This window comes from Pantherophis guttatus, chromosome 9, assembly GCF_059756535.1.
Source record: "Pantherophis guttatus breed Tessera chromosome 9, ASM5975653v1, whole genome shotgun sequence".
NCBI classification, from domain to species: domain Eukaryota; kingdom Metazoa; phylum Chordata; class Lepidosauria; order Squamata; family Colubridae; genus Pantherophis; species Pantherophis guttatus.
The window spans coordinates 5,865,310-5,926,257 of record NC_142071.1 but is presented as its reverse complement, the minus strand read 5'-3'; the positions used below and the strand labels follow the sequence as shown (position 1 = coordinate 5,926,257).

At 45.0% G+C, this 60,948-nt stretch overlaps 1 protein-coding gene across 1 annotated transcript; it reads right to left on the bottom strand.

The window, feature by feature from the left end:
- Positions 1-763: 763 nt before the first annotated feature.
- Positions 764-57,881, bottom strand: PHYHIP (phytanoyl-CoA 2-hydroxylase interacting protein). The gene is made up of 5 exons (XM_034432927.3): positions 57,497-57,881; positions 17,187-17,370; positions 10,554-10,728; positions 7,837-7,954; positions 764-3,894 (listed from the first exon to the last, which is right to left on the bottom strand). Exons 2-5 carry the CDS (start codon positions 17,349-17,351, stop codon positions 3,360-3,362), a joined length of 993 nt encoding a protein of 330 aa, XP_034288818.1. The 5' UTR covers positions 17,352-17,370; positions 57,497-57,881; the 3' UTR covers positions 764-3,359.
- Between the last annotated feature and the right edge of the window lie 3,067 nt (positions 57,882-60,948).

Here is a 60,948-nt window from a genome sequence, read left to right as displayed (position 1 = left end):
AGGAAGGGGGTCAAGCTATTTTCCAAAGCACTCGGAGGCCAATCAAGGAATAATGGATGGAAACTGATCAAGGAGAGATTCAGCCTGGAAATAAGGAGAATTTTTCTGACAGTGAGAACAATCAACCCATGGAACAGAAGTTGCCTTCAGAAGTTGTGGGAGCTTCATCACTGGAGGCTTTCAAGAACAGACTGGACTGCCATTTGTTGGAAATGGTGTAGGGTCTCCTGCTTGGGTGGGGGGTTGGACTGGATGACCTACAAGGTCCCTTCCAACTCTGTTAATCTAATCTACAGTCCTCCTGCTCATCATCTCTGCTCCACAGGAATGCAACCAAGGTTCTCCTGCAGATAGCTGAACTGCAGGGAAATGCGATCATTAATTGCAGGCAAGCTATCGGTGAAAACCTTTCCACCACAATCAACTGGTTTACAGTCAACATTCTCCCAAGCTTACTGAGGGATGCAACAGTCTGGAAACTAACCAGAATTGTGAAGAACACATTGCAGGCAGGTATCTAGGAATGTCGAACTCACAGAGTTGAATGTTCCCCACCAGTCACGTATGTCAGCTCACACGAGGCTTGATAAATCACCCCCCGGCGTGCTGCTTGCTAGACTGCCAAAATCCATTCCAGAATAGGAATGGTTGAGGTGTTGCATTTTTGAAACACTGGTTTGCATGATCTTGGGCTTTATTTGGCTGGATAGATTTGGAGGCTGGCTTTGTTGGAGGCTCCAAAGACCCACAAAAATAATAATAATTTTTTTTTAACTCCTCTGTCTCTTCTTTATTTCTCTTTGGGTTCTCAGTAGATGTCCTTCTCAAGGTAACAAGAGTATCTTACGGAAGTTGGCTCTGTGTGTGTGTTTGTTTGTTTGTTTTTTCCCCTTCAAGTCAACCCTGGAATGGGAAAGGCCTTTTAAATGTGGGGCTGGTTTTCTTCTAGGCCTCGGGCTTCTAACTTGCTGCTACGAAATGAATTCTCTTTAAGATCTCAAGCCCAGCCAGTGAGGAGTAAAGAAGGAAGGCCCAGAATTTCTTGACGTTCAAGTTAGACAGAACTTCTCAAAGTTCCCTGCGGAAAGAAAGGATGCTATCGGCAGCTTTGCTCTGATAAAGGAAACAATTGCTCACACAACCCAAGAAAACCCATAGAAACAAAAAAACTTGTGATGGAGGCCAAGCCTTCAGCATAAAGAGGGTGGCTGGCAGATGTGAGGAGCAGCTGTCAAGAGCAGGTCTAACCTGTCTCAGGAAGCCGGTTCCCGGTGATGGACTAAAGGCATGGGCACGTTGAGACTGCACAGAGATGTGGGGAGTGGCTGCAAATGAATCTTTCTCCTTACAGGCCAAGAGAAGTTCTCACTGTTCATTCTGGAGCAAGGGTCTTCAACCTTGGCAACTTTAAGCCTGGAGGATGTCAACTCCCATAATTCCTGGCTGGAGAATTCTGGAAGTTGAAGTCCTCCAGGCTTAAAGTTGCCAAGGTTGGACACTTCTGTTCTGGACGATGCCCCAACCTGCTTGCCCGGGTTACAAGCTTGAAGCTGTAAGCTCGGCTCACTGAATGGCACATTAGGTCTCTAAACAAGGAGGTGTAAATTGTGCAGCTGTCATTGTCCTTGGGACGCCCAATGTTTACCGCACCTCCTGGCTCCTGAGATCAAAATCTGAAGTTAGTAGCAAAGAGGGGAGAAACTTTCAGTCTGTGGGAAAAAGAACGAAACTGAAGGGAAGGAGACAAGGCTGTGTAAGGCAGAGAGCTAGGTAGTCCTCGATTTATGACTACATGTGAGCCCAGAATTGTGGTCATTAAGTTGTTGATGTTTTTTTAAGCAAGGCACCCATGAAATCCTGGCTCATTGCAGTCATTATGCAGAGCAGGGGTGCCTCAGGGAGCAGGGGTTGCTGAACAGATAGTCGTAAGTCAAGGACCACCTGTATTACGCTTGTGGCTTATTTCAGGTATGATGCTATAAGCCGGTTGTTCTTCCCTAAGCCATTATTTGGGGTGAGTCATTGTTCCTAGGTACATCAACTACGGGTTGCAAACCGCAACAGCTAAATTCACACAACCCACGGAATCACAAATTGCATTCCAGTTTAATGGGAGCTGTGAATTTAAGGTATGAAAGCTGGAACTATCATCTTATGAGTCGTCCTGCATTGTGGGAAAGAAAAACAAATCACAATCAAAGCAGGAGCGGGGTGGAGAAAGCATTCAACCGTGAGTGATTTGTCTTTCCGCCTTACTCTCCTGCCTGCGCCATGGAGGTGGCTCCAGCTTCCCCGTCTTCTGAACCCCCAACCCAGAATGAGACATGGGTATGAGCTTTGCCAGCCCAGATCTGTAACCGGTTATCATGGGAAAACAGGGAAGCCAAGCTGGGTATGTTTGCATAGCAACATCGCCCATCAGCATTCCAGTTTCTAGCACACCTGTTTGAACCTGTTGTTCCTTCTCCCCTTCTTCTTCTTCAGTCAAAATAAATAAAGGACATAAATAATAAGGTGTCACACCCCGTGGAAATGAGCAAAAAAAAGAAAGAAAGAATCTCTAGGTAAGAATCCCTTCTTCGCTTTCCTTCTCTCGCCTACATGCCCATCCCAGCTTTAAGCTTATTTTACCCGCTGCTCGTTTCTTTAAGCTTATTCTACCCACTGTTAGTTGAGGTGGTCTTTGTGCCAGCTGAGCTTTTAACCCAGGAGAAACCTTCCTGAAGGTGGTGGGGAGACGTCTTCTTCCAACCTTCAATGTACTTCTTTAAAAAAAAAAAAAAAGTAAATCATGCTACGGATGAAGAGAACCCATGGGGGGAAAAAAATACTGTACACGGTATGGAGAAATGGGCCAAAAGGAGCAAGTTGCAAGATGGAGTAGCACTTCTAGATAGTATATTTTGCTTAGGAAACTACGTGTTCATCAGACTGGCCGAACTCCCTGCTGTGTGCGCAAAGTGAAATGTCCGTTTGAGTTTGGGTTGGGAAACGGAAGAGAACGGGATGGTTTTCCTGGAGAAGGGACCTCAAAAAATTGAGGGCTGTCCTTAGTCAACCTGGAAATGCAGGTCCTTCAATGCTGACCTGCTTGCATGCTCTCTCTCATTCTCATTCTCTCATCCCAAGTCCAAAATCTTATTTACAACGGCAAGGAAACATGCAAGAAGAGAAGGGCAGGGGGAGAGAAAGGAGGCAAGGACAGCAAAAAGGGGGACTTCTCCAGTATCCCCTTCACCCAAGGTGGACCCCCGTTCTCAGATAGTCTCACACGTACATTGAAGGGCCATGGGGCTCACCAAGACCTCTCATATTGGCGTTCATTCCATCTCCCTCCCTCCCCACCCTTCCCTCTCTCTCTAGCGCCCCACGCTGATGTTACAGGTCTTGCAGCTCGGATCCTTTTTGGCATCGGCCGTCGAGAGGCTCATGAGCTGGTGGCCACTGATCTCCCCCAGAACTCCTAGACTGAGGTCAACTGGCTCCGTATAGATGATCTCCAGGATGACATCCTGGGCATGGCGGTAGACGAGCTCGCCGTCCTCCACGCTGCAGGTCAAGAACTTGTTGCAGGAAATGTCCAACTGGGGCAGTCGCTCCCGACAGAAATTATCTCCAGCAGAACCTTTCGGCGCCAGCACCAGAATGACGTAATGGTAGGCAGTGTACATACAGTAGAGATCCGCGAAGTAGAGGTTGGTGTTGGGACCGAAAAGGCGCTGTGCGGGTACCTGGAAACGATAGCGGCCGTAAGGGGAGTCTTGGGGAGGCTGGCCGTTGTTGAACTCGGTATTACAGCTGAAAAAGATGCCATGGAGCATGCCACTGGTGGGCGAACCATGGCTGCCACTGTTGTCCTTCAGGTACGGCTTCATGACGTCTCCACAATGCATTCTGGCCAGAAGGGGAGACACGGATAGTTAGGAAAGGGATGAGGTTAGGAAGCAGGCCAACCTGACATTTGGGAGGAAACCAGGTAGGCATTATGATACGGTGATAGGCCTTCATAGCTACACGTCCACCGAGACCTTCCATTTTCAGGAAGTGAATACTAGCGACTGTTCATTAAACAGTAGCTAAGAGCAGGTTAGGTGGTTTATGGCCTCAGATAGCCTCCATTTTCCTAGCTCGGGGAGGAGAAATCGGAGTTAGCATGGTAATTAAAGAATTAAGGTTTCAATTTAGAAGACCTACATCTAAATCCTATTTCAGCTGCATAGTTTGCTAAGTGACTCTCAACCAGGCACAATGTCATAGCTTACCTATGCTGCAAGGATAAACAGGAAGCAAAAGCATTTTGAATCTATCTTAAACCCTACTAAAACTCTCCTATCTGGAACCTTTTAACTGGGCAAGCTGGTATACTGTAAGGCAAAACATTTCGAAGCAAGGTACCTCAAAGTGGACCAAATTTCAGAATGCATCCAAAATCCAGGTTCCCATGACTCCTTAGAATTGAGATTCGGCAAAATTTTATAAAACATTTTATGGCGTAAAAGCATAAACATTTTACAACACAATACAAAATGTCATAAATCATTGTCTGTGATCAACTCAGGGGTGAAATCCAGCAGGTTCTAACAGGTTCTGGAGAACCGGTAGCGGAAATTTTGAGTAGTTTGGAGAACCGGCAAATACCACCTCTGGCTGGCCCTGGAGTGGGGTGGGAATGGAGATTTTGCAATATCCTTCCCCCCAGGAGTGGGGAGGGAATGGGGATTTTGCAGTATCCTTCCCCTGGAGTGGGGTGGGAATCAGTGGTGGGTTGCTCCCGGTTCGCACCAGTTCACAAGAACCGGTAGTAAAAATTTGTAGTAGTTCCGAGAACCGGTAATAACATTGGCTGGCCATGCCCCCGAACCGGTCCCCAGTCCGGTCGCTGCTCACTTACCCCGCCTACCTCATCAGAGGCTTTTTTTTTTTTACTTTTAAAAGCATTTTTTCTACAACCGCTTCGGCCAAAAAAATGCTCTTAAAAGTAAAAAAAAAAAAGCCTTTGATGATCCTGCGGCTCAGCTGGGATCGTCAGAGGCTTTTCAAAGCATTTTTTCTACAACTTCTTCAGCCGAAGAGGTGGTAAAAAAAATGCTTTGAAAGGCCTCTGACGATCCCAGCTGAGTTGCCTGATCGGCAGAGGTTTTTCAAAGCATTTTTTTCTGCAACCTCTTAAGGTTGTAGAAAAAATGCTTTAAAAAAAAAAAAATTGGCCACGCCCACCCAGTCACATTAACCCCCACCAAGCCACTCCCACAAAATAAGCCACGTCCACAGACCCGGTAGTAAAAAAAATTTAGAACCCACCCCTGGTGGGAATGGAAATTTTGCAATATCCTTCCCCTGCCACGCCCACCAAGCCACTTCCACAGAACTGGTAGGGAAAAAATTTGGATTTCACCCCTGGATCACCCCTGGATCAACTGCTGATGTTTGACGGTGCTATACAGTTGAACGCGGACTACTTTCAAGGCAGATACGTCTCTGAATATCCCACTGAAATTTTAAGAACTTTTCAAGAAACTCTGCCACTGTTGAAAGCATTGAGGGATTTGGTAAGGCCATATCCCTGAAACGATGACCAAAGGGGGTAAGAATTGTCTAGTCATGACTTCAGTCTTGGAGGAAGGATAAAGTCAGATCAGATTGGGTAGCGATTATGAGAGATCATGTTATGTGCTGGTTCTGAATTTTATGCTAGGAGCAGGAAAGAATTAATACAATCTCTGAACTTCAAAAGAAAACATCTGCAGGAAGTTCTTGTGAAGCAACCGAAGCATGGGTAGGATTTACTTACTTTCCCTAATGATTTGCAAATATGCGTGTGGCACATTTGCTTTGCTGGCACGTGCGTCTTTTACGCATGCCTCAAAAACCTGCCTAAATAGGATGGCATAGAGCTGAGATGGGTGAGCGGTTGGGCAGGCTCACCCGTGATTTCTGCTACCAGTTTGGGCGAACCAGCCTGAACAGAAGAACGGGAAGGGAGAAGATGAAATGAATTATCTCAATTCATTGGAAAGACAGGCTAACATTTAATATCAGTGAGTGAATCAGTATGGGAACAATGAGGAATGTCAGTGTGACTATATATTCATTTCTCAGGGAGAATTTGAAACAAGGTTTAAACTGTAAAAGATAAGATACTCTTAGCACATTTTTTAAAAAGGGGACGATGGATGGATATAAAAATATGGACGCTAGGATTAGCATTTTCTTGATGAGGTTTTCTTCTTCCTGCTCCAAGCCATGACTATCAGGTTAGAAGAGTATCATTTGGGCTGGTGTTCTCAACCTTGGCATCTTTCAGATGTGTGGACTTCAATTCCCAGAGTTCCCCAGTCATTTCCCCATGGCTGAGGAATTCTGGGAGTTGAAGTCCACACATTTGAAAGCTGCCAAACACTAGATTTTGGACTACAGAAATGGCAACTGAAAGCATCTAGGCCCGTGATGGCGAACCTATGGCACATGTTCCACAGGTGGCACGCGGAGCCATGTCGCCTGGCACGCCAGCTTAGCTCCAGGAGTCTCTGGAGGCTGGGGACAGCAAAAAACATCACTTCCTGTCCAACTGGAAGTTGGGAAATGGGCTGTTTCGGGCCTCCGGAGGGCCTCCGAGTGGGTGGGGAAGGCTGTTTTTGCCCTCCCCAGATGCATAGAGAGGATCTGGAGCCCGGTGAGAAAGAAAAACGGGCCATCACGTGCCAAGAACGGGGGGGAGGGGGTGGGGGTTCACGCATGCATGCATGGGGTGAATAGAATTATGGGTGTGGGCACGCATGCGCACGAACCTCCCCTGCCACCCCCTTCTTGGCACGTGATGGCAAAATGGTTAGCCATCACTGATCTAGGCCAAACCCAGCTCTCATAATGAAGTCACTTCTGCTCATCTCCACCTCCAAACCATGTTTTTATCATAACTATCAGGAGCAGAGGTCTCCAATTTTGGCAACTTTAAGGCGTGTGGACTTAAACTCCCAGAGTTCCTCAGCCAGCTTTGCTTCAATTCTGGGAATTGAAGTCCACACGTCTTAAAGTTGCCAAGGTTGGCAACTTTGCTGGCTGAGGAATTCTGGGAGTTGAAGTCCACACGTCTTAAAGTTGCCAAGGTTGGCAACTTTGCTGGCTGAGGAATTCTGGGAGTTGAAGTCCACACGTCTTAAAGTTGCCAAGGTTGGCAACTTTGCTGGCTGAGGAATTCTGGGAGTTGAAGTCCACACGTCTTAAAGTTGCCAAGGTTGGCAACTTTGCTGGCTGAGGAATTCTGGGAGTTGAAGTCCACACGTCTTAAAGTTGCCAAGGTTGGCAACTTTGCTGGCTGAGGAATTCTGGGAATTGAAGTGCACAAGTCTTAAAGTTGCCAAGGTTGGCAACTTTGCTGGCTGAGGAATTCTGGGAATTGAAGTCCACAAGTCTTAAAGTTGCCAAGGTTGGCAACTTTGCTGGCTGAGGAATTCTGGGAGTTGAAGTCCACACGTCTTAAAGTTGCCAAGGTTGGCAACTTTGCTGGCTGAGGAATTCTGGGAGTTGAAGTCCACATGTCTTAAAGTTGTCAAGGTTGGCAACTTTGCTGGCTGAAGAATTCTGGGAGTTGAAGTCCACAAGTCTTAAAGTTGCCAAGGTTGGCAACTTTGCTGGCTGAGGAATTCTGGGAGTTGAAGTCCACATGTCTTAAAGTTGCCAAGGTTGGAGACCCCGATCAGGAGGGAAAGAATTTGGATGAAGAAGACAAGCGATTGCCAAACATGGGGTGGTGGATGTCATCGACGTTGACCCCCCCTCACCCACACCTGGGCTCTCCCATGCCTTCATGGATTCGGGGGCTTTGCGGACACTTACCTGACATACTGGAAATACTCTTTAGTGTGATTCCGATAGAAAACAGTGAACCGCAGCATCCTCCCCGAGATGAGCTCGGCTTTTTCTTGCAACTGGGCCAGATGTTCTTTAGCATAGTCTGCAAGGAACAAACATTCAGAGGTTCAGATATTTTAAAGCAGGTTTTTCATGCGACACCTCTCCGTGGCAAATTGCCCCTTCCACATGTCGCCTTCTCATTGCTTCCTTTTGCCTCGAGCGGGTTTCTCCTGCCTCCCTATCACTTCTCCCTCCCGGGTGGCACACCCTTTCCCTCCTACACAGCCAGGTTTGCTGCATGGCAAAATCTGGATATACCACTTTTCAGCACCCTTCAGCCTGTTCCAATTCCCATCGGCTTGGGCCTTTGTCTCCCAGCCAGCTCAAAGAAGTGGTTTTTCTCTCCTCGACTCTTTGACTTTGAAGACTTCCAAGAGTTGCGTATGTGGCTTGCTTTTGCGTGCAGTAAGTAAGGGCCTTCCAAACTCGATTGCACAAGTCCTTAAAAGGCAGAGCTCCGGTGGGCAGATAAATGGAGAGGAATCGCTCTCTATCCCAGGGAATGAATGAAGAGACTGGGCAACCATTTGTCTACAACGGGGGTCAGCAACCGGTGGCTCTGGAGCCGCATGTGGCTCTTTTATCCCTCTGCTGCGGCTCCCGCTCACTCAAAATATGCGTCGCAACCGCCAATGTGCGACACCCGCCGACATGTGATTTATTGAGCTTTTCAACTCCCCGGTAGGCCAATCATGGATAAATCCAAGAAAAGAAAAGTTTCAGAAAAAAACAAAACGTTTAATTCAACTATATATGCTAGTTTTGTGCCGCTCAAAAAATAGTCAGGCACGGGAAGGGTTTTGTGGCTCCCGGTGTTTTCTTTTCTGTGGGAAATGGGTCCAAATGGCTCTTTGAGTGTTTAAGGTTGCAGACCCCTGATCTAGAACAGGGGTGTCAAACTTGATTTCACTGAGGGCCGCATCAGGGTTGTGTTTGACCTCGGCGGGGTGGGTGTGGCCAGGGTGGGCAGGGCCAGCATGACATCACTTGTGTCAGGGGTGCCTGTGATGGCCCTAGTGCTCTGCCAGCAAAAATGGGCTCCTGGGCTCCGTTTTAAGCCGCGACAGCCTCCTGCAGCCCTCTACCAGTGCAAACGGAGTTTTGTTTTCACTGGCAGAGGGCTGCAGGAGGCCATCGCAGCTGAAAACAAGCTTGGGACGGCCCGAGCTCTGTTTTTGCTGGCAGAGGCACCACCGGCTGGTCCTTCACTGTTTCTAGGGTGGCCCTGTGGGCCAGATCTAAGTATCCGGCCTAGGCGCCTTGAGTTTGAATGTTTTAGGGACTTCTGCTTAAGCAGAAGGTTAGACTAAAAGACCTCCAAGGTCCTTTCCCACTCTGTTATTCTGTATTCTGTAAAACTCTGAGAGAAGAATGACAGGTAGAGGTACTTCCAATTTATGTTGGAAAGGTGCCGTTGGCCAAACAATGTCGACTGGCGGCCCCCAGGGGGAGGGCCTTCTCTGTGGGGGCACCTACGATCTGGAACGAGCTCTCCCCCGGAGATACGGAGGATCCCGGATCTGCGCACCTTCCGCCGCGTGCTTAAGACTTTTTTATTTCATCAAGCTGGCCTGGCCTAAATCTTCTCCCCTTTTTAAATGTAAATTTTAATTTGTTTTTAAATCATGGGGTATTTTAAAGTTGTTCAGCCAAATTATTTAATTCGTTTTTATTCTATTTTAAATTTTTGTATTTATTGTGTTTTATCCTGTGGCTGTTCACCGCCCTGAGTCCTTCGGGAGTAGGGCGGTATAGAAATTTAAATAAATAAATAACATAAAGGGACATTTTATCATTTGGGAGGATGTGTAAGGAAGTTAGAAGAGTCTGGATTCAAATACGCACACCAAATTGGAGGATTTAAAAAAATAAAATAAAATTTTTCTTTGTGGGACTGGGGGGTGGGGTGAGGGAAGTCATGGAACTCTGTTTTTTGTATAAATGCAGCAGGATTATCATATGTCCCAAAGATGGAAAGATTCAGCACTAACTCGAATGGAGGAATAGTTAGTGAAGATGATGGAATTTGCTGGGATGGCTCAATTTTTATTTTTATTTTTTAAATTTGATTTATATGCAGCCCTTCTCCGGAGACTCAAGGCGGCTTACAATGCGCTAAGCAATAGCCTTCATTCTTTTGTATATTTATACAAAGTCAGCTTATTGCCCCCACAAACTGGGTCCTCAATTTACCTACCTTAGAAAGGATGGAAGGCTGAGTCAACCTTGAGCCTTGGCGAGATTCGAACCTGCAGTAATTGCAGGCAGCTGGTCTTAATAACAGGGTGCTTTAGACCACTGTATTACCAAGGCTCTTGACGACTTTGATCAGACAAAAGATAATATCTGACTTTATTGCTAGTTGGGAAAGCTCTTGTGGACATTTTGCACAAAATAGAAAAAAAGAATGAATGGAATGAATGAATGAAAAAAAATGAACGGTTTTGATGATTAGACAGAATAGATTACAGAAAAAGGAGAATCATGTTGTAACCCTAGAGTAAGAGGTAAATGTATGATAGGAGCCCTGGTGGCACAGTGGTTAGAATGCAGTATTGCAGGCAAACTCTACTCACAATGCAGAAAATCTACCAGGTAGGCATGGAAATCTCTATTGGTCCTTTCTCTTGCCCACTCACCTCCTGTGCAGAATTCGACAGTCTCACTCCATCCAGAGACGAGGTACTCTCCATCACTTTGCTTCACTGCAGTCTGCACTGCCACACTGTACTCTGTCCGGGGACTCAGAAACCAGTGGCCCCTCACCGTCATTGGCAGGGCCACTGCCTTAGCTACCAGCTTGGTAGGGACATCCTGCAGAAAGAAAAGAGGCAAGCTGTGTCAGGAAGAAAACTATATTTGGGCCATGGACTTTGCTGGGCCAAGACCAGGGGTGAAATGTTCCCGGTTCAGATTGGATCGCCTGATCCGGTAGCGATGGTAGTGGGTGGATCGGAGAACCAGTAGCAAACATCCCTGTGCATGAGTGCAAATCAACATCTGAATTACTGCAGATCATGGCTTCAAAGAGTCTAGTTTAGAAAGAATCTAATTAGGAACTCTTGGTTACTACTAAACAAAAATTCCTACCAAAATAGATCCAGTGAGTTGCTGCAAACTGTCCAAACATATTTTATACCATAGAATTTGAGTTCCTGATGTATAAAGGGAAAGGTTCCCCTTGCACATATGTGCTAGTCATTCCCGACTCTAGGGGGCGGTGCTCATCTCCGTTTCAAAGCCGAAGAGCCAGCGCTGTCCGAAGACGTCTCCGTGGTCATGTGGCCGGCATGACTCAATGCCAAAGGCGCACGGAACGCTGTTCCCTTCCCACCAAAGGTGGTCCCTATTTTTCTACTTGCATTTTTTACCTGCTTTTGAACTGCTAGGTTGGCAGAAGCTGGGACAAGTAACGGGACTTCACCCCATTATGGGAGCTCCTGATGTATACGCAGTGCATAAATATAGTTTTAAGGACCCAACCAGATTTCCTATCTTATTTTTCCCATTTTTACATTTCAATGAAATGTCCTCTCCTCCCCAAAAGAAAAATAACTTCCAGATACTGGAGAAAGTAATTTCTCCCACTCTGTTTTGTGACTAACACCTATATTATGTATGCCTTTGTAAATATTTAAGCAGCTTTTACCAATATGCCCTACCTTTCCATTACTTTTCTGCTCCCAGACAAATTGTTCCATCAACAAAACAAAAAACACAACAACACTCTTCCATTTGAAGTACCCATCAGTCGGGGGTGTTGCAAAAGATTAGTCATTTGAAGGATAACTAAAAATTAGTTGGTTGAAAGTATATTCCATTTAGGAGGAAGCTGACTCATAAGCCAAGTTCTATTACCTTTAGTTCAATCTAAGCATCTCTTAAATTTCTCTAAAAGCAAAGTTTGCTTTTAAGGTTAGACGGACGTGGGACTTCACAAACATTGTCCTGACATCTTTCTCTTTTTGGATGACACAGAAAAAAACAACATCCTGTTTAGATCGGTCCTTCTGAAAACACTGTATTAGTATTGCATCCTTTTATCCCCCAGAAATTCGTAAAATCTCTGATCTCCGTGTATCAATATAAAGATTTTAATTGGTTTTAAATGGGATTTTAAATTCGGGGTTTTATAAATTGGGCCTATTATTTAATAATCTTAATTATTTTTAAATTTTGTCTGTTTTTGTGTTTTTAATTAGGCTGTACACTGCCCTGAGTCCTTCGGGAGAAGGGCGGTATAGAAATAAAATTAATAAATAAAATAAATAAATAAATAGTAGATGATTTTGACTGGTTAAGTGTCTTCACTCATCTACTCTAATCTGGCATCAACTGCTACTACAATTCTCAGTAAGATACACATCTAAGGGAACCAGATAAATTAGATATTGCTGTCCTACATTAACAAAAATATTTGGGGGTGCAAATATTTACCATATTTTTCGGAGTATAAGACGCACCATTTTCCCCCAAAAAAGAGGGTGAAAATCTGGGTGCGTTTTATACTCTGAATGTTGCCCCACCCAGATTCTCAAACTGAGGTTTCAGAGGCTGAAAAAAGCATCAGAAACAAAGCTTCAGAAAAGAAGCCTCCAAACAGAGCTTCAGATAAAAAGCCTCCAAACAGAACATCAGAAAAAAAGCCCCCAAACAAAGCTTCAGAGGCTTTTTTTCTGAAGCTGTTTCGGAGGCTTTCAGAGGCAGAAAAAAAAGTTTTTTCTGAAACAGAGTTTAAAAAGTTTTAGAGGCAGAAAAAAAGCAAAAAAAAAAAAAAAAAGCAAGGCACAGAGCTCAGAACCAAGGAACCTGTTGCTAAAATTCACCTCTGGGAACAGCTGATTGGGGGTATTCTGGGAGGCTGATTTACCTGCCAATCAGCTTTTTTCTTATTTTCCTCCCCAAAAACTAAGGTGCGTTTTATACTCTGAAAAATACGGTAACTTAAAAAATAGTTTTCAAAATTTTTTTGGAGCTGCTGCTTGATCCTCTGCACAGGTCCCTTCTTCACTGGAACCGATGAAACTGCCTCTCCCACATGATGTAAATACAGGTAAGTCCTCCACTTACGACCACAACTGAGCCCAAAATTTATGTTGCTAAGTGAGACATTTGTTAAGTGAGTCTTGCCCCATTTTACGACTTTTCTTGCCACATTCATTAAGTGAATCGCTGCAAGTTGTTAAATAAGTAACACGGTTGTTAAGTGCCTTTGCTCCTCTTTTAAGCCTTATGGGAGGAGCCAATCATCTCCAGGCCTTACTCCTGAGTTGTCCCTTATGTTTTAACTGTTTGTGCCTTCTGGCAGCTCTGCGCATGCGCGCATCTTCTAGCTTTACTCCCAAGTTGTCATTTTTTCTTCAGCTGCTCTTGCCTTCTGGCAGCTCTTTGCATGCGTGCACTAGGAACAGGCTCCTCCTTTTCCTCTGCCTCTCAGCTGTCCGACTCTGGAGGCTCCGGAGTCCGTGCATCACTCCCAGGTGGCCCTGGCCCTATCTCTACCTCATCCGGGCCTTCCCCAGACTCTAGGACTGGCCCATGTTCCTTCCCAGCCTCCTCACTGTCCGATTCCACTGCCAGCTCTGCAGGCTGCTGGCAGACCACAACACTCTACTACAGGGGTGTCAAACTGGATTTCTTCGAGGGCCAGATCAGCATTGTAGTTCTCCTCCACGGGTCGGCCGGAGGAGAGGAAACGGGACGGGGCAGACACCTCCTGCAGCACCCTACTGGCAAAATGGAGCAGGTGGGCCATGAGGCGCCCTGGTTTGGCAAGCAAAGTGCTGCAAGAGCTCGTCCAGGCCTAAAACGGGGCACAGGGGAAGGCCTCACACAGCCACACGGTGCCCCGGGTTGGCTGCCAGAGGCACCGCAGGCCGGCCCTTTGCTATTTCCAGGCCGACACCGCGGACCAGATTTAAGCACCGGATTTGGCCCGCGAGCCTTGAGTTTGGCACCCGTGCTCTACTATGATTTGTTTTTTTAAAAAAACGAACTTTTCTCAAGTGTGTGGGCTGATCAAACACGAGAAGGAACACTTGAGGGAACACTGCTTTTAAGAGCGAACAAGGCCTCCCCAACGGGTTTTAATATTCCTCTGCAGCGTTGTTTCCGTGGCAACAGCATACACACAGAAGGAGCCCAGGAAAAAAAAAAAAGCAGAGGAAACCATCTAATCGCAGGAAGGGGGGAAAAAAATAGTTAAATGTGAAACAGAATTTCCATAGCAACTAACCCCGCTAAGGAGCATCACAATTTGTGACTCCATTTCGAAGGGAGCAACGTGACTTTTCTACAATGGTTCAGAATGGGGCTATTTGACGGATCCTTGGGCTACGTTTTGAAATTGCTTTCACAGGACGTCCTCGACTTTAACCACCATTATTGGGATGAGAATTTCTGTTATTAAACAAGGTGGCGGTAAAGCAATCGAAGTTATGACTGCAGAAATTGCTGCAGTTGTTAAGTGAAACACGGAGTCGTTAAGCAAAGCTGGCTTCCCCCCCCCCACTTGACTTTGCTCAAGTCGCAAATGGTTATCCCATGATCCCAGAATGTTTCAACTATCATCAATACATCCCAGTTGCCAATTGCCCAAATTCTGATCACTTTTTTGAGTATCTTTATAAGTTCAAAAGGGACGCGGTGGCTCAGTGGCTAAAACGCTGAGCTTGTCGATCGAAAGGTCGGCAGTTCAGTGGTTCGAATCCCTAGTGCCGCGTAACGGGGTGAGCTCCCGTGACTTGTCCCAGCTTCTGCCAACCTAGAAGTTCAAAAGCACGTCAAAAATGCAAGTAGAAAAATAGGGACCACCTTTGGTGGGAAGGTCACAGCGTTCCGTGCGCCTTTGGCATTGAGTCATGCCGGCCACATTGCCACAGAGACGTTTTTGGACAGCGCTGGCTCTTTGGCTTTGAAACGGAGATGAGCATCGCCCCCTAGAGTCGGGAATGTCTAGCACATATGTGCGAGGGGAACCTTTAAGTTCGAAGAGTTACTAAATGAATGGGGTTAAGTCAAGGACTACCTGTATTATTCTACATCCTTAATTCAGGATCGGAGAAAGTTGAGATTTCCTTTTCCAGCAGGTACTGTTGTAATCAAAGTTAGCCTCCCGGATCAGTCAACTTCAGTCGGGGAAAGGAATTTTATTTTCTTTTATGCATGAGACCAATCGGGTTAAGAGATCTAAGAATTCCTAAACGATGTACAACTGTAATTCCTAACACCCTACACCAGGGGTGGGTTCTATTTACTACCAGTTCGCAGTGGGGCCACGCTTGCACAGGAGCAACCCACCACTGCCCTACACTCTGGAAAATGTAGTGTAGGAAGTTAGCACCCACCCTTCTCCTAGGAAAATGAGATATTTTAGGAAATATTAATTTCCATTAAAAACCATCTTTTGAAAGAGCCACCATGTTTCCAGTGTCTTTCTCCCCAGAAGGACATTTCTTCCAACAGTAGTTCAGGCTAAGGATTGGATCTTATCATTCGTGAACTGAATGAACCGTTCTGAATGAACCAGTTTGCTGGGCCTGGTGGCTCAGCAGACTGATAGCATTGTGATTAACACCAGCTGTCTGCAATTACTGTAAGTTCGAATCTCGCCAAGGCTCAAGGTTGACTCAGCCTTCCATCCTTTCTCAGGTAGGTAAATTGAGGACCCAGTTTGTGGGGGCAATAAGCTGACTTTGTATAAATATATACAAAAGGATGAAGGCTATTGCTTAATGCATTGTAAGCCGCCTTGAGTCCCCGGAGAAGGGCGGTATATAAATCAAATTAAAAAAAAAAATCAGATACAGCCTTGACCACGAGAAGCAGATTTCAGGCACAAGTTTCCAGTAAGTCAAAGTTTAACAGATCTTGTTTTCTCTCTCCCCCTCTATTTTAAGAGTTGCTGGTAAATTTCCAGACAACATTATGAACTATAAATGATTTTTTTTTTTTTACCAGATTTGTTTTCAAGCAACCTGCGCAATACAAATGTGGCATTCCAATTGCCATCAGCCCTAAATGATGAGAGAATTCCATCTCACAAAACTCTAGTTTGGTTTAGAAACTACAATTCCCATTGTTGCCTGGGCTGGAAGAATTGCTAATTAATCACCTTAAGGACATAGTATAGACATGCTCATGGGGGCTTCCAAAGAGGAATTAGGTCAGTGGTGAAATCCAAATTTTTTTACTACCGGTTCAGTGGGCATGGTGTGGCTTGGTGGGCATGGCAGGGGAAGGACACTGCAATATCCTTCCCCCATTCCCTCCCCACTCCTGGGGGAAGGATATTGCCAAATCTCCATTCCCACCCCACTCTAAGGCCAGCCAGAGGTGGTATTTGCCAGTTCTCTGAACTGCTCAAAATTTCCGCTACCGGTTCTCTGAACTGCTCAAAATTTCCACTACTGGTTCTCTGAACTACTCAAAATTTCTGCTACTGGTTCTCCAAAGTGCTCAAAATTTCCGCTACCGGTTCTCTGAACTACTCAAAATTTCCGCTACCGGTTCTCTGAACTACTCAAAATTTCCGCTACCGGTTCTCTGAACTATTCAAAATTTCCACTACCGGTTCTCTGAACTGCTCAAAATTTCCGCTACTGGTTTTCTGAACTGCTCAAAATTTCCGCTACTGGTTCTCTGAACTGCTCAAAATTTCTGCTACCGGTTCTTTGAACTACTCAAAATTTTCACTACCGGTTCTCCGAACTGCTCAAAATTTCCGCTGCCGGTTCTCCAGAACCTGTCAGAATCTGCTGGATTTCGCCCCTGAATTAGGTTATATTGTTTACTCTTCATCCAAATATTATTCAGATGTTTAAATTAAAATTTAAACATTTAAATTTGAAAGCCTTTGAAAATTTAAATTTAAAGCCTTCTCAGAACAGTAAGCACCTAAATCACAATAATAAATCAATTCTTAGCATCCGCAGAGTGGCCATGTTGGTTAGATATGAAGGCAGCTATCATTTGTATGGGGCTGTGGAGGAGAAGGTTGCATGTATGTGGGGCTGAAAACGCAACAATGGCAATTTTAGGAAAATGAAGACAGCTTTGTCCACCAGAGTTTGCAGTCCAACATAGACCAAGTTGGAAGGCTCCTAACTGGAGAGTACTGCTTCTAAGAAGGACTTCCACCAACATGATCCAACAGGAGTAAAAAAAACAAAAAAAAATTATGAAGCAAAGGAATGATCAAGGAGAGACAAGATGCCGTAACGATTTCTGCCCTACTCCGCACACCAACATTTTACACTGCTCTAGTGGCTCACCCGGTGTTTGAACTTGTTGGAGCTTTTATTTTCCTTCTTGTTCAAATCGATGAAGTAGTGGGTAACCCTATCCAGGTCTCCAACGTCCATGGACCAAGAAATTCGGAAGGAGTCACAGGTGATATTGTTGATCTCGATGCTGTGCGGGGTGGACAACAGCTCCATGATCCGACCGATTTGGCTCCTACAATTGAGACAGTGGAGAGAGGGTTAGCCAGATGGTTAGGTTTGCAGCAACCTCTCAGGTCTAGCCCCAAGAATGACCTAAACAATTCAGCCAAAATTCAGTTCTTTCTTTGCTCACACCATATAGACAGAATCTTGCCAGATTAAACCTATACTTCTGTATCCCTAATGGATATACCTTGGGAGATTTTAGGGACTGACTAACTGAACAGATATAGTGGTGAAGATGCTGACCTAGAAACCAGGAGATTGTATTTAACAGTTTAACAGAGTCGGAAGGGACCTTGGAGGTCATCTAGTCCAACCCCACCCTGGCCCAAGCAGGAGACCCTACACCATTTCTGACAGATGGCAGTCCAGTCTCTTCTTGAAAGCTCCCAGAGATGAAGCTCCCACAACTTCCATCGGTTGATTGCTCTCACTGTCAGAAAATTCCTCCTTATTTCTAGGTTGAATCTCTCCTGGATCAGTTTCCATCCATTATTCCTTGTCTGGCCTTCGGGTGCTTTGGAAAATAGCTTGACCCCTTCCTCCTCTCTGTGGCAGGCCCTCAAATATTGGAAGACTGCTATCCTGTCTCCCCTGGTCCTTCTCTTCACTAGACTAGCCATGCCCAGCTCCTGCAACCGTTCATCGTATGTTTTAGCTTCCAGTCCTCTAATCGTCTTGGTTGCACTTCCTCTGTCTCTCATCCAGCTCTGGGCTGTGCTACCTCTTGTCTCATCCCACTCCGTGCAATAGGAAACAGTCACTTCACTGTAGTCCATCACACTACCTCCCTTTTCATTGGCATAATCCATCACATCCTCTCTGGGATGTCTACCCCCCTTCCTAGAAAAATGCCCGCCTCAATGTAGTGCATCCTATCACCTCTCCTTCGTAGGCGCAGTCTATCACACAACCAGGACTTAAGGCAGGGAAGGGATCAGAAAAACTACCAATGCTGGATCAAGTGGCTTCTGAAGGATTAATACATGCAATGCCTAAACCATCCGGTCAGCGGTACGAGTAATGCATCCAAAGAAATCAGAACTCCAAGGCAGGAACGTTCCTCAAAGAACATATTTTATTGGATGCATCGTATCAGCACAGCTAGTGAAAACCAACTCTAATATTTTCCTGCGGTTACCGTGTAATTAAAACGGCAAAAATTTCCCTCCCCAGGTGTCACAGATCACATTGTCCAATCAAAGCTGGTGGGGGGCTCCCTCGATCACTTCTGCTCCAACTATCACCTTTTGGGATGACCTTGGTTCCCAAGGGAGAGCTCATTTTGCCTACATGACATTCTAGCTATTTCCCCCTCATCCTCTCCCCGTAGTGCGTGGCAACTGTGAAGTTGGCTCCAGCCAGGTTCGATTCAGAGTTGACACATCCTTTTTTGACAAGTGGATGCTGAAGGTTCACACATATTTTTGTGTGAAGAAAACAGTATTCCTGGCACCAATGATTTTTTTTTTCTCTTTCTCATTCTTGGGGAGACTCTGAAATCGAAAGGATGGGGAGGGGGAAGTCTGCATGCGGTGGTCTTGACTCATAAAGAAAGCAACTTCCTTCTCACACTTCTCTCCTTCCTCCTTCCCAATCTGTTTTTTTTTTTCCTTTTGGGATTACATGTTTTCCGTTGGAAGTTATTGCACAGAAGAGTTAACGGCTAGAGAAAAACGACAAACTTTTTAAAAAAATTCCCAATGCATATTTGCATTGCAGCTTGGGAATTGTGCACAGGTGAATCATCATATAGGGCACCCTTTCTCCGACGTGAGTGTTTTTCCTCACTGGAAAATTCATAGGGGCTGGTGAATCTGGAGAGTTTCTTTGATAGAATTTGAAAGATAATTCTAATTCAGTTAAGAAGTTAAATTCGAAAAGACAGCAACTCAGCGCATTAAGTTCTTGTAGGCTGGAGTGATGGGGAGGCAGGAGAGGTACGAAAACAGAACTGCCTGTAATTCTGCATCCCTGGAGTTCAACCACTGCTTCTGTCTGGTTTGGTTCTGCAACCCAACAAGACAGACACCGACTTCAGAGGATAATTAGAACTGCAGAAAAAACAATTACTAACAACCTGCCTTCCACTGAGGACCTGTATACCCCACGAGTCAAAAAGAGGGCTGTGAAAATATCTACAGACCCCTCGCATCCTGGACATAAACTGTTTCAACTCCTACCCTCAAAACGACGCTATAGAGCACTGCACACCAGAACAACTAGACACAAGAACAGTTTTTTCCAAAACGCCATCACTCGGCTAAAGAAATAATTCCCTCAACACCGTCAAACTATTCACTAAGTCTGCATTACTATTGCTATTAGTCTTCTCATCGTTCCTATCACCCATCTCCTCCCACTTACGGACTGTATGTCTAACTTGTTGCTGAAGCCTTACGATTTATATTGATTGTTTCCTAGTATGATTTGATTGCTTATTTGTACCCTATGACTATCATTAAGTGTGGTACCTTATGATTCTTGATGAATGTATCTTGTCTTTTTATGTACACGTGAGAGCATACACCAAAGACAAATTCCTTGTGTGTCCAATCACACTTGGCCAATAAAATTCTATTCTATTCTATTCTATTCTATTCTATTCTATTCTATTCTATTCTATTCTATTCTATTCTATTCCTATTCCTATTCCTATTCCTATTCCTATTCTACATTACCTTCACCCCTCCCCTCCCCTCTTCTCCTCCCCTCTTTCCTCTTCTCTCGTTCTCCTCTCCTCTCTTCCCCTTCTCTCGTTCTCTTCTCTTCTTTTCTCTCCTCTCCTCTCCTCCCCTCCCCTCTCCTCCCCTCATCTCTCCTCTCCTATTCTATACCATTCCATTCCATTCTAATTTCATTATTCTATTCTGTTCTATTCCTGATTCTATTCTATTCTATTCTTTTGTTATGGTATGGTATGGTATGGTATGGTATGGTATGGTATGGTATGGTATGGCATGGCATGGCATGGCATGGCATGGCATGGCATGGCATGGCATGGCATGGCATTGTTTCAGATTTAATCCACCAAGCCAGCTTTGCAATGATACCGGTCCATAGCTGCTATCTGTTGGTTCCTGGGCTGAATCAATGCATTTTGAGACTCAGTCACCTAAAAAACAGGTGCTACCACCACCCCCATACCATGACAGAGCAGGTGTTTTGAGAACAACTGACAGCGAACAGAGGCTTGACAGAAGGAGGAATATTTTCAGTTTGAAGCCTAGGCAGAATAATCAAGAGATGGTTTGCAGCGAAGGATGTAAAACAGGTGAACTAAGAATCCTACAGAATCCTATCTAGTTTTCTGTGAAGGCTGAATTAACCAGTTCTTATAACATTCTTAGGAAAGCAAAATGGGAACTCTGTTTCTATCACGTAGATAGCAACTGGATGGCTATCACTGTGGAAAAACACCAACAATAATATCATTTTGCCAGATGCCACAGCTGTGGTTAAAAATATTTTTATACGGGTATATTGCACATACGAAAGCTGCAGTCGGCAATGCAGATAACATTTATCCAGAACCTGTCAGAACCTGCTGGATTTCACCCCTGTGGGGAAGGGAAATGTTTCTAGATCCAACACAGATACAAGGGTACTTTGGAGTCAAGAACGGTTTTCAACTTTGTCTAGAAAACTGCTCTAGCTGAGGTTGGACAGGGATCACTTGACGCTCTTGTGAATACCAGAAACATTCAAGCCAACATGGAAGTTGCCATCAGAGCAAAATGTATTCATTTCGTTAGTAATGATTTAGTCATATGATTAAATATGCCTGCCAAGAACATATTATAAGACCCACATAAGCTGCCAGAATGCCATGCCTACATCAATATGTTTGTCTTGATATTTGAAGCCCAATAGGGCTTGAGGGTCAAATATCTAAGTTTGTGTTGACTTAGACCAGTGTTTCTCAACCTTGGTAGCTTGAAGATGGGTGGACTTCAACTCCAAGAATCCCCCAGCCAGCAGCGCTGGCTGGGGGATTCTAGGAGTTGAAGTCCACCCATCTTCAAGCTTCCAAGGTTGAGAAACACTGACTTAGGCAGTGTTTTCAGTCAAAAACCAAAACAAATCCAAAAAAGGATTATCCGAACGATTATTTCATGCATAGAAGTCTTTTTTTTGTTGCCGTTGTTCGTTCTGCTCTTCACCTCGTCGCACGCTTGGTTATTGCAATGATTTATACTTGTTACTCAGATTAAATATTTAGTAACAATTAGTGCAAGACAAGCTATTATATGTTAATCCTCCTGAATTGTTTTTGGCAAGAACTTGGTTAAGAAGGTCTTTTGGGCAAGAATGGGTTTGAGAAAGCAGCAATTTAAAGGAGGGTATTCTTCATAGAGAGGCGCGTATGGCTGAGCAGTTAAAGTCACAAACCTGATCAGTTGGAGAGCTGACGTCCCCTGTTTGAGTCCCGAGCTCCGGGCAACAGGGTGAGCTCCTGTTACTTGCCCCAGCTCCTGCCCACCTTGGAGTTTGAAAGCATGCAAACGCAAGTAGGTAAATAGGTACCACTTTGGTGGGAAGGTAATAGCGTTCCGTGTGCTTCGGCATATAGTCATGTTAGCCACATGATCACAGAAATATCTTTGGACAATGCTGGCACCCTTGGCTAAGAAACGGAGAAGTGCCCGGTGTCCTAGAGTCAGAGACAACTGGACAGTGGAAATCTTTAACTTTTATTCTTCATAAGGTACAGGTAAAGGTTCCCCTCGCACATATGTGCTAGTCGTTCCTGACTCTAGGGGATGGTGCTCATCTCCGTTTCAAAGCCGAAGAGCCAGTGCTGTCCAAAGATGTCTCCGTGGTCATGTGGCCGGCATGACTAAACCAGGGGTGGGTTCTACTTACCTTTACTACTGGTTTGCATCGTACTCTCGCACACGCTCTTCTGCACATACGCAGAAGCTTCTGTGCATGCGCAGATTGTCAGCACTCCAAACTGCATTCACTCCAGTGCTGACATAAGAAGGAGAAGGTGGGGGCATCTGGCAAGAGGACGCTTGACTTTTCACCTACTTATTTTCCCTGGAGATACTATCCCCTAGGAGATGGGCTGGGAGGGGGGAAATTCTTTTGAGCTGAAGTAGTAGATAACAGCAGAGTGACTTGGAAGATGGCCAATAAGAACCAGAGCAGTGGGAAAAGGAAAGGGTGGGTTTGGACCAGGAAGTCAGTGTTGGCTACAACTGAGTCGGAGTTTCGATTGCCTCCCACCGGTTTTCCTACCGGTTCTATAAAACCAGTCCGAACCGGGGGAAACCCACCACTGGACTAAACGCCAAAGGCACACGGAACGCTGTTACCTTCCCACCAAAGGTAGTCCCTATTTTTCTACTTGCCTTTTTTACCTGCTTTTGAACTGCTAGGTTGACAGAAGCTGGGACAAGTCATGGGAGCTCACCCCGTTACGTGGCACTAGGGGTTCGAACCGCTGAACTGTCGAACTTTCGACTGACAAGCTCAGCGTCTTAGCCACTGAGCCACCACATCCCTTATTCTTATTCTTCATATTTCAATTCTGGAATTATTTCCCCCCAAACTACTTTGACCTCTAATTTTTTGTTCTCAGGATGAAGTCTATTTCCAGGTCTTTGGTAGAATCTGTGTTTTTGCGTAGTGTCTCAAGTTTTGTTGTTACCTTGCTTTTTCTACACAAGTCTTAGGCTTCTAAACACCTGTAATTCCCCATAGCCTTATTGCTTATATTCTATTTTTAATCTCTGCCTTTTGATGATTTTATAACAAAAAGAGAGAGGCAACTCCTGCAGTTTAATTACCAACCAAACCAGCTGCCTTCTCAAAGAAGGAAATCGAGTCCAGCGTGATTTGCCTGAAGTAATCTCTGTTGGCTGCTTGTAATTATCCAATTGTCTTCTATGTGCTTACAAATGGATTGCTTTATGATTTATTTTAATAACTTGCCAAGGGTGGAACTTGATTAGCAACATGTATGGATGTAGCTGTGTGTGCATGTCCACCCACATTCGTAGCCTTGCCAAATGAAATGGAGTCTTAGTAAGGCTGTTTTCGGGGTGGGGAAAGGAGCAGAAAAGGGTTAGGTTTTAACCTTGGAGAATGGATGCTGTCACATTGACAGCTAGAGCTGCCAAGCAAGCAGGAAAATGCAGACAGCATTGCTTCTTAATACTGCCATCTGCAACTCTTTTCCACAGACATACAGCAGTGGCCAAAATGGTGGAAACCTTTTGGGGAAAGTGTATTTTTCTAAAACTAGCTCATAACACCACTTGTTTTTTTTTTTTTTTTGAGTAGTCCCATAAAATTATATATCAATGGAAAGATAATTTAATCAAGAATGTAATGCAATAACTTTTTATGAAGTTATTTGCTATTAGAAGAGCAGTTACAGTATAAAGAAGAAAAGTGAAACACGTAGAAAAAAGGAGGTATACAAAAAATATCCCCATGTCAGTTAATACTTAGTTGGGTAACCTTTAGCATGAATGACGGCCTTACAACGTCTTCCCATGGAGTGAACCTAGTTTTTTTAGTTCTGCAGCTGTTCTAATGTGAAACCAAGATTGAATGATGGCTTCTATTAACTGGGTTTTATTGCTGAGTCACTCTTGACTAACAAGTTTCTGTAGTTGGCTCCAGGGGTGAAATCCAGCAGGTTCTGACAGGTTCTGAAGAACCGGCAGTGGAAATCTTGAGCGGAGAACCGGCAAATACCACCTCTGGCTGGCCCCAGAGTGGGGTGGGAATGGGGATTTGGCAATATCCTTCCCCCAGGAGTGGGGAGGGAATGGGGATTTGGCAGTATCTTCTCCTGGAGTGGGGTGGGAATGGATATTTTGCAGTATCCTTCCCCTGCCATGCCCACCAAGCCACACCATGCCCACCAAGCCACGCTCACAGAACCGGTAGTAAAAAAAAATATGTTCTAGCAAAGGGACGTGGTGGCTCAGCGGCTAAGACACAGAGCTTATCAATCGAAAGGTCGGCAGTTCAGCAGTTCGAATCCCTAGAGCCGCATAATGGGGTGAGCTCCCGTGACTTGTCCCAGCTTCTGCCAACCTAGCAGTTCGAAAGCACATAAAAAAATGCAAGTAGAAAAATAGGGACCCCCTTTGGTGGGAAGGGAACAGCGTTCCGTGCGCCTTTGGCATTGAGTCATGCCGGCCACATGACCACGGAGACATCTTTGGACAGCGCTGGCTCTTCGGCTTTGAAACAAGAGATAAGCACTGCCCCCTAGAGTCGGGAACGACTAGCACATATGTGCGAGGGGAACCTTTACCTTTATGTTCTAGCAGACTTAGGAGTTTGGAACCTAACAGTCCCTTAACGGACATAAAGCAATAAAGTGGCAGCATTTCCTCACCCACTGAATTTTCATGGCAGGATTAGCTGGCTTCACTAGTCTAATTTCTGCCTGTCGCAGTGCTGCTAATGGCCCAGGAATCCCGTTGGGCTTGCTAGGCACCCATCGTGCCAACAGCTGTTAATCCTCCTCGCAGAATACTCTATAGATGATAAACGAAGTAATCTCATTAGTCCGGAGGCAAGGCTTAAAAGGTGAAAAGCTACCAAAGAGAAGTAAACAACAGAAGCCTCCTATGTTTGCTCTCTAGAAATGAGAGCTCAGGAGCCTGAAGGCAATGAGGCTCTTTCCCCTTATGAAGTAGAATGAAGCAGTGTTTTAAAGCAGGGGTCTCCAAACTAGGCAACGTTAAACCTGGCGGACTTCAACTCCCAGAATTCCCCAGCCAGTTTTGCTCGTTTTTCGCCTTCCCCGAGCCTCTGCGGGCGCCCTGCACTTTCCTGCATTTAAAACAGGCCGCGTGGGGACTCCTGGGAGGGGCGGCACGGGCGGGGCCAGCCAGGAGTGGGATTTGGGGGGTTCTCCGAACTGCACAGAATCTTAGCTGGAGGTTCTCCTGAATCCCTGTGAATCCTCAGCAGTCCACCCTTGGTGGTGACGCTTCGAGGGCTGTATACAGCGAAATTTCATTGCATATTCCTTGTGTGTCCAATCACACTTGGCCAATAAAGAATTCTATTCTATTCTATTCTATTCTATTCTATTCTATTCTATTCTATTCTATTCTATTCTATTCTATTCTATTCTACTCTACTCTACTCTACTCTACTCTACTCTACTCCACTCCACTCCACTCCACTCCACTCCACTCCACTCCACTCCACTCCACTCCATTCCATTCCATTCCATTTGATTTTATTCCATTCCATTCCAGTCCGAGTCCGAGTCCGAGTCCGAGTCCGAGTCCAAGTCCAAGTCCATTCCTTTCCATTCCTTTCCATTCCATTCCATTCCTTTCCATTCCTTTCCTTTCCTTTCCTTTCCATTCAATTTTATTCCAGTCCAGTCCAGTCCAGTCCAGTCCAGTCCAGTCCAGTCCTAGTCCTAGTCCTAGTCCTAGTCCTAGTCCTAGTCCTAGTCCTAGTCCTAGTCCTAGTCCTAGTCCTAGTCCTAGTCCTAGTCCTAGTCTTAGTCCGAGTCCATTCCTTTCCATTCCATTCCTTTCCTTTCCTTTCCTTTCCTTTCCTTTCCTTTCCTTTCCTTTCCATTCCAGTCCAGTCCAGTCCAGTCCAGTCCAGTCCTAGTCCTAGTCCTAGTCCTAGTCTTAGTCCTAGTCCTAGTCCTAGTCCTAGTCTTAGTCCGAGTCCATTCCTTTCCTTTCCTTTCCTTTCCATTCAATTTTATTCCAGTCCAGTCCAGTCCAGTCCAGTCCAGTCCAGTCCAGTCCTAGTCCTAGTCCTAGTCCTAGTCCTAGTCCTAGTCCTAGTCCTAGTCCTAGTCCTAGTCCTAGTCTTAGTCCGAGTCCATTCCTTTCCATTCCATTCCTTTCCTTTCCTTTCCTTTCCTTTCCTTTCCTTTCCTTTCCATTCCAGTCCAGTCCAGTCCAGTCCAGTCCAGTCCTAGTCCTAGTCCTAGTCCTAGTCCTAGTCCTAGTCCTAGTCCTAGTCCTAGTCCTAGTCCTAGTCCTAGTCCTAGTCCTAGTCCTAGTCCTAGTCTTAGTCCGAGTCCATTCCTTTCCTTTCCTTTCCATTCCATTCCATTCCTATTCCTATTCCTATTCCTATTCCTTTCCATTCCATTCCGTTCTATTGTATGCCGATTAGCATACATTCAAAGTGACAATAAAGTTATTCTAAATCTAAGTCAGTGAAGATCCAGAACATAGAACATAGAATCATGGGGCTGGAAGGGACTCTGAGGTCTTCTAGTCCAAACTCTGCTCAAGGCAGGAAATCTGTGCTCGAGGACTACCTGTATTAATTTTTTGAACATCCTCTTCAACTCGCAGCCCTGCTTGTGTTGTTTTGACAGGACTGTGTCATGGGGTGGGGAATGTAATAAAGGCGAGTAGAGAGAGCCTGGAAGCTGAAGAAACTGAATAATAGTTGAAGAAGGCAAGATCTGACCTGATCTCTACCACGAATGTGCTCTGAGAAAGGACAGTGCACAGGTAGTTGCCGACTTACAATAGTTATAACCATTCAAAGTTATGACGGCACAGAAAAAAGTGATTTAGGATCGTTTTCACAGATACGACCTATCAGGCATCCCCATGGTCCCGTGATCAAGATTCAGACACCTGGCAACTGACTCATATTTATGACCGTTGCTGTGTCCTAAAGTCATGTAATCCTCTTTTGCAAACTTCTGGCCAACAAAGTCAATGGCAGATTCACTTACAACCAGGTTACTCACTTATCAACTGCAGTGATTCACTTAACGAGGAATGTGGGAAGGAATGTCGTAAAAATGGGGCAAAACTCACTTAACAACCATCTCGCTTAACAGCAGAAATGTTGGGCTCAATTGTGGTCATAAGTCAAGGCTCTAGAGCTTCTGTGGTCTCTTGCTTCCCCAGCTGGATTCTCCACTACAACACTCAACACCTGATAGCCAAGTTTAGCAACCTGTTCCACAAAAAACCAAAAAATGAAGCCGCGTCTCTTGTGAAGATGGCATTCGGCGCACCGATGAAGGGCTCTTTCACGAAGCACCTTAAACATGCCAGTCGGTCTCCTGTGTTGAAATTGACTGGAAGGAAACGGTCTTAAGAAATCCCTGTCTGGATTTCAACCCATTCTTCAGCGTTGGCAACGATGTCGGTCAGGTGTTTGTTCCAGACTGTGATCACCAGAAGTGGGCTTCGCATACTGTAGCTACCGGTTCGCCCAGCACTGGAAATGTGAGTGCACATACATGCACGCTCATGCGCCATCCGTGCATGCGTGCGGCATCACCAAACACAGCAATTCGCTCGTGCGCACCATCCGCACATGTGTGACGTCAAACAACACAGCAATTCGCTCGCGCATGCCATCCGTGCATGTGTGTGGCGTCAAAAACACAGCAATTCACTCGCGCACGCCGTCTGTGCATGTGTGTGGCGTCAAAAACACAGCGATATAGGACGGGATTGTGCCCGGGTGGCACTACCGGTTCGCCTGAACTTGCTGAATCCCACCTCTAGTGACCTGGTAAATGCCTTGCTTTCTTATCCCCTCCCATGAGCCTTTCACGCTCTTTTTGGTGGGAGGGTCTTCGTACGAGCACCCTCCGTTGACCCCGTTTGACACCTTGTGTGTTCTTGTCTGCCGCATCTTGCCAATGAACCAATGGGATGGGTAGAAACCACCGTTTTCTTACTCTTCCTCTTCGTGCTATAATTATATGTGGGAAAGACTTTGGGAGATGGGGTGAAGAGATGCTCCCTAGGGAACTGTCAGATAAGAGACAGCATAGCCTGCAGCAGGATAGTGGGTGGGGCAAGAACTCAGAAAGGACCCTCCCTAGTTCCTTGGGTTGTATAGGAGAGAGATGGCGGGAAAAATGTAGTAGTTTCAGACTTGCAAGACTGATTTCAGCCTTCAGGGGAGACCAGACAGGAAACATAACCAGATACGCTAATTATATTTATTGTAAAGTTACATGAACAGACTCTGGCAAGCCTAAGAGTACAATTCTGATCTGCTATAATAATTAGAATCTTTACATTCATGCATAGTTTACCCCAACTACAATCCCTGCTAACGAAGCTGTTCCACTGGTTAATTGTCCTCATTGTTAGGAAGTTTCTCCTTAATTCCAGGTTGCTTATCTCTTTGGTTAGTTTCAAAGGTTATTATTCAAAGAGAGAAGCAACCTGGAATTAAGGAGAAACTTCCTAACAGTGAGGACAATTAACCAGTGGGACAGCTTGCCTCCAGAAATAGTGGGCGCTCCATCACGGGATGTTTTTAAGAAGAGTCTAAACTCGTGATGGCGAACCTATGGCACATGTGCCACCTGGGGCACGCGTAGCCATATCAGTGGGCATGCCAGCTCAGCTCCATGATTTTCGGGCCTTCTGGGCCCACCAGGAGTAGAGAAACAGTCTGTTTCCTGCTTCCGGAGAGCCTGGGAGGGTGGGGAAGGCCTGTTTTTCTTTCTCACTTGGCTCTAGATCCTCTCTATGCATCTGGGGAGGGTGAAAACAGCCTTCCCCACCCCCTCGGAGGCCCTCCGGAGGCCCAAAACGGCCCGTTTCCCAACTTCCGGTTGGACAGGAAGTGACTTTTTTGCTGCCCCCAGCCTCTGCATGTCAGGAGCGGGGGGAAGGAGGTCACACACGCATGCACAGGGCGGGGCGCATAGAATTATGGGTGTGGGAACGCACGCGCCCGAACCTCCCCCTCCCCCTCCTGGCACGCGATGGCAAAAAGTTTAGCCATCACCGATCTAGACAGTCACTTATCTGAAATGGTTCTCCTGCTTGAGCAAGGGGCTGGACTAGAAGACCTCCAAGGTCCCTTCCAGCTCATTCTAGTCTATTCTAAGAAGACCTCTTATCCTGGATGGACTTCCTTAAACCATCTAGTTGCCCAATGTATGACGCTGGAACCTGATCAGTCAATCAAAGATCAGTCTGATCTTGTAGGACAGTGATGGCTAACCTTTTTGCCATCGCGTGCCAGGAAAGGGGGGGCGGGGGAGGTTCGCGTGCATGTGTGCCCACACCCATAATTCTATGCACCTCACCCCGCACATACGACCCCCGCTTCCCCCTGCTCCTAGCACACGATGGCCCGGTAGGCCCATTTTTCTTTCTCACCTGGCTCCAGATCCTCTCTATGCATCTGGGGAGGGCGAAAACAGCCTTCCCCATCCCCTCATCCCGTTTCCCAACTTCTGGTTGGACAGGAAGTGACTTTTTCACTGTCCCCAGCCTCCAGAGACTCCGACGCATGCACACTGGAGCTGAGCTGGCGTGCCAGGCGACATGGTTTCAAGTGCCGCCTGCGGCACACGTGCCATAGATTCGCCATCAAAGTTGTAGGACACTCATTTGAAGTTCAAGTGTTGGGACAAATATTGCATAATAAGGAAAACCCTGATAGATCAGGTCAATGAGCCTGGCTTCCATGGCTGTCCAAGAACCTGGAGAACTCCTGCTGGTCAGAACTGACAATGCTGGAATAGATAATGGTCTTATTGGACCCAGAGCATCTTCTTGTGTTGATCAGAGACCTTAAGGAAATGGAAAGTTTAACTCAATATTGTGCCCCTGTTTCTGAAAACGACAATGAAGGCAGAAGCAGGCCCTTTCCATGCCAGCTGAATGTGACTAAAGCCATGGATAGCTGGATATCCAGGAGCCTGGATAGCTCAGCAGACTAATGCATTGTAATTTAACTCCAACTGTCTGCAATTAGTAAGTTCGAATCTCGCCAAGGCTCAAGGTTGACTCAGCCTTCCATCCTTTCTAAGGTAGGTAAATTGAGGACCCAGTTTGTGGGGGGCAATAAGCTGACTTTGTAAAAATATACAAAAAGTATGAAGGCTATTGCTTAATGCATTGTAAGCCGCCCTGAGTCTCCGGAGAAGGGCGACATATAAAACAAATTTTTTAAAAAAACTGCAATGATTCTCTTAACAGCTGTTGCAAGAAAAGTCGTAAAACGGAGCCAAACTCACTTAACAAATGCTTCACTTAGCAACATAAAATATACAAAAAGTATGAAGGCTATTGCTTAACGCATTGTAAGCCGCCCTGAGTCTCCGGAGAAGAGCGGCATATAAATCAAAATCAAATAAATAAAAATAAAAATAAATAAATAAATAAATAAAATGCGCCCAGGGTGTGGGTTGGAGGAAAGGAAGAGACACATCGAGTTCAGGGAAGAGCCTTGGTAGTACAGGGGTTTAAGGCACCCTGTTATTAAGCTGGTTATTAAGACCAGCTGCCTGCAATTACTGCAGGGTTCGAATCTCGCCAAGGCTCAAGGTTGACTCAGCCTTCCATCCTTTCTAAGGTAGGTAAATTGAGGACCCAGTTTGTGGGGGCAATAAGCTGACTTTGTATAAATATACAAAAGGATGAAGGCTATTGCTGAGCACATTGTAAGCTGCCCTGAGTCTTCGGAGAAGGGCGGCATATAAATCAAATTTAAAAAAAAAAAAAAAAAAGGGAAGTGACTTCAAAATTAAAATCACAGCAATGAAGGGAGCATTCAGGCACCGTCCATCCCAACAGGAAGATGGCTGTTTGATTACTCTGGCTTTAAAGACAACATTATTTCAAGCAGAGGGACCGATCTGATGGGGTGAGGCTCCTATTTGAAGAAGTCAATCCTGTCTACCCCTTGCCTTTAAGGGGAGAGGCTTTCGGTGAGTAATTTCCCAGGGCGAAGTTCGTAGTCCTTTTCTTTGCTTTTCTGGCTTAGCTGTGTGGTTGTAGATGCGGTGCAGCTTGGACCACATTCCTGGCATCCAGTCCCAAATAATTTACTTGATGAGAGCAGGAAAAGAAAATTGCAATGAGAACATCCGGAAGCCCGATAACTGGATTGTCTTTTCCCTATTCCCACGAAGATTGCAGGGAGGTAATCGGTCTGTTTATCACTAAAGGAATCCTGGAAATTATAATTGGATTATGATCAGAAGGTGGGTTTCAGCAGGTTCTGACCAGTTCTGGAGAACCGGTAGTGGAAATTTTGAGTAGTTCGGAGAACCGGTAGTGGAAATTTTGAGTAGTTCGGAGAACCGGTAGTAAAAATTCTGACTGGCCCCGCTCCAGGGGTGAAATGCTCCCGGTTCGGACCGGATCGCCCGATCCGGTAGCAATGGCGGTGGGTGATTCGGAGAACCAGTAGCAAAAATCCCTGAGCCCCCTCCCCACATGCCCAGCTGAGCCGCATGATCATCAGAGGTTTTTTGTTTTTTTTTTACTTTTAAAAGCATTTTTTCTACAACCGCTTCCGACGAAAAAATGCTTTTAAAAGTAAAAAAAAAAAGGCCTCTGATGATCGCACGGCTCAGCTGGGATCGTCAGAGGCTTTTCAAAGCATTTTTTTTCTGCAACCTCTTGGCCGAAGAGATGGTAAAAAAAAAATGCTTTGAAAAGTCTCTGACGATCCCAGCTGAGTTGCCTGATGGGCAGAGGCTTTTCAAAGCGTTAGAAAAAATGCTTTGAAAAGTTTTTTTTTTAAAAAAAAAGTTGGGCACGCCCACCCCAGTCACATTACCCCCCCACACACACCAAGCCACGCCCACAGAACCGGTAGTAACAAATTTTACATTTCACCCCTGCCCCGCCCCCATCTATTCTCTGCCTCCCAAGTCCCAGCTGATCGGGAGGAAATGGGGATTTTGCAGTAACCTTCCCCTGCCACGCCCACCAAGCCACACCCACAGAACCGGTAGTAAAAAAATTTGAAACCCACACTGATTATGATGTTGGTTATTATTGCTGAAACAGCCATAGCCTGCTCGCTCAATTACAGGTAGTCCTGGACTTACAACAGTCCGTTTAGTGACCGTTCAAAGTTACGATGTCATTGGAAAAAGTACTTGTGACCATTTTTCACACTTACGACCACTGCAGCATTCCCCAAGCATCTGAAATTCAGATGCGTGGCAACTGACTCATATTTATGACGGTTGCAATGTCCTGGAGTCATGTGATCACTTTTTGTAACCTTCTGACAACCGAAGCCAACAGGGAAGCCAGATTCACTTCACACCTGGAGTGATTCACTTAACAACTCTGGCAAGAAAGGTTGTAAAATAGGGCAAAACTCATTTAAGTCTCCCTTAAGATCATAAGTCACTTTTTTCAGTGCTGTTATAGCTTCGAACGGTCGCTAAACGAATGTACTGGCTTGGTTCACACAATGTCGTTCGCTCAAGTATGAAATAGAAATAGAATAACAGAGTTGGAAGGGACCTTGGAGGTCTTCTAGTCCAACCCCCTGCCCAGGCAGGAAACTCTACACCACTTCAGACAAATGGTTATCCAACATCTTCTTAAAAATTTCCAGTGTTGGAGCATTCGCAACTTCTGGAGGCCAGTTGTTCCACTTATTAATTGTTCTCACTGTCAGGAAATTTCTCCTTAGTTCTAAGTTGCTTCTCTCCTTGATTAGTTTCCACCCATTGCTTCTTGTCCTGCCCTCAGGTGCTTTGAAGAATAGTTTGACTCCCTCTTCTTTGTGGCAGCCCCTGAGATATTGGAACACTAAAAAATGATTTTTCAATTAATTGAGTTACCTGGATTTGTGCAAAACACTGAGCCATAAAATAATCACATGAGCCAAGCTTCTACAATATGATAGAAGAACTTTGGCTAATTTGTGATCCAGTGCTTTGTGAGAACACAGCTATTCTGAAATTCTGAAACCAATAGACAACAAATTTATTCTATTCCCCACACTGAACTCTCACAAGGAATTTAGGATGGCCTCCTGCAGTCATTGGCACCGCCAACACCATTACTTCTGTTCCTGGAAAATACTTTGAAATAACCCAAGTCAGTAAAAAGACTCCACAAGAACTACTGGAATTCTTCTTTATTCATGCATGGTCTACTCTCCACCTTTTATAGCAAAGAGAATCAAAGTAGGGCAGTCTTGAGTTTCTTTCTAACTCTCCCTTTCAGGGCCAAGTTGGTTTTTGTAAAGGTAAAGGTTCCCCTCGCACATATGTGCTAGTCGTTCCCGACTCTAGGGGGCGGTGCTCATCTCCATTTCAAAGCCGAAGAGCCAGCGCTGTCCGAAGACGTCTCCGTGGTCATGTGGCCGGCATGACTCAATGCCAAAGGTGCATGGAACGCTGTGACCTTTCCACCAAAGGTGGTCCCTATTTTTCTACTTGCATTTTTCGAACTGCTAGGTTGGCAGAAGCGGGGACAAAGAACGGGAGCTCACACCGTTACGCGGCACTAGGGATTCGAACCGCTGAACTGCCGACCTTTCGATCGACAAGTTCAGCGTTTTAGCCACTGAGCCACTGCATTCCTCTAGTTGGTATTCACCTAAGGGTAAAGTTGGTATATACCTAAGGGCTATCAGAGTCCTCTTTCCAGACCATCTCCACATTCCTCTAGAGCTCCTGACCGTTATCACCCAAGTCCACCAAAGAACCTCCACCAATCCAGAGTACATCTTGCTTGAACCCTAAATCTCACCCCATCACACCTTAATGAAAACAATCATTGAAAAGACTGATCCAAAAAACTGATGTGGCCCACCATCACCCCAGCTATTGTTCCACTGCTATCTTGGCTCTAGTGGCATCCATGATTCTGTAACTTCATTGTGTTCGCCTCCCATATTCCTCAGTCAAAACATCCCTCATTGTTTCCTGAAGGATTCCACTTTCCTCTTTCAACTTTCTCCCTCTTTTCCTCTCCTTTCTTCTCCTCTCATGAATAGTGGCTTCTGCAGGAGGATTACAGCTCTTTCCTGTCAAATGCCTTCTCCTTTTGAGGGCTCCTTTTGTATTTAATAGTTATCTTGCTGGCAACTCCATGCTTATTTTTTTCTGAGAGAATTCAGCTGATTGGAAGGTAACCCTCCGCTGGCCTAATAAATCCATCAGAGGATGTGTCCCTTTGTAATAGCAGCTAAGCTGCAAAGAGGAAAACCGCCAGCCTTGAGCAAGAGAGCTAAACAAAGTCTTATCTGGGCTCTTCCAGGCCCATCTTTAAACAAAACCATTCCAGAGCTCCCTGTGTCTAATGAAAAGGATGGAACGACTGGATGGATCAGATAATCAGCCAGAAACGGATTGCTTGAGGAGCAAAAGAGCAATAATAATTTGTCAGCAACTTTCCATAATCACAGCCTTCCAGCTGTTGAAACACGGAGAGGTTAAAAATCCATATAATCAAAAACGAGGGGTATAAAAGGAAATGGAAAGCGGCTATTGTTTATCTGAAAATACAGTTGTTTTAGGACCTTGCTGAAGCCAAGCAATTCTGGATTGGAAGACTTACCCACGACCATCCTCTAGAAGAGAGGTCTCCAACTTTGGCAATTTTACGACTTGTAGACTTCAACTCCCAGAATTCCTCAGCCAGCTTCGCTAACCCTAACTATTTAGGACAGGGGTCTCCAGCCTTGGCAACTTTAAGACTTGTGGCTGAGGAATTCTGGGAGTTGAAGTCCACAAGTCGTAAAGTTGCCAAGGTTGAAGACCCCTGCTCTAGAATGGGAGTATCCAATCTTGGCAACTTTATGACTTGTGGACTTCAACTCCCAGAATTCCCGGAGAATTCTGGGAATCTTAAAGTTGCCTCTAGCTAAGATTCTGTGCAGTTCGGAGAACTCCCAAATCCCACTCCTGGCTGGCCCTGCCTATCCCACCCCACCCTTCCCAGGAGTCCCCCTGCAGCCCGTTTTGGACGCAGGTAAGTGCAGGGTGCATGTGGAGGCTCCGGGAGGGTGAAAAACAGGCCTAGCAGAAGTTCGGGAAGGCTGAAAACAGGTGTGTTTCCGGCCTCCAGAGGGCCTCTGGTGCCTGGGGAGGCCGTTTTCGTCCTCCCAGAGTCTCGAGGAAAGCCTCCAGAGCCTGGGGAGGGCAAAAATGTCCCCCCTGCCATGGTGCAGGCGGCTGACTAGGACACACCCACCCAGCACCGGGCAGATAACTCCTTGCTAACATTTTTGAAGGATTATATAGCAACCTCTGGGAAGGATTATATAGCAACATCTCCTCGTGGGCTTCTTCATCAATGGGCATTTTGAACCCTACATTCATCCAGTTCATATCCAGTCCACGCTAATTCCCTGCTTCGGTCTCAAAGGAAGCAGAAGTGAAACCCAACGATCAAATAAACCTCTAGAAGAAGCCCGCATAATTCACAACCTACAGAAAACTCAGCAGGACCACTCGTGTTTGTGAACTGCTCTCTTCACCGCATACATTTTGCTTACTGATGATGTTGGAAAGCTAGATATATTTGGCCCGGTTGACACCTACTCAAGTTAAGTATGGCCTCACGTAACCACTGGCTGCTATTTCTTTCGGTTACAGTTCATGCTGGTATTTGTAGTGGTGGCCTTTTACAAATAAACTGCTCTCACATCTGGCCACAACTTGGCAGAATCGGAAACAAACATTTCTTGCTCGCTTTTTCATTCCTCGTTTCCTTGAATTGTAAAGAAAGATTTTATATCAATCTGTAGCAAACATACAGAATAACAGAGTTGGAAAAGGACTTTGTAGGTCATGTACTCCAACCCCCCACCCAAGCAGGAGACCCTACACCATTTCTGACAGATGGCAGTCCAATCTCTTCTTGAAAGCCTCCAGTGATGAAGCTCCCACAACTTTTGAAGGCAACTTCTGTTCCATGGATTGATTACTCTCATTGTCAGAAAATTTCTCCTTATTTCTAGGTTGAATCTCTCCTTGATCAGTTTCCATCCATTATTCCTTGTCCAACCTTTGGGTACTTTGGAAAATACCTTGAACCCCTCAAATACCACTTCTGGCTGGCCCTGCCTACCCCTTCCCTCCCAGGAGTCCCCATGTGGCCCGAACAATCCTCTTTGGTGAACAACTTCAAAATCCGTGTTATTTCTATATGCAGGAAAGCAACAATATCTTAGCCAGTTGTGGCAGAACCGAGCCAAAATTGGCTGATTTCAAAAAAATCTGAATCAAGTCCGCTTAGTATTTCAGTGGGAGACCGTAACAAAAAAAACCAGGCTGTAGACTAGAACTGGGAAATTGAGAACATATCCTGGACGAAAGAAAATGGCAATTTGTATCCCTACAGTACCACAACTCCTACCCTCAAAACGATGCTATAGAGCACTGCACACCAGAACAACTAGACACAAGAACAGTTTTTTCCCGAGCATCATCACTCTGCTAAACAAATAATTCCCTCAACACTGTCAAACTATTCACTAAGTCTGCATTACTATTAATATTAGTCTTCTCATCGTTCCTATCACCCATCTCCTCCCACTTATGACTGCATGACTGTAACTTTGTTGCTTGTATCCTTACGATTTATATTGATATTGATTGTTTCCTAGTATGATTTGATTGCTTAATTGTACCCTATGACTATCGTTAAGTGTTGTACCTTATGATTCTTGATGAATGCATCTTGTCATTTTATGCACACTGAGAGCATATGCACCAAAGACAAATTCCTTGTGTGTCCAATCACACTTGGCCAATAAAAAATTCTATTCTATTCTATTCTATTCTAGTCTATTCTAGTCTATTCTAGTCTATTCTAGTCTATTCCCTTTCTTATTCTAGTCTATTCTCTTTCTTATTCTATTCTAGTCTAGTCTATTCCCTTTCTTATTCTATTCTCTTTCTTATTCTATTCTATTCTAGTCTATTCCCTTTCTCATTCTATTCTATTCTATTCTATTCTATTCTATTCTATTCTATTCTATTCTATTCTATTCTATTCCCTTTCTTATTCTATTCTATTCTATTCTATTCTATTCTATTCCCTTTCTCATTCTATTCTATTCTAGTCTATTTCCTATTTTATTCCCTTTCTTATTCTATTCTATTCTATTCTCTTTCCTATTCTATTCTTTCCTATTCTATTCTATTCTATTCTATTCTATTCTATTCTATTCCCTTTCTCATTCTATTCTATTCTAGTCTATTTCCTATTTTATTCCCTTTCTTATTCTATTCTATTCTATTCTCTTTCCTATTCTATTCTTTCCTATTCTATTCTCTTTCCTATTCTATTCTCTTCCCTATTCTATTCTATTCTATTCTATTCTATTCTAAATCATTGGAAAGATTTTTTTTAAAAAAGTAAGAATAAGCTTGCATTCCCTAAGCTTTGTTCAGTACATGCTTCAGTGCCCAGCTATCCATTTTTCACTGAAAACGCGTTATGTAATGTTTGTTGACAAGTTGTCCAAGGCAATAGCCTAAGAAAGCAGGTTCAGCAAAAGCTTAGAGCCGGCGTCTCTTGTGTCTTAGCTGGCTGATAGCGCGGTATGAAGAGGGCGGCTTAGCCGCAGAATCTCCTCCCATTTCACCGTTTGAGCCAAATAGAAGGAGAGAAGGAAATAGCAGCCGGAGAAACCAAACGTCCATGCAGGTAGCCTTCGACTTACGATCACAAGTGGGCTAGGATTTCAGTTGCTAAGCAACGGGGTTGTTAAATGAGTTGCACCCAATTTTACGACCTTTTTTTTTTGGCCACGGTTGTTTATTTTTATTTTATTTTATTTTATTTTATTTTGAATTTGTATACCGCCCTTCTCCCTGAGGACTCAGGGCGGTGAACAGCCAAGTAAAAACATCAAGTACAAATATTAAAATACAGTTAAATATATATATATATATAAATGTTGGTTGTTAAACAAAGCACTGCAGATGTTAAGTGATTCACACCGGCTTCATTCAGCTGGCTTCCCCCGTTGATATACTAGTCAGAAACCAACTGGGAATGTCGCAAATGGCAATCGTGTAATCCTACGATGCTCCAACCTGTTGCAAATACAGACCGGTTCCATTAAAAGAGATAATCTGTAGCTCAGGGTTGAAAACGAAGGGTCCTTGGTGTTCCCTGAGCTTGGTTCTTTTCTTGCAGATGTTTCACTGCCCAAACTAGGGAGCATCATCCTCGCTACTAACACTGATGATGTCACCTAATTTGAGTCATGAAACATCTGGAAGAAAAGAACCAAACTCAGGGAGCACCAAGGGCCCCCACAGTCCTCCTCCTCCTCCTCCTCCTCCTCCATAAACCCCACTGCTTTTAGCACTGATGTTCAGTGGTGGGATTCATCCGGTTCAGACCAGTTCGGGCGAACTGGTAGTAGCGACCTGCCTGTGGAACTGCCCCCACCTCCCGCCCCAGCACTAAACCTTCCTATTTAGCTACGTTTTCTAAGCCGCGTACATGCGTGCAAGCCGTGCGCACGAGCAAAGCACATGCACGGAAGGCCGTGTGCATGGGGTGGAAGGCACGCGCGCTCACATTTTTGGTGCTGGGCAAACCAGTTGTTAAATTATGTGAAGCCCACCTCTGCTGCTGATGTTACCTACCGTATTTTTCGGAGTATAAGACGCACCTTAGTTTTTGGGGAGGAAAATAAGAAAAAAGCTGATGGGTGGGTGGATTGGCCTCCCCGGAATACCCCCAATCAGTTGTTCCCAGAGGTGAATTTTAGCAACAGGTTCCTTGATTGTGAGCTCTGTGCCTTGCATTTTTTTTTTTGCATTTTTTTCTGCCTCTGAAACTTCTGAAACTCTGTTTCAGAAAAAACTTTTTTTTCCTGCCTCTGAAAGCCTCTGAAACAGCTTCAGAAAAAAAGCCTTTGAAGTTCTGTTTCTGAGGCTTTTTTTCTGAAGCTGTTTGGGGCTTTTTTTTCTGAAGCTCTGTTTCTGAGGCTTTTTTTCTGAAGTTCTGTTTGGGGGCTTCTTTTCTGAAGTTCTGTTTGGGGGCTTCTTTTCTGAAGTTCTGTTTGGGGGCTTTTTTTCTGAAGTTCTGTTTGGGGGCTTCTTTTCTGAAGCTCTGTTTGGGGGCTTCTTTCCTGAAGCTTCGTTTCTGATGCTTTTTTCAGCCTCTGAAACCTCCGTTTGAGAAGCTGGGTGGGGCTACATTTGGAGTATAAAACGCACCCAGATTTTCATCCTCTTTTTTGGGGGGAAAAAGGTGCATCTTATACTCCGAAAAATACGGTAGTTGAGTCATGAAACATCTGGAAGAAAAGAACCAAGCTCAGGGAGCACTAAGGACCCCACAGTCGTCCTCCTCCTCCTTCTCCCCCTCCTCCTCCTCTCCACAAACCCCATGAAGCAGTGAGCCCACCCATTTTTCTCTTTCCTTCCTTTTGCCGCTCCCTCTTTCCCCCCCTCTCCCCCTCTGTAACCCAGAGCATTTTTAGCGAAGGTTTGAATTTTAAATTTTTAAAATTTTTAAATATTTTAAATTTTCGGGGTTTTAAATCGGGCCAAATCTATTTAATTATTTTAATTTTTAATCACTGTTTTGTCTTGTGTTTTTAAATTGGCTGTACACCGCCCTGAGTCCTTCGGGAGAAGGGCGGTATAGAAATAAAATTATTATTATTATTATTATTATTATTATTATTATTATTATTATTATTATTATTATTATTATTATTATTATTATTATTGAATTAGGTTAATTCCAAAAAGCTTTGGAAAGTTTGCAGGTTATCCCAAGTGCGCAAAAGTACCTGCCCCAAAACAAAACAAACAAATCTCATACCTTTTGGGGAAAAAAAAGAATCATTGTAAGAGAGAGAGAGAGAGAAATTCTGTTCAATGAGAACAGAGTGTTCCCGGACACTAAATCCTGAGTATCTGTTGAGGGGGAAGCAGAAAAACAAGAGAAGCTGAATAACTTGAAAAGGGACGTGGCTGCCTAGCAGAATGCCAACAAAAGCATGCTTCTTCCAATGTCTTGTCGAAAAATGCTTGCCATCTCATGTTTCTTAGACTTTCTGAGGAGCAACAGGTATTGTTGCTTGTCCATAAGCAAAGTTGCCATTCATCCATTACTCCTAAACGTTGTCGGACAATGCATAGTTATTTTTTTCCCCAAGTTTTTAATTTTTTTAATTTTTTATAAAAATATAAAATCAATGCCTGAATAATGTGGCACCTGGGTGTCATACATTCTAATACAAATAAAACTAATCAGGTTAATCATAATCACTACATTCAATCCACTTATGTCTTTCTAATAATAACACACACTTGTATTAAGTTATAGTCCAGTGATGGCTAACCTTTTTGCCATCGCGTGCCAAAAGCGGGGGTCGCGCAGGGGGGTCGCCTGTGTGTGTGTCCACACCTATAATTCAATACCCCTTGCGCATACGCACACGCAGGTGACCCCCCCATTGCTCCCCCTGCTTTTGGTACGTGACGGCAAAAAAGGTTACTGGTGGGCCCAGTAGGCCCGTTTTTTACCCTCCCCAGGCTCCAGAGGCTTTCTAGGAGTCTGGGGAGGGCAAAAACAGCCTTCCCCACTTCCCTGGAGGCCGAAAATGACTCATTTCCCAACTTCCGGTGGGTCTGGAAGGCCCAAAAATCAGATGACCAGTGCACGCATGCGCACTGGAGCTGAGCTAGGGCAACACTAGCGTGCCCACAGATATGACTCCGCGTGCCACCTGTGGCATGCATGCCATAGGTTCGCCATCATAGTTATAATCTATCATTGTTCAATTATTCCACGTTTTCTCTTGTTATTGCTTTCATTTTATGAAATAAAACTGTATACACCAATATTCCCCCTTCTCTTATTTCTATCACTTATTCTAGCTTTTGATCATATCACCCTTTATTAAAAGACTTTTTCTTTCTTTCTTACCTAACTTCTAATCATGTCACCTACCTAAAAAAAAGGGGGGGGGAGGAAAAGAGAGAGAGAGAGAGAGAAAGGAAAAGCAACTCAGAACAACAACAAAAAAGAGAAATCATCCATCCGTCATCTCTTGCCCGCTTCAATACTTTAATTGCTATGCTTTAAAAGAAAGATAGGACAATGCATAGTTAATGACTGTGTGGAGAATTTTAAAAAAATCCCTCCAACTCAAATAAAATGCTACATAATAAAGCAACCAATTTAAAGAGAATCTAAAAAATATCGCATAGATTAAATGAAAGATACACAAGGCTGCAGCAGCAGTAACGTACATTGGATTAAAAGAAAGACAGAGTGAAAAGAGTTTTGATAATTCCAGACAGGTATTCTAGAATTGAATGGCTACTATTAAAAAGATTCGCAGCTCTCAGCATTACATCTAAGAGTAGGAACAAAAAGCATGTTTGTTCACCTTGTTTTTGCGTATTTCCATGTATTTGGCATGATTGCACTTTGGGTGCTTGGCAACCAGATCACATTTATGATCCGTTGCAGATTCTGAGGTTGAGTGATCACAATCTACAATCTTTTCTCCCAACTTCTAGCAAGAAAGGCTTGATCGGGAAACTGGATTTGTTTAACAACCACCTTATTCACCAAACAACCGCCAAAAATATTGATGTAAAATTAGGTCTGACTCCACTGATGACCACAATGACTTATGACAAAAATTCTGGTTCCAAATGTGTGGTCATAAATCAAGGACTGCCTCAGGGGTGAAATCTACTTCTTTACCGGTTTGGAATTGCACGCGCACACATGCATAGATCTGTGCGTTCGCAAAACCTGCGGATGCACAGAAGATAAAGAACACATTACTTGCTGGTTAAAACCAGGAAACAATGACACCCAGGCAGGTATCGCTACCGGATCGCCGAACCACCCGGCACAATCGCTACCGGATCGCCCAATCTGGTGCGAACCGGGAGGATTTCACCCCTGGACTGTCTGGATAGCAGCTTGGTTTTAAATCTATAACCTCTAAGTTACCTAGCAATCTCTTTTTGAACTAAAATGTGTAGCGGTACTACCTCTGTGGATAATAAAAAAAAAAATATGATGCTACAAAATATATTTCAAAAAATGTGTTAACTCAGCACATCTAGGTAAAATATCACAGGCTGCATAAATCTTTTATGTTTATAAATGAATACCACCGAGCTGCTAGGAACTGCAATCACAATCTCAATGAGATAAGAAAGGAAGTGTTTTCTGATGCAATGGCCAGTTGACTAGGTGAAGAATTTTGGTGGCCTCCCTTCCCAAACTCCACCCTGACCGAGTTCCTTCCCTAAAACACTACCCATTTCAAGAATGACAGCTGCAGGTGGATGGGCTGATACACATGTGCAAGAGATGTTTCAGATTCCAGCCTGACTCACAGGAGCACAGCAAGTGCATGGTTGGGTGAACGGGTAGGTGTCAAATGTTCCCTTGTGGAAAGGTGAGCTTAGTAACCAAGGTGGGATTCTTGACATAGAAGAAAACTGATCAGCAATGTGTAAATACTGGCAAGAACAATGAGCTGGCTCGTTTCCCACCCGCCCCCCAAGATACATTGTGGGGAAAGTGTAGGAGAACAGCAGGTAGAGGTGGGGGCAGAGTTAAATGTGTCATCAGCTTAGAATCATGAAGTTGCCACAAATGGTCCAACTCCTCCTGAATTCTGTTGACCCTTATCTGGTGCCAATTTAGTGTCGAATCTTAATTGTCCTGATTCTTGAGGATAGGTTTGAATAACTCTTCTATGCTGCAAGCTAACAGATGGTTCTGATTCTTTGAGCCTGACAGAAAGTTCTATAATGTAAAGTCTACAATACAGGCACCATTATAGTAACCAAGGTGCCTTCCCAGGTAAAAGATTGCACCTTACGCTGAGCTTGTCAATCGAAAGGTCGGCAGTTCAGCGGTTCGAATCCCTAGTGCCGCGTAACGGGGTGAGCTCCCGTTACTTGTCCCAGCTTCTGCCAACCTAGCAGTTCGAAAGCAGGTAAAAAATGCAAGTAGAAAAATAGGGACCACCTTTGGTGGGAAGGGAACAGCGTTCCGTGCACCTTTGGCATTGAGTCATGCCGGCCACATGACCACGGAGACGTCTTCGGACAGCGCTGGCCCTTCGGCTTTGAAATGGAGATGAGCACCGCCCCCTAGAGTCGGGAACGACTAGCACATATGTGCGAGGGGAACCTTTATCTGTACCTTTTTACAAAATCAGACTTTGGTAAAGTTTATGACCAGCTGGTCCATGTCAAATACTTGAACTAGTTCAGAACAAAAATGGATATAAGCAGGAACAATGACATTAATGCCTCTTTTAACAATGTCAGAGCTTCCGTTCTTGGCTTATAAACCCCCTCAATGAAAGACAAGTTCCTCAGAAGCAATTAATTAGGCTAAATGAGAACTTAAAAACCTAGCAAAGGCAATCCTCAGGCACCAGGAACATATCATGAGATCTTAGATAGATAGATAGATAGATAGATAGATAGATAGATAGATAGATAGATAGATAGATAGATAGATAGATAGAATTCTTTATTGGCCAAGTGTGATTGGACACACAAGGAATTTGTCTTTGGTGCATATGCTCTCAGTGTACATAAAAAGAAAAGATGCATTCATTAAGAATCATAAGGTACAACACTTAATGATAGTCATAGGGTACAAATAAGCAATCAAATCATACTAGAAAACAATATAAATCATAAGGATATGGCAACAAATTACAGTCATACAGTCATAAGTGGGAGGAGATGGATGACAGGAACGGTGAGAAGACTAATAGTAATAGCAATGCAGCCTTAGTGAATAGTTTGACAGTGTTGAGGGAATTGTTTCTTTAGCAGAGTGATGACATTCGGGAAAAAACTGTCCTTGTGTCTAGTTGTTCTGGTGTGCAGTGCTCTATAGCGTCGTTTTGAGGGCAGAAGTTGAAACAATTTATGTCCAGGATGCGATGGGTCTGTAGATATTTTCCCAGCCCTCTTTTTGACTCATGCAGTATACAGGTCCTCAAAGGAAGGCAGGTTGGTAGTAATTGTTTTTCTTGGCAGAGTTGTCTTCTCCTGACCAAGCACCTTTGGAGTTGGATCTCTGACTGCCATGGGCCATAAAAGTACATCCATCTCCGAACTGAGCATCAGAAAGTGGAGAGATAGAGACTCCCATGTTGCTTGGTGAAGTACCTTCAAAAGAACCTCTGTAACCCTGCCTGAGGAACATCAGCTGAACTTGAGTAGGGCATCCAGAGTTCCTGGGATAGAAGCCTCAATTGACCTCATTCCACAGCTGCGATATTTCTTGGGTTCCGATGCTGTGAATGTTTTGACTTCTACCACACCTTTATCAGCCCACCATAATCAAATAGTTGATGTGTACCCTTGAAAAATTCTCCCTAATGGTTAGTCAGAATTGATTTAAATTGCAATTTGTAGCTTTTTCCTTCGGATGCCACACAAAACCCGTAGCAACGAATGCTATCAAATATTTGTGTGATCCTTTCGGCGTCCCACATCATCAAAGCTGACATCGGCCAGAGCATAGAACAACTCAAAGAAATGCAAGATGGGAAGACATGGAGAGACCTGCCCATAGAACTGCCAAGAGTTATCATCCGGTGTCCCAAAGCTCCTAATTTCAAAACTCATTTTTATCCATGAGGAAAGCTCATACTTTTGATCCTTTCTGCTGTATATATTTTCTTGGAAACCTCTATCATGTGTCCCTCTTCATCATCTCTTTTTCACCCAGAAAATCTTTCCAGTTGGTATCTTCCAGATGTTTTGAAACCTCTTATCATCTGTCCCTCTTCATCAACTCTTTTCCACCCAGAAAACCATCCCGGTTGGATATCTTCCAGATGTTCTGAAACCGGTATCATGTGTCTATCTTCTCTTTCCCACCCAGAAAACCTTTCCAGTTGGATATCTTCCAGATGTTTTGAAACCTCTTACCATCTGTCCCTCTTCCTTATCTCTTTTTCACCCAGAACACCATCCCAGTTGGATATCTTCCAGATGTTCTGAAACCTCTACCATGTGTCCATCATCTCTTTTCCACCCAGAAAACCTTTCCAGTTGGATATCTTCCAGATGTTCTGAAACCTCTACCATGTGTCCATCATCTCTTTTCCACCCAGAAAACCTTCCCAGTTGGATATCTTCCAGATGTTTTGAAACCTCTTATCATCTGTCCCTCTTCATCACCTCTTTTCCACCCAGAAAACCATTCCAGTTGGATATCTTCCAGATGTTTCGAATTCCATCTCTCCTGGCCCCCAAAACTATGCTACCTTGAGACTTTCTGCTTCTACATATCTGAAGGAAGGAAAACCTTGGGTGAGAATTAACGTTCTGCAAAGCAACTCAGTCTCTGGGGCTTCCCTGCGCCTCTTTGCTAGCTTGACAAACAAGCTCAGAGACATCCCTCCGTTCTCGCCAGGGCATCATTCGGATTCCAAACGGATGCCCCAAATTAGCACGCCAAACATGAGGATCAGCAGAATACACGGGGAAGGCAATTTGAAGACTTTGAAAATTAAAAAAAAAAAAAAAAAAGACTCCGAGAGCTATTGCAAAGGGAACTCAAGGTGAGAAAATTAGAAATTGGGACTCAAAGGCAGCTCTGGTTGACGGATCGACTTTTTCCTCCTTTTTGGGAGGGGGGGTATTGTTCGTGTCACTGGAGTCCTGCCCAGGGCCCCTCCCAGATGACATACCTGCCCTTCCCCTCTAACATGTTTGCACAGCAGTTAAGCCGCTCCCTTGCCAGGGTGCTGAGCCAAACCAGAAAGGTACAAACGGGGAGGGGGGGAGAGAAAGAGAGAGAAGCAAAAGAAGCAAGCTTCTGCCATAGCAAGCTGTTGCATTCAGTACCACCTCCCTGGATGGTCAGGAAAAGCAGGTTGACATGTCCCTGCCAAGAGACGCTGCCAAAAAAACAGACTGATTCAGATCCTCGGCAGCAGGCAGCCCACCGGCAAGCCCACGCAGCTGCCTGCTTGCCACTCGCTCACGTGGGCCCCAAAGGCCTGGCATTCCTGACTGTCACGTGGAGAGGCACAGCGCCCCCCCTCACCTCCTAAAGGCAGGCAGGCCTCCCTTTAGATATCAAAACCAGGCAGGCGTGCACAGACACACACACACAAACACACTGTGAGTGTGTGTTTGTGTGTGCGTGGGCATACTCGTCCAGATGTCCTCAAGGGTTTTCTCCCAAGTCGCAGGCAGAAACATCTGGATCTCCGACTGCTCCTCCTGGGGGATTGCCCCCCCCACACACTTGGTTGCTTTCAAGAAAGTCTCGTTTGCAAATATTCTGTTTGTCAAACCAGAGTGCAACACCAGGATATTGGCACACCTGTCCCCTCCCTGAGAAGATCTCAAATTCTTCCCAGAGCCTTCCAGATGAGGATCAATCTGTCTGTCTGTCTGTCTGTCTGTCTGTCTGTCTCCCCTATCTCCCCTACCTTCCTTCTTTCCTTCCTTTCTTTTTCTTTCTTGCTTTCTCTTTCTTCTTTCTTCCTTTCTTCCTTTCTTTCTATATCTATAATCATCCATCTATCTATCTATCTATCTATCTATCTATCTATCTATCTATCTATACATACATACATACATACATACATACATACATACATACATCTATCCACTGCCTATCTACCTTTCTACCTACCTACCTCTCTCTCTCTAGCCATACATGCATACATATATACAGTACATCTGTCCACCCTCCTCTCTCCCTCTCTCCCTACCTTTCTACCTCCCTACCTCCCTACCTCTCTCTATCTATCCATACATATATACATAATCTGTTAATCCATATGTATATACATCTATCCATCCTCCTCTCTCCCTCCCTCCCTCCCTTTCTACCTCCCTCCCTCTCTCTCTCTATCTCATCTATCTATCTATCTATCTATCTATCTATCTATCTATCTATCTATCTATCTCATATCTATCTCTCTATCTCTCTATTTATCTCATATCTACCTACCTACCTATCTATCTATCTATCTATCTATCTATCTATCTATCTATCTATCTATCTATCTATCTCTATTTATCTCATATCTATCTATCTATCCATCTATCTCTATCTATCTATGTATCTATCTATCTATCTCTATTTATCTCCTATCTATCTATCTATCTATCTATCTATCTATCTATCTATCTATCTATCTATCTATCTATCTCTATTTATCTCATATCTATCTATCTATCTATCTATCTATCTATCTATCTATCTATCTATCTATCTATCTATCTATCTATCTATTTATCTCTATTTATCTCATATCTATCTATCTATCTATCTATCTATCTATCTATCTATCTATCTATCTATCTATCTATCTATCTCTATTTATCTCATATCTATCTAACTATCTCTCTATCATATGGCACATTCACATCACATTTCGGTAAACACCCCAAGCGATTAAAAATATAAAATACGACATATAAAAGAGATTTCTCTGTTCCTTTTGGAGAGAACATGGTTCACGTAATGACTGCTTTTTCAGGTCCACCTACATAGTGCAATTTGAATGTTCTGATCTCATTCTCAGAAGCGCCGGTTTAAAAAAAAAAAAACAACCCAAAGAAATTTGGAAAGAAGCAGGTGACCTGTTCAATAGGAATTGAACAGGTGGACTCCCCCAATGTTACTTTCTAGGACTTCCACACAGCAGGAATTTGTGTGGATTAAGTCCAACACGTCTCCAAGTTGGCAAGTTGGAGAAGGCTGGTGTAAAGATTTACAGAATAACAGAACTGGGAGGGACGCTGGAGATCTTTTAGAGAGCTTTGCTGGCTGAGGAATTTTGGGAGTTGAAGTCCACAAGTCTTAAAGTTGCCAAGGTTGGAGACTCCTGTTCTAGTCCAACCCTCTATTCAAGCAAGAGAATTTACACCCTTCTGGACTAATGGCTTTCCAATCCCTTCTTAAAAATCTCCAATGATGGAGCACCCACAATTTCTGAAGGCAAACCGTTCCACTGATTAAATTGTTCTCACTGACGGGAAATTTCTCCTTAGTTCTACATTGGATCTCTCTTGATAAGCTTTAGATCTGGGCTGCTAATGATCCCTATTCTGGAAGCATTTCAAGAATTCTATGCAGCTCGGAGGACTTGCAGTGAGATTCCTCTTTGCCCGGACATGCGTCAGTTTTGGCCAGACCGTCAAATGTTTTGATTATGAGCCATAATATCCGCTTGGGTACTGCGGTGGGTGGATGGAGTGTGTATTTATTTGTTTAGTGGCGTATGTGTGAGAGGACAAAAGAGATGGAAGGGCAATGATATATCGTAGTAGAGCAAGAAAGAAAAAATACAAAAAGGAAATAATCAAGGCCACACTTGCATCCAGTTTTGGTCGCCACGATGTAAAAAAGATGTGGAGACTCTAGAAAGAGTGCAGAGAAGAGCAACAAAGAGGATTAGGGGACTGGAGGCTAAAACATATGAAGAACGGTTGCTGGAACTGGGTATGTCTAGTTTGATGAAAAGAAGGAGCAGGGGAGACATGATAGCAGTGTTCCAGTATCTCAGGGGTTGCCCCAAAGAAGAGGGAGTCAAGCTATTTTCCAAAGCACCTGAGGGCAGGACAAGAAGCAATGGGTGGAAACGAATCAAGGAGAGAAGCAACCTAGAACTAAGGAGAAACTTCCTGACAGTGAGAACAATTAATCAGTGGAACAACTTGCCTCCAGAAGTTGTAAATACTCCAACACTGGAAGTTTTTAAGAAGGTGTTGGATAATCATTTGTCTGAAGTGGCGTAGGGTTTCCTGCCTAAGCAGGGGGTTGGACTAGAAGACCTCCAAGGTCCCTTCCAACTCTCCTCTCCTCTCCTCTCCTCTCCTCTCCTCTCCTCTCCTCTCATCTCTATCCTATCCTATCCTATCCTATCCTATCCTATCCTATCCCATCCCATCCCATCCCATCCCATCCCATCCCATCCCATCCCATCCTATCCTATCCTCTCTCTCCTCCATTCTATTCTATTCTATTCTATTCTATTCTATTCTATTCTATTCTATTCTATTCTATTCTATTCTAGTCTAGTCTAGTCTAGTCTAGTCTAGTCTAGTCTAGTCTAGTCTAGTCTAGTCTATTCATCTTCTATTCTTTCCCATCTTCTCTTCTCTTCTCTTCTCTTCTCTTCTCTTCTCTTCTCTTCTCTTCTCTTCTCTTCTCTTCTCTTCTCTTCTCTTCTCTTCCTTCCATTCCATTCCATTCCATTCCATTCCATTCTATGATGGTTTAAAGCAGGGGTCCCGAGCCTTTGGGCCGCAACCCACTACTGGGCCATGGCCTGTTTGAAACTGGGCCGTGAGCAAAGAGCAAGAGTGCATGAGCAAAGTTCTACTTGCGCGAACGGTGGGCCCTTGCACTCGGGTGCGAAGCTCCACTCGCGTAAACTGAGGACACTCGCCCGCAAAACTCCATTCACGCAATTGGAGCTTCGTGCAGGAGCACTCTCTTGCTGGTGCGAGTGGAGCTTTGCGTGCGAGCACAAGCGCTCTCTGCTCACGCACGAAGCTCCTCTCGCATGAGCGGAGGCCGTGCACACCCGCCAGTCACACCAACAGAGCTGCATGTGCCTGCCAGTCACACGCACGCACCAGTGTTGGAATTCAAATTTTTTTTACTACCAGTTCTGTGGGTGTGGCTTGGTAGGCATGATGTGGCTTGGTGGGCATGGCTTGATGGGTGTGGCAAGGGAAGGATATTGCAAAATCTCCATTCCCTCCCCACTCCATGGGAAGGATACTGCAAAATCTCCATTCCCTCCCCACTCCAGGGGAAGGGTCCTGCAAAATCTCCATTCCCTCCCCACTCCAGGGGAAGGATACTGTAAAATCTTCATTCCCACCCCACTCCAGGGGAAGGTTACTGCAAAATCCCCATTTCCTCCCAATCAGCTGGGACTCGGGAGGCAGAGAATAGGTGGGGGGGGACCAGCCAGAGGTGGTATTTGCCGGTTCTCCGAACTACTCAAAATTTCCGCTACCGGTTCTCCAGAACCTGTCAGAACCTGCTGAATAGCACCCCTGGCACACACCCACGATGGTGGAAAGGTTGGGGACCACTGGTTTAAAGTGAAAGCAAGAATACCTTGGGGGGGGGGGGAAGAAGCTGGATGCATTTCCTGTTCCAGATGCAAAGGCCGGTAGAATAGGTTGGTCCTGTCCTTTTCTTTCTCCTTAAACAAATTGTGGATTATAAACCCTGGAGCAAAACTGTACACAATTGGCTGCTCTAAATTATCTCAATCATGATCTCTTCTGGCAGAGTCTTCTCAATGGTATAAAATATACATTTCAAAGGTACAAACGCCTGCCCGACAGATGCTCTTGAAAAACACCAAAAGAAATCTGAAATGTATTCAAAAGTGAACATTTAACCACACACTCATCACACACAGTTGTTATTCAGTTGCTAAGTCATGCCTGACTCCTCAGGATCCCATGGACCCCAGCCCAGCCCACCTCACCCTCCACTGTTTCCGGGAGTTTGTCCAAATCCATGTTTGTTACGTTGACGACCACCATCTAACCATCTCATCCTCTCCAACCCCCTTCTATTTTTTTGCCACATGCACCTATACTCCTTTGTATGTTCTTTGCCTGAGATCAAACATCGGAGTCGATCTGGGTATTCCACTTAATGTATTCTTGCACGTCCGACTGTTAGTACAGCGTGCAACTCGATTCAATGGTTTCTGCCTAACCTGAAAGATCTGGGCGGAGTCGGTCCAAAGCATATCCCACCAGACAAAAAATACCAACTATCAGGAGCCAGGAAGGATGCCTTCTAGGTCTCAGCATCTGCCTTCTGGAATTATATCCCCCAGAGATTTGTGTCGCCCTCATCCTAATGGTATTCGGCAAGATTTATCTTAAAGGCTCATCAGTTCTGCAGGTCCTTGGAATGGGGTGTTCGTAGAGCATAGGTGATGTGTTTGTTATTAAAGAAAGTGAGTTTGTCCAGCCATACAGGATTTTCTTGCTGTTTTCCATTGTTTTCTTTACTCTTTTTACTTGATGTCAGACACCCAGGGACATTCGGAAGTTGGACAACTTCGAAGTCTCAGAAACAGCATAATAAGTAAATGAATACTTTGCATTCTCGAAAAAAAAAGGTTTGTTTTGCCCTTTTGGTTTGTCGAGCTGTTTCTTCTGATGCTCTTAGGTTCATTTATGTTTAATTATCTCCATTTGTCTTTTAAGCATTTTCTTTTGTGGATCTCTTTGAAGCTCTAACTCCAATTTCTTATACTCTTCTTTTAAGATCATAGTCTGTTGCTTTTTCTCGTTATGACTTTACTAAAAAGTAAATGAATACTGTAGGATCACTAGAAACCCAGGACATACATTAGAAATATCCCAATATCCCAATAACAAGCAAGCAATCTTCTCAAGAGCATCGTTTATCAGTACGCAGTAACATAGAATTGAGATATCCCTTTCACCTTTAATTCAATTATACCAGCCTGAGGTTTTTGACTAAATGAATCATTCAGGTTCCTATTATTTTCCATCATTTTAGAATACTAACTGAACTACCTCCTCGGTGTCTTCATACCAGGGGTAGGTTCTAAATTTTTTTACTACCGGTTCTGTGGGCGTGGCTTATTTTGTGGGTGTGGCTTGATGGGGGCTAATGTGACTGGGTGAGCGTGGCCAACTTTTTTTTTTTTTTTTTACTTTTAAAAGCATTTTTTTCTACAACCTTAAGAGGTTGCAGACAACAATGCTTGGAAAAGACTCTGCCGATCAGGCAACTCAGCTGGGATCGTCAGAGGCTTTTCAAAGCATTTTTTTCACTACCGCTTCGGCCAAAGATGTTGCAGAAAAAAATGTTTTGAAAAGCCTCTGATGATCCAAGCTGAGCCGCGGGATCATCAGAGGCTTTTTTTAAAAAAAACTTTTAAAAGCATTTTTTTCGGCCAAAGAGGTTGTAAGCGAGTGGCGACTGGGCCGGGGGCCGGTTTGGGGGCATGGCCAGCCAATGTTATTACCGGTTCTCCGAACTACTACAAATTTTTACTACCGGTTCTTGCGAACCGGTGCGAACCGGGAGCAACCCACCACTGGTTCATACTCTACCTTCCTTTAACAAATTAACAGAGTTGGAAGGGACCTTGTAGGTCATCTAGTCCAACCCCCCCGCCCAAACAAGAGACCCTTCCTACACCATTTCTGACAAATGGCACTTCCTGTTCCATTATAGGTCAATGCTTGAATTCCGACCATATATTTAACAACCATTCAAAAGCTGCAACAGCACTTTGAGCACGGGTCCTCACACTTATGACCATTGCAACAGCTCTGATGTGACGTGATCAAAATTCAGGCGGTTAACAACCAGCATGCATTTAACGTGGTGGACGCATTCCAGAGACACGTGTTTGCCATTTGCGGCCTTTCCCACAAATAGAGTCAATGGGGGAGGCAAGGTTTGCTCAACAACCATGGGATTCACTTAACAACGGTGGGCAAAAAGATTGCAAAATTGGCCAGGACTCATTGAATGAATTGCTTAGCGACGGATGTTCTAGCCTCAACTGTGGTTCTAACAGAGGGATACAATCAAGATCAAGGGAGGTGAGATACACACGTGGTTGGAAAAATGACAAAAGAAACCTATTGACTTTAAACCAGAGATATTTTTATTGGGGATTTTACCAGAAACATATAACAGAGAATTGCAATATTTAATTGTGAATGTTTTAACAGCGACTAGAATCGTATTTGCTAAAAATTGGAAAAGAGAGAAGCTACCGATTGATGATGAGATAATTAAGAAAATGATGGACTGTGCTGAAATGAGTAAATTGACATTTGAAATCAGAGAACATGGAAGATAAACCATATTATTTGATACGGGATTTGTTTTATCAATGGATAGATAATAAATCATGGAATTGAAGTACGAAATACGGGGTTGATGTAAAGAGAAAATATCTGATGTTTTATTTTTTCTATAAAAGATATAAGTTTCTGTTATAAATTGGTATTTTAGAAATGGATTTATGCACAAGAGAATATGAGCTGTTCGACTCACTGTAATTGTTTGGAACGACGATGGTTTAATGTTTTGTTTTTGTTTTAAAATAAAAAAAGATTTCTCAAAAAAAAAAAAGAAAGATCAAGTGAGGTGCTAATACCACTCTACAGAGCCTTAGTAAGACCACACCTAGAATACTGCATCCAGTTTTGGTCACCACACTATAAAAAAGTATGAAAAAAATATGAAATCTCTTCATTGTGAATGCCGGCTTCTGTTTCGCATGATGCGTAGCGTTCTCCATTCTTATGAGATTTGACAGCCAGACTTGGGAATTTGCAGCCTACTGAATTTGGGATGAAGTGAAGCTCAGAACCCCTGAGTAACTGCTGACCAAGACCACCTTACTAGTAACTATTAGTAGATCTTGATTAGGCAAAGTGTTTCCACTGCTCCTCATAGTCCCAGACTTTTGGCCTGTTAAATGTCACTGACCAAGGATCAGTCGAGCTGGATAAACATCAGGGAGGTGCGCTGATAACATCTTCAATAGGCCAAATTAATTAATTAATTAATTAATTAATTAATTAATTGTATTTCTATGCCGCCCACTCTCCGAGGACTCTGGGCAGCTTACACCAAAGACAGTATACCAAATAGCATATTGCCCCCAACAATCTGGGTCCTCATTTTACCCACCTCGGAAGGATGGAAGGCTGAGTCAACCTTGAGCCGGTGAGATTTGATCCGCTGATCTGCTGAACTAGCAGTCAGCTGAAGTAGCTGCAGTGCTGCACTCTATTTCTTTATTTTTATTTTATTTTATTTCAAATTTATATACCGCACCTTCTCCCAAGGGACTCAGGGCGGTGTACAGCCAGATAAAAACATACAATACAAACATTAAGAACAATTAAAAGAATACATATTAATTTGGCCCCAGTTTAAAGTGACAAACCAATTAAAAATTTAAAATTTAAAAATATGTTAAGCCAGCCCGGCTTGATGAAAAAAGAAAGTTTTAAGGGCACGGCGGAAGGCACCAAGGTCTTGTGGTCTCTAACCACATTCAGAAACACAAAAGAATTCAGAAGGGATGGGAGAATCTACAACGTGAATCATTAAAGGCAAAAACTGCCAACTCGTTCGATAAGAATAAAAAACAAAAGGAATACAGAATTCAGAATAAGAGAGTTGGAAGGTGAGGTATTACTACCACTCTATAAAGCCTTAGTAAGACACCTAGAATTACACCTAGAATACTGCATCCAGTTTTGGTCCCCACACTATAAGAAAGATGTTGAGACTTTAGAAAAAGTGCAGAGAAGAGCAACAAAGATGATTAGGGGATTAGAGACTAAAACATACGATGAACGGTTGCAGGAACTGGGCATGGCTAGTCTAGTGAAGAGAAGGACCAGGGGAGATAGGATAGCAGTCTTCCAATATTTGAGGGGCTGCCACAGAGAGGAGGGGGTCAAGCTATTTTCCAAAGCACCTCAAGTCCAGACAAGGAATAACTGATGGAAACTGAACAAGGAGAGATTCAACCTGGAAATAAGGAGACATTTTCAGACAGTGAGAACAATCAGCCCATGGAACAGAAGTTGCCTTCGGAAGTTGTGGGAGCTTCATCACTGGAGGCTTTCAAGAAAGAGACTGGATTGCCATTTGTTGGGGATGGTGTAGGGTCACCTGATTGGGCCAGGGGGAGGTTGGACTAGATGACCTACAAGGTCCCTTCCAACTCTTGTTAATCTAACATCTAACAATCAAGGATTGCCTGCATCGCATTATCCTTTTTTTTTTTTTTTACCTTTCTCAAGTTGCTAAGAGTAGCAAAACGAGTTTGTTCTTCCCTCACTCCCTTGCTCAACATCCCAGCGGGCTGAGCTCAGCTGAAAAGAGGCGCATGTGTTTTATACCAAGGTTTGCTGGATAAACTACGATAGAAGCATTTCGCGTAACAGGCTAAGCCCCAATAATCAAAGCAACCTTCCTATAACTTACTAAGATATAAGCATTGAGAAAATCACAGAATCACTCGGAAGGCTTCTTGCTCAACCCACCCAGGATATGACACGAGGTCTTCTCAACGCTAACCGCAACGTCTCGACTTCTAAAACCACCGCACAAATAAACACGCAGTTATAAAACAGCTACATCGCCGTGTCACGCAGCGGTAATCTGACCGAGCAGCGAAGAATTTTGTTTCCCCTGCTTGCGATGACACACGATGACATTTGGTACAAAGACTTTGCACACAGCTCCTTGCCAAGCTCTCATCCTATGCCACAGACATGTGCTCACGTGCCCATCATTTGCACCCGCCGAAATCCATGCACACATATGCACTTCCATGTTTACAAAAAAAAAAAAGGACACACACGTATAACTGTTTAGGGTTCGATTTCAGGACTCCTGCCTGTCCAAATTTGGCAAAGATCCGGTGCAGTTCTTGATGTTTGTCTTCCTTGTAGGAAGGCAGGAGGAGGATGACTCTTTCCCGGGAGCCATGAGGAATTCAACCTGACAGGTTTAATAGCCGTCATTAAGCAGCTGGCAAAAGGGCACAGGGGAATCCGCCAGTTGCAATGTGTGCGTGCGTGTTTGTTTGTTTGTTTGTTTTTTCAAACCTAGCAACTTGGAAGATGTGCAGACTTCAATTCCCAGGATTCTGGGAGTTGGAAGTCCGCACGTCTTCGAGTTGTCAAGATGGAAAGGACACCAGGCCAAATAGGTTCCCGGAGTTGGGTTTAAATCAGACGGAGACCCAAAGGGTTAAGAGCCTTGTTGGCGCAGCAGACTAAAGCACTGTTAAGTAACACCAGCTGCCTGCAATTACTGCAGGTTCGAATCCCACCAGGCTCAAGGTTGACTCAGCCTTCCATCCTTTCGAGGTAGGTAAAATGAGGACCCAGATTGTGGGGGCAATAAGCTGACTTTGTATAAAAAAGAACACCGCTTAGGGGGGGCCGAAAGCCCTACTAAACAGGTATATACAGAAGTATGAAGGTTATTGCTTAACGCATTGTAAGCCGCCCTGAGTCTCCGGAGAAGGGCGGCATATAAATCGAACCCATAAAATCCTTCCTGTCTGGTGGACAGAGAAGAGGCCCTTCTACGCTGCTGCAGCAGCAAATCGTTTCCCTCCTTCGGCCCTTCTCCTCCACCGATGGCACCATTCGGCTACCCATCCTAGGTGGGAAAACCTGACTCCACCTTCCGATAAGAGAAAAAACAAAAACAAAAAAACGCCACTGCAAAATTGCTTTTGAACCGGATCCCGAAAGAAAGAAGTTTGGGGAAGGTTGTGCGGAAGGCCTGGGAGAGAGAGGGAGAAGATGTCAATTCTTGTCCTTGGTTGTCCCATTTCTCCTTGTTTGTTTATGGCACATTTTGCCGGGGGGGGGGGGGGGGGTCTTATTTCTATTTATTCTATCCACATCCGAGCTTGTTTCACACACACACACACACCCCACAGACCACTCAAAGAATCAACCATCTTCTCTCCTCCACTCCTTTGCCCAAACAGCCAAAGAGCCTTGGTAGTACAGTGGTCTAAGGCACCCTGTTATTAAGACCAGCTGCCTGCAATTACTGTAAGTTCGAATCTCACCAGGCTCAAGGTTGACTCAGCCTTCCATCCTTTCTAAGGTAGGTAAATTGAGGACCCAGTTTGTGGGGGCAATAAGCTGACTTTGTATAAATATATACAAAAGGATGAAGGCTATTGCTTAACGCACTGTAAGCCGCCCTGAGTCTCTGGAGAAGGGCGGCATATAAATCAAATTTTAAAAAAGGGGGGGGCAAAAGCCCTACTTAGGGGGGGCCGAAAGCCCTACTAAGCTTAGGGGGAGGCAAAAGCCCTACTTAGGGGGGGGGGGCAAAAGCCCTACTAAGCAGGTATATACAAAAGGATGAAGGCTATTGCTTAACGCATTGTAAGCCGCCCTGAGTCTCCGGAGAAGGGCGGCATATAAATCAAATTAAAAAAAACAAAACAAAACAAAACAACAACCTTGCGAGGTGGGCTGATCCACGCACCAAAAGCCAGAGGCTCTTCTTCCTCCAATCACTGACACCCACCCACCCCCAACACCATCATCCACCACCCAGGGGATGAAGCCTGAGGCTTGTAGGTCCTCCACCCCCCCCCCACCACCCCAGTCTCCGGCTTGAAGGCGACTCTCCAAGGTCACCCTTGGAAGATTTGGGCGATCCAACGCCCTCTTCTAAAGCGGGATATCTCCCGGGCAGTTCGAGACCCGGCTGAGGATGATGGAGTTTGGGGGTATCCGGGGGGAAAAGGCACCAAAAGATGGATGGAAGGAAGGAAGCTCTAAAAAATGCTCCGCGCGCTGCTGCGATCCAGCTATCTCTCCCCCACTCGCGAACCATCACCTCTGGAGCAGGAGGTGTTTTGCAACGCCGCCTTACCTGGCTCCGCAGGAGGCGCCGGATCGCTGCGGGGAAAGCCAGAAACCGGGCAAGCAGATCCCGGGGAGACGGAAGAGCAGCGCTCGCCCCCCAAAAGCGCGCAAGCCTTTTTGGGGGTGTTTTTTTTTTTTTTCCCCCACCCGATCCAAGTCACGAAGCCAGCGAGCCCTTGCGACGGTCCCTGCTGATGCTGCTGCTTCTTCTTCTTCCCATGCCAGAAGCCCGCAGAGGGGAGGAGAAGAAACCCCTGCTCAGCCCGAGGCGCGCAGACGCCGCGCTGCCGCTCAGGATCCCGATCCGGAAAGCCGCGCAACCTGCCAAGCCAAGCCAGTCGAGCGAGGACCAGGCGAGCAACCTCCGGCGCGGCATGCGGAGGAGAAGGAGAGGAGAGGAGAGGAGAGGAGGGGAGGGAGGGGCAGGGCAAGCGGAGGATCCCGACTCCCTCTCGACCAATCGCCAGCCGACCTGCCGAGCATCGGGGAGGAGCCAAGGTTTGGTACCCCACCCACCCCCCCTCTCTCTCCATCCCCTCCCCACCCCCACTTTTGGTGCGCGCCAGGCTGCAGTCGCTGCGCTTTTGCTGCTCCCGGGCTGGCCGGGATCGCGCAAGCCTCGCAGGAGAGAGAGAGAGAGAGAGAGATGCCCCCGCGGGGTGGGAGAAGCGCGCAAGGCAGGCAGGCTGCTGCTGGTGCTGGAGAGGGACCAGCGACCACCGGTACTACCCACCCACCCAATCCCGAGGGATCTGCAGATCGCCGCCTCCGCAAAGCGACCTGCAGATCTCTGCAGAGCGGCTTCGGAGCGAGGGAGCCCCGGCGGCGATCGTCCGGCGAGGCTACGGTAGCGCGTATCCTAAAGAGAGAGAGAAAGAGGGAGGGAGAGAGAGAGAGAGAGAGAAGAAAAAAGAGGGCGAGTAATTTGGGAAGGTCGCCTTCTCATAAGCTCCGTCGTCCTATTTGGCTACGGTAGCGCGTATCCTAAAGAGAGAGAGAGAGTGAGAGAGAGAGAGAGAGAGAGAGAGAGAGAGAGAGAGAGAGAAAAGACGGCGAGTAATTTGGGAAGGTCACCTTCTCATAAGCCCCGTTGTGCTAGTTGGCTATGGTAGCGCGTATCCTAAAGGGAAAAAGAGGGCGATGACTGTGCGAAGGTCGCCTTCAGTAGCGCATATCCTAGAGAGAGAGAGAGAGAGAGAGAGAGAGAGAGAGGAAAAAAGAGGGCGAGTAATTTGGGAAGATCGCCTTCTCATAAGCTCTGTCATACTATTTGGCTATGGTAGCGCCTATCCTAAAGAGAGAGAGAGAGAGAGAGAGAGAGAGAGAGAGAGAGAGAGAGAGTGAGAGTAATTTGGGGAGGTTGGCTTCTCATAAGCCCCATCGTGATTGTATTCTTAAGGCGAAAAGAGGGCGATGAATGTGCAAAGATCGTTTTCAGTAGTGCGTATCCTAAAGAGAGAGGGAGGGAGGGAGGGAGGGAGGGAGAGAAGACGGCAAGTAATTTGGGAAAGTCGCCTTCTCATAAGGCCCGTTGTGCTATTTGGCTCCGGTAGTGCGTATCCTAAAGGGAAAAAGAGGGCGATGAATGTGCAAAGGTCATCTTCGGTAGCGCATATCCTAAAGAGAGAGAGGGAGAGAGAGAGAGAGAGAGAGAGAGAGAGAGAAGAAAAAAGAGGGCAAGTAATTTGGGAAGGTCGCCTTCCCATATGCCCCAACATGCTACTTGACTACGGTAGCACGCCGTATCCTAAAGGGAAAAAGAGGGTAATGAATGTGCAAAGGTCGCTTTCAATAGCGCGTATCCTAAAGAGAGAGAGAGAGAGAGAGAGAGAAGAAAAAAAGGGCGAGTAATTTGGGAAGGTCGCCTTCCCATATGCCCCAACATGCTACTTGGCTACGGTAGCGCGCCGTATCCTAAAGGGAAAAAGAGGGTAATGAATGTGCAAAGGTCGCTTTCAATAGCGCGTATCCTAAAGAGAGAGAGAGAGAGAGAGAGAGAGAGAGAGAGAGAGAAGAAAAAAAAGGGCGAGTAATTTGGGAAGGTCGCCTTCCCATATGCCCCAACATGCTACTTGGCTATGGTAGCGCGTATCCTAAAGAAAAGGAAAAAAAAAAAAGATGGTGACTAATGGGAAGATTGCCTTTCTGGATCGCCAGAATTCTTCATCGAGGTGGATGTTAAGCAGACAGGCGCCGGACAGAAAAAGGCATCATTGCTGCACCAAACGGGGTTTCGGGGACTCATCCAGAGGCCAGATTTGTGCTGATCTAAATAAGACGGTTTGGCTTTAGCTTAGTGCGTTTGTCAGTCTGGCAGTTTGGGATCTGTGGCTGGTAGCCAAAGATGTTGGGGATGTAGATTGCAACGGCAATAACTTTTGTAGATGGTCCATAATGCTTTACAACGCTCTCTGGTCGGTTTGCAATAATATCAGCATTATTTACATATTGCCCCCCAACTTTACAGACAGGGAAGGCTGAGTCAACTTTGAGCCCTGCTGGGATCGAACCTCCAGGCTGTGGGCAGAGTTTGCCTGCAATACTGCACTTTAACCTGCTGCGCCACCAGGGCTCCTGTGGCAGTTTCCTGTTGTGCAATGCTAGCTAGTTGCAGGTTACTCAAACAAATCACAATGAATCCCAAGCTTAGGGCATTGCGTGCAGTAGTGGGATTCAGCCGGTTCGGGAGAACCAGTTGTTAACTTTCTGAGCAATTTGGAAAACTGGTTGTTGGAAGAAATCATTAGGGCAGAGAACCGGTTGTTAAATTACTTGAATCCCACCACTGATTGCGTGGGATCCAGAAGGACAAGAGAGGGACCCACTGGTGATCAAAACCAGCATGCTACCAACGTGCCGGCAAGCCAGCTGCTGAATTGAGGCCAAGACTTGAGTTCCACCAAGTAAAGACATTTAGACTCGACTATTAGTATGTCTGGGAGTGGTGCGGTGGCCTAGAGGTGGAGCTCTTGCCTCACAGTCAGGAGGCTGTGAGTTCGATCCTAGGTAGAGGCAGATATTTCTCTCTCTGGGCACGATGAGAATATCTCTGCTGGAAAAAAATACTCCGCATTGGCGACAGGAAGGGCATCCGGCCAGTAAACGCTCAGCTCCATTCAGTTGCCCAGACTCCCGCCCTGCAAAGGCATTATGGGGTCATTAAAAGAGGATGATTAGTATGTCCTGTGCATGGACTAGAGTGGAGAGGCCATCTTGTGATTTGAATCGGACAAAAGCCATTTGAAACTCTTCTTTGGACCTTCCATGTTGAAGCTGACGCTCACCAGATAGGGTTGCAGGGGTGAAATCCAGCAGGTTCTGAAGACCCGGTAGCGGAAATTTTGAGTAGTTTGGAGAACCGGCAAATACCACCTCTGGCTGGTCCCAGAGTGGGGCGGGAATGGGGATTTTGCAGTATCCTTCCCCTAGAGTGGGGTGGGAGTGGGGATTTTGCAGTAT

Bases quoted from the DNA above. Each gene is read 5' to 3' on its own strand.
- PHYHIP (XM_034432927.3), bottom strand. From the start codon at position 17,351: ATGGAGCTGTTGTCCACCCCGCACAGCATCGAGATCAACAATATCACC. The intron at 10,729-17,186 runs GTGAGCCACTAG...TTCTTTCTGCAG, and splicing joins CCAACAAGTTCAAACACCGG to GATGTCCCTACCAAGCTGGT. The intron at 3,895-7,836 runs GTAAGTGTCCGC...CCTTCTGGCCAG, and splicing joins GAGTATTTCCAGTATGTCAG to AATGCATTGTGGAGACGTCA.